We start from the raw sequence: 53,508 nt of genomic DNA, 5'->3' as shown, positions 1-53,508 counted from the left end.
TAAGCACTGTGCACTAAACTATCAAGTAGTCATCATATTGATCTAGTCAAATGTTCATAACGTCTGCATCTACTCCTGCAATAGGTCTGTCACCTAGCGGTGCATCAAGGACATAATTCTTCTGTGCAGCAATGAGGATAATCCTCAGATCACGGATCCAATCCGCATCTTTGCTACTAACATTTTTCAACATAATTTTTCTCTAGGAACATATCAAAAATAAACAGGGAAGCAACAACGCGAGCTATTGATCTGCAAAATACTATCAGGACTAAGTTCATGATAAATTTAAGTTCAATTAATCATATTACTTAAGAACTCCCACTTAGATAGACATCCCTCTAATCATCTAAGTGATTACGTGATCCAAAGCAACTAAACCATGTCCGATTAACACGTGAGATGGAGCAGTTTCAATGGTGAACATCACTATGTTGATCATATCTACTATATGATTCACGCTCGACCTTTCGGTCTCTGTGTTCCGAGGCCATATCTGTATATATGCTAGGCTCGTCAAGTTTAACCTGAGTATTCCGCGTGTGCAACTGTTTTGCACCCGTTGTATTTGAACGTAGAGCCTATCACACCCGATTAACACGTGGTGTCTCAGCACGAAGAACTTTCGCAACGGTGCATACTCAGGGAGAACACTTTTGTCTTGAAATTTTAGTGAGAGATCATCTTATAATGCTACCGTCAATCAAAGCAAGATAAGATGCATAAAGGATTAACATCACATGCAATCAATATAAGTGATATGATATGGCCATCATCATCTTGTGCTTGTGATCTCCATCTCCGAAGCACCGTGCTCGTGATCTCCATCTCCGAAGCACCGTCATGATCACCATCGTTACCGGCGCACCGTGTTCGTGATCTCCATCTCTGAAGCACCGTGTTCGTGATCTCCATCTCCGAAGGACCGTCATGATCACCATCATTACCGGCGCGACACCTTGATCTCCATCGTAGTATCGTTGTCGTCTCGCCAACTAATTGCTTTTACGACTATCGCTACTGTTTAGTGATAAAGTAAAACTATTACATGGTGATAGCATCTCATACAATAAAGCGACAACCATATGGCTCCTGCCAGTTGCCGATAACTCGGTTACAAAACATGATCATCTCATACAACAAATTATATTACATCATGTCTTGACCATATCACATCACAACGTGCCCTGCAAAAACAAGTTAGACGTCCTCTACTTTGTTGTTGCAAGTTTTACGTGGCTGCTACGGGCTTAGCAAGAACTGTTCTTACCTACGCATCAAAACCACAACGATAGTTTGTCAAGTTGGTGCTGTTTTAACCCTCGCAAGGACCGGGCGTAGCCACACTCGGTTCAACTAAAGTGAGAGAGACAGACACCCGCCGGTCACCTTTAAGCAACGAGTGCTCCGAACGGTGAAACCAGTCTCACGTAAGCGTACGCGTAATGTCGGTCCGGGCCGCTTCATCTCACAATACCGCTGAACCAAAGTATGACATGCTGGTAAGCAGTATGACTTATATTGCCCACAACTCACTTGTGTTCTACTCGTGCATAACATCAACGCATAAAACCAGGCTCGGATGCCACTGTTGGGGAACGTAGTAATTTCAAAAAAATTCCTACGCACACGCAAGATCATGGTGATGCATAGCAACGAGAGGGGAGAGTGTTGTCCACGTACCCTCGTAGACCGACAGCGGAAGCGTTAACACAACGCGGTTGATGTAGTCGTACGTCTTCACGATCCGACCGATCAAGTACCGAACGTACGGCACCTCCGAGTTCTACACACGTTCAGCTCGATGACGTCCCTCGAACTCCGATCCAGCCAAGTGTTGAGGGAGAGTTTCGTCAGCAGGACGGCGTGGTGACGATGATGATGTTCCACCAACGCAGGGCTTCGCCTAAGCTCCGCAACGGTATTATCGAGGTGTAATATGGTGGAGGGGGGCACCGCACACGGCTAAGAGATCTCAAGGATCAATTGTTGTGTCTCTGGGGTGCCCCCCTGCCCCCGTATATAAAGGAGCAAGGGGGAGGCAGCCGGCCAAGGGAGAGGCGCGCCAAAGGGGGGAGTCCTACTCCCACCGGGAGTAGGACTGGGAGTAGGACTCCTCCTTTCCTTGTGGGAGTCGGAGAAGGGAAGGGGGAAGGAGAAAGAAGGAAGGGGGCGCCCCCTCCCTAGTCCAATTCGGACTAGCCCATGGGGAGGGGTGCGGCCACCCTTTGGGGTCTTTCCCTCCTTTCCCGTATGGCCCATTAAGGCCCAATACGAATTCCCGTAACTCTCTCCGGTACTCCGAAAAATACCCGAATCACTCGGAACCTTTCCGAAGTCCGAATATAGTCGTCCAATATATCGATCTTTACGTCTCGGCCATTTCGAGACTCCTCGTCAAGTCGCCGATCTCATCTGGAACTCCGAACTCCTTCGGTACATCAAAACTCAATAAAACTGTCATCGTAACGTTAAGTGTGCGGACCCTTCGGGTTCGAGAACTATGTAGACATGACCGAGACACCTCTCCGGTCAATAACCAATAGCGGGACCTGGATGCCCATATTGGCTCCCACATATTCTACGAAGATCTTTATCGGTCAGACCGCATAACAACATACGTTGTTCCCTTTGTCATCGGTATGTTACTTGCCCGAGATTCGATCGTCGGTATCTCGATACCTTGTTCAATCTCGTTAACGGCAAGTCTCTTTACTCGTTCCGTAATACATCATCCCGCAACTAAATCATTAGTCACAATGCTTGCAAGGCTTATAGTGATGTGCATTACCGAGTGGGCCCAGAGATGCCTCTCCGACAATCGGAGTGACAAATCCTAATCTCGAAATACGCCAACCCAACAAGTACCTTTGGAGACACCTGTAGAGCACCTTTATAATCACCCATTTACGTTGTGACGTTTGGTAGCACACAAAGTGTTCCTCCGGTAAACGGGAGTTGCATAATCTCATAGTCATAGGAACATGTATAAGTCATGAAGAAAGCAATAGCAACATACTAAACGATCGGGTGCTAAGCTAACGGAATGGGTCAAGTCAATCACGTCATTCTCCTAATGAGGTGATCTCGTTAATCAAATGACAACTCATGTCTATGCCTAGGAAACATAACCATCTTTGGTTAACGAGCTAGTCAAGTAGAGGCATACTAGTGACACTCTGTTTGTCTATGTATTCACACATGTATTATGTTTCCGGTTAATACAATTCTAGCATGAATAATAAACATTTATCATGATATAAGGAAATATATAATACTTTATTATTGCCTCTAGGGCATATTTCCTTCACTAAGGTCCTACTACCGCTCCGAGCCCCGGTACTACCGTGTCCTCACGCGGTACTACCGCGACTAGAAGCGGTACTAAGATTTTAGTACCGCGTGAACTGGCAGTACTACCGTTGTTGTCCAATCTTCTTCTTGGCAATTACCACGTATGCTTCCTACATGTTTCCCCTGTTTTGGTGAGGTCTTTGCATTTATTCTTGTCGCTTGTCATGTGTGTTTTGTGTTTGGTGTCTTAGGTGGTGGCTCCGGTGCTCCTGCTCGCCGTTCCAATCCCAGTCGTGCCACAAGCTCCAAGCGGCTGCGCAATCAAGACGAAGCTCCAGAGGGCTCCAATGCCCCCCAACACAGGACCAAGACCACCGCCACCAAGTAGAAGGAGCCCACCACGGGCATGGATGAGATTCCACAGGCAGAGTTTCTCGCTCAAAGGAGGATCAACCCTTATGTGAATCCTCGCGCCAACATCAGAGGCAATGATCTGTTCTGGACCAAGCAGCAGAACCTCATCTACCTGGATGTGATCAAGGGCAAGCAGAACATCTATGTGGACGTGCACTTGATTGATATGCATCACATGAGGGAGGAGAAGCACCGTGCCTACTTTGGTGAGGCCTTGGATCTCGTCGAGCAGTTTGCCATTGAGGATGTGATCTCTTTTCACCTGGACTAGATCCCGAGCTTGTGGCCCAGTTCTTTGCTTCAGTTCACTTTCACACCGAGGAGGATCGGAGGATGACATGGATGACCCATGGACTTCAGCTGACTGGTACTTGGCAGGAATTCATGGCGTTGCTCAGCGTTCCTGATGAGGGGCTCAACACGCCCGTTGGTGTCCGCCCTCATGCCAACCCCGAGTCTGCCAGCAAGAACAGGCTTATACCATACTATGTTGAGAAGGTCCTTCCAAGTGGTTGTAGGGTAACGCAGCAGAAAACAAAAATTTTCCGACCTACGCACCAGCCCAGGACCACTATGGAGACTGCATACAAGGTTTGATCTTTTTCGTTACCGACTCGTAGCGCAGCGGGAAGTAGAGTCGATGACGATCGGCGGTGCAGATCCCCGCAGCTAGGATTTACAACCTCCCAACCGCGAGGATGTATACCCTCATCTGCTCCTTAGACAGCCCTCCGGGAGGCGGTCGAACAGCCCCCCGGACGGTGTCGCGGACAGCCCTTCGGGAGGACCTTCGAAACTCGAACGGTCACTCGGACAGCCCTTCGGGAGGACCTTCGAAACTCGGACGGTCACACGGACAGCCCTTCGGGAGGCACTCATGAACTAAGACCGAAACTACGATCTCTCTACAGAGTTGCACACATACGGTGTCATCTATCCGGCAAGGCTTCGCCGTCCAGAACTAGTTCCCACCGGAACCCAGACAGCCTTTCGGCTCTACGAAACTATTTCGCGGGGAGGGAGAGAGAAGCCAGATCATTGCATGGCACTTGTATGTGAGAAGGGATGAGTGTGGAGGGCTGCCCCTCCACCTCTATTTATAGGAAATCCCAAGGGGTAGGGTAGTTTAACACAAAAACCCAAAATGCACATGAATGAAGTCCTTCCTCAAGGGCATAAGAGTGAAACCAAGGAACAAGAGGGGCTCCAAGGTGGATCCCCAAGTGTGGCCGGCCACACCCCTTGGAGGGCCCTCATGAGGGCCTCCCAATCCATCCATGTCATCCCTAGATCTTTTGAGTAAAGCCCCAAAAGGTGGCTTTCCATAAAATATCCTAAAAAGCACTTTCACTATTCACGACGACATTTTTCAGCGTCCGTTCAAATTGAAAATATTTATGTGGGCTTAGAACATTTCCAATACCCACCATAATAATTTTCAACATGTTCTGGAACAATTCCAATTTAGTGATTTTCATCTGCGAAAAGCATCTGAACCGGTTCCTGCAGCTCCGGAACATTTCCGGTTTTTATTTCTGAAAATTCCAAAAAGTTTCCAGAATGATTCTGGCACCCTCCAAGAATTATCAGGCATGTGCCGAAACCATTTTGAATTAATGGCATACCCCGAAACAACTTTTTCGGTTTCCCCGAAACTCATCCGGTGACCTCTCTCTGCGGAACTTTTCCGCTATCCGAAACTTTTCGGTGTCCGAAACTTTTCGGTGATTTTCTCTCAGACTCCCTGTCTAGTATTCAGCAGATAGATGACCCTTAAGCGTGTGACCCTATAGGTTCGGTGAAGTATAGACATGACCCGGAACCCCTTCCGATCAATGATCAATATCGGAGCCGTGGACACCCATATTGACCCCTATACCCACACGAATAAATATTCGAGTGAACCTCCAGTTGCAGTGAGCTATTCCTGTTGCTTCGCGATATGTCACAAACACCCGAGGTGAGATTTATTGCATCCCCATGGACGAACAATTTGTCCAACATGCAAGTTACCTCATTACCGGTTTTGTTCTCTTTTCTCGTTTCCGTGTTCCGGCATCCCAGTGATCAAATCACAAGGTGTCTGGCCAGACGATTATGGATACCATAACACCGAGAGGGCCCGAGAATATCTCTCCATCGTCGGAGGAGCAAATCCCAATCTTGAGCTATCAAGTTACTTGACATACTTTTCCATGAACCCGTAAGCCGCCGTAATAGCCACCCATTTACGGATGACGTTTAACAAACCCCAAAGTTCATGAAGCAAGCATGAAGAAACTCGATACTCTCACGGTCCAAGGAATCATGCAAACGTTAACCATCTCTGTGTTATCTACCATTAACTTGTGACGAATGAATCTCATAGCATAACATCAATCCGGGTCGATTCAACACAAATGTTCTCTTAACATTGTGCCCTCAAAGTTGCTGGCATTGACATGCCCATGATCAGGAAAACAGAACCGTCATGCAACACTTGAGCTAGTCTTAGAGGCCAGACTAAGAATACTTCTTACCGTTTATTATTCCACACGTGCATATGAGTCTTCCTCCGAGCCTCGTGTTATTGCAGACTCGAGAACCATAGCAGTTATAGCATGGAACATAAACATAATTATGAACTTGGAGATAAATAATATCATTTATTATTGCCTCTAGGGCATATCTCATACAGACTCCCATTTGCACTAGAGTCAGTAATCTAGTTAATGCTAGTGCACTTCACACCTGTGGCACACCGGTGTAAATATGCTTCGCTTGTGGTATAGCCTGATATCCAACGGATCTGACGACTTCAGCTCCGTGTGTATCTTTGCATATCCTCGCGGTTTTTCGCTTTCAAAAAATTCATATTTTGTGTGGACTTGGCTTGGTATGTATGCGAATCACAGGTCGAACCTGGATTCCTCAGACTTTGTTATGGAGCAACTACTTGCAGTAGTGTCCCATTGACAAAAGCCATCTTGGAACCACACTAAGTTCATGAATGAACTATATGATTCAACATCTTATTTGTCGCTTTAAAAGCGGCAACATACTTTGCCTTTGTTATAGAATTCGCCACAGTAACTTGTTTGAACAAATTCCAACTAACTATGCCACAATATTGTGTGTTACACAAAACCCTTAAAATCGCATGGAGAAAAGATGAAGACTGTATCGATGTAACATTTTACAACGAACTCTTCATGATCTCCACTTGCGAGAAAACATATCATCAGTACTTACTCTAGTACTCAATGACGTCTTTCACTGTTGTCCAACGATCAGTACTTTGATCACTTTAGTATCCATACTCGCAACACCTTGGGAGTATCGGACATATCTGGTTGTTTTACGTACCATGGAATACATGATTAATCCAAACACAAAAGTGTGTGGAATCTGCATCATGTATTTTGCTCATCAGTGTTTTGGGACACCGAGTCTTGCAAAAAACTCTTCCATGTGACTCTGGCAAGAATCACTCCTTGGCGGTTTTAAATGCTAAAAGGTTTTAGCACCTTGTCAATATGTATTAATTGCTTAGCCCTATTAGGTAAATCTATCTCCATAGATCATTATGCCTAATATTGAGGCTATTTAGCCTAAGCACTTCATCAAAAAACTATTTTCAAATGAAGTCCTAATTCGTGTCAAGAAATTTATTTCCAATTAACAATGTGTCAAGCACACAAGGTTTTTAGAAATATTTTTACGCTCCCACTTACTTTCTTGAATTACAAGCATCTTTGTTACCCATTGATGAAGTCAAACCCCTTTGACCATTTCATCAAAGCACGAAGATTCCAACTCCATTTTGCTCTCTTCTGTCCATCGCTGGAACTCTAAAGTTTGCACCCTTACTAGCATCCTCTGGATAGACAAAATGCCTTGGACTGTAACACATGTAAGTCCTTGGTTTCATTTCCATCAGATGGAAATCCTATTGTCATCCATGTTTCATATCTCATGATTGAAATATGTATTAATTGCTAGTTCAACCCGAACCGACTTTAAGCATCGCTATGATGAAAACAACCTCATCGTAGTCAACTCTTGAACTTGTCATTTCAACAAGTCGAGCTTTATGGATACAACATTTTTATCCGTATCAGTTTTAAGTTCCATAAATATTCGTTAGACACTCTAAGTCTTCCGAAAGGTGTATCAAGGTTTTAATCTTGAATCACTTATATGGAAACTAACTCGGGTTGTATTGGCATTTAGCCAATTCCGTAGTCAGGGCCCATCAACGCTTCCTTGTGTATCGTAGGTATAATGTTTTCTAACAACAATATCTCGTTTGCGCACCTCAGAGGTTTGCACGAGCCTTGCCTACGTGGTTCAGCTGCAAGTTCGACCGAAGTTCATACATTTTATTGTAGAGACATCCGTATCAGTCGCAGTAGGAAACTCTGGAATTACTTCCAAGGTCTCTTTCCTTTAATCTGATGACGAAGATACTGTTTATCTCGTCGAGTTGCACTATTCTCCCACTCACCTTTTTGAAAGAACCATTCTCTTTAAAAGCACACCGTTTTGCGGCAAAACTATTTGCCTCGGTATAGTGAGGGAGGAATACCCAACATTTTGGTATAACCTACAAAGTAGCACTTGTCTGATTTGGAATAGGTTTGTAACCTTTTACACAAGCCCCACATTCCAAATGTTAAGAAAAGATATAACATGGTTGGGCGTACCATACCACGGCTTCATTTCAACAGACCCGATGTAGCTCTTTTCAGTGTAAAAGCTGCAGTCTCTAAAGCATCACTTTAAAAGGGATAATGGCAAATTTATTTATGTCATCTTTGACCTTACCATGTCATAAATGGTTAGATTACATCTCCACGGACTTTCCACTTGCAGTGGTGTTCCGGGAGGTGCAACTTATGAAACCCGTTTCACAACTCATCAGACATTCGCTAAACATGTAACTCAAATATTCCTTTGTGCAATCAAATTGCAGAAACATAATTTTCTTGTTACAATAACTTCTACTTCATTTTTGAAAACCTTTCGAATGATTTCAAAAGATCCAGACTTACGTCTCATCAAGTAAATATCCATATATCTACTTGAGTCATTTCTGAAGATAAATAAATCCACCACTAACAACACTTATTGGACTACACACATCAAATGTATGATCACTAATAAGTTTGTTGTTCGTTCCTTATGGCCTGTGAACGGTATTTTAGTCACTTCACTTTTCGGAGGAAAGTTGCAAGTGTCTGATGATTCAAAATCAAAAAGACTTCAAAATCCATCATAATGGAATTTTCCATGCGGGTTTCTCCAATGTGACCAAATGTAGTGCCACACTTGTGTGGTATTCTTTTAGTCTTGCGACATTTAGCGTCCGTGTTATGGATGTATCATATTACCATCAATATTCATAACATACATCCCATCTTGGATGGAAGCATGGCCCTTCATGTTATTCATAATACTTAACAACAATTGTTGTTTTTATGAACAACTCTTTTGCAACAAACATTGTGCAATGGGCTAGAGTGTACCCAGAGGTATTGTATTATTATCAATATTCATAACATACATCTCATTCATAATGAAAGTATGGCCCTTGTGTTATTCATAACATCGAACATAAAAAGTTCTCTTATGAACAACCTTCTTGCAAGATACCTTATGCAATGGGCTAGAGTTTGTAAAACTCTAAATGAATTATGAAAATAAATACATACGGCAATACATCGATGGAAGGTATAGTAACATTTACTATGTTCCCTGTGTATACCTTAACCTCATTTCTGGCTAGTCTTTTTAGGGCATAGTAGCTCTTACAATGATTCGCAACTGAATGCAATCGAGCGGGTATCTTTGTGATTAACTCACAATACCCAATAATTAGTGATTAACATGTTTAACCATAATTCCCAAGAACTATATCTTTGACCAGCCTACTATACATCAAAAACTTGTATGACATTCATTCATGAGCTGGATATTCCAGTCATCTTTCTTTCCGCCTTTATACTTCTAACAGTTTAACTTTTAGCATTTCTCCTACTCGCAAAAGAAGCACCCAACTTAAGAGTGGCGTTAGCCCCGAACTTCCTAGGTGTATAAGTCATACTAACACCCTTTGGACACTTCCTTTCTCTTTAAGTTGTTGTTTTATTCACCTTTCATTATATGACAGGCGTTCTTCTGGATCCCTTTCCCAACAGTCAAATGCATAGTAAACACTTTTACTAATACTTGCAAACAAACATTGCTTTGTTTGTATCTGAAAACAATTTTTAGTTCCATGAATATCATATAACTATCCCAACTTTCGAAGTTTGGGTTGCATGGAAGCAAACATATTCCACTTGACCATAACAGAATTCTGGCTTTTGGATCGAAGGACGAGAGTCACATGATCCATTGCACTTTTGAGGACAATCCTCACATTACGTTACCAATCGTAAAGTTTTAACCAGATATTTAACAACTATTCAATTTTAACAGGGAAGGTGGAAACGCGAGCCATTATTCTACAACTATTTTGCAAGAAACACTTAGACAGTGTTCATAATTAATTGCACTGAGAATTAAACATGTTAATTCAACAGTGCGCTCCCACTCAAATCAATATCTCTCATAATTAATTTAGAGTGATTCAAGATCCATATTTCTATTCGATGCCATTGACGGGTTCATCACCGATGACACGAATTTCAATCGGTAGGCCAACTTGTCGATCACATCTCTATGTGATTCTTGTTCATATTTCGATGGGCGTGTTCCGAGCTCAGGACTCTCCTTCCTGAACGTCAAAGACAACCAAGTGATCTTGCTGCGAGGTCTGACCTCACCCGCCTCATTCCTCTCGATTCGTTCGTGCTCATGTGTACATGGCGCACCCCGAAAAGATAAGAATTTCAGACGGTGCTACACTTGGGTGAACACTAACTACTTTGATATTTTAAGTGAGAGATCACCCTAATAAAAAGCGACTACCGCGCAATCAAGAAGGGTGCATCATAAGGGATTAACATCTCAGGCAATTCATAATAGCAAGATATGGTATAGCCCTTTCTGACGGAGAAGTCTTTCATTTCTTCGTCTTCGGCATTCACGTCGGTGTTCACCTTCGCGAAGATTGCCACCACCTTGTCGATGCACCAGATAATATTTCTATCTCTATAGCTAATAAAATAAGTGCATTACTTAAGGTTGACACGCAGGTCATTAAAGTGCAATCATATGGCTCCAGCCATCATGCCGAATCATGACACACAGGTCATGTTTAATCAATTTACATCATATGGTCATCTCATACATAATCAAATTATTATGAGCATTGCTATACCACATCACATGCACATGCAAACCCTCCTGCAAAACCAAGTTAGACGTCTCTAATCGGTTCATGCAAAAACTTGTTTTTCATGGCTTCTAAGGTTTCGAAACAAATCGAAGCTACCAACGTCCATCATCAAGTATGATAATTCAAGCGCTAGATTAACTTATCGGGGTGTATGAAACACGCCCGTTGGTGTCCGCCCTCATGCCAACCCCGAGTCTGCCAGCAAGAACAGGCTTATACCATACTATGTTGAGAAGGTCCTTCCAAGTGGTTGTAGGGTAACGCAGCAGAAAACAAAAATTTTCCGACCTACGCACCAGCCCAGGACCACTATGGAGACTGCATACAAGGTTTGATCTTTTTCGTTACCGACTCGTAGCGCAGCGGGAAGTAGAGTCGATGACGATCGGCGGTGCAGATCCCCGCAGCTAGGATTTACAACCTCCCAACCGCGAGGATGTATACCCTCATCTGCTCCTTAGACAGCCCTCCGGGAGGCGGTCGAACAGCCCCCCGGACGGTGTCGTGGACAGCCCTTCGGGAGGACCTTCGAAACTCGAACGGTCACTCGGACAGCCCTTCGGGAGGACCTTCGAAACTCGGACGGTCACACGGACAGCCCTTCGGGAGGCACTCACGAAATAAGACCGAAACTATGATCTCTCTACAGAGTTGCACACATACGGTGTCATCTATCCGGCAGGGCTTCGCCGTCCAGAACTAGTTCCCACCGGAACCCAGACAGCCTTTCGGCTCTACAAAACTATTTCGCGGGGAGGGAGAGAGAAGCCAGATCATTGCATGGCACTTTTATGTGAGAAGGGATGAGTGTGGAGGGCTGCCCCTCCACCTCTATTTATAGGAAATCCCAAGGGGTAGGGTAGTTTAACACAAAAAACCAAAATGCACATGAATCAAGTCCTTCCTCAAGGGCATAAGAGTGAAACCAAGGAACAAGAGGGGCTCCAAGGTGGAGCCCCAAGTGTGGCCGGCCACACCCCTTGGGGGGGCCCCCATGAGGGCCTCCCAATCCATCCATGTCATCCCTAGATCTTTTGAGTAAAGCCCCAAAAGGTAGCTTTCCATAAAATATCCCAAAAAGCACTTTCACTATTCACGACGACATTTTTCAACGTCCGTTCGAACTGAAAATATTTATGTGGGCTTAGAACATTTCCAGTACCCTCCATAATAATTTTCAACACGTTCTGGAACAATTCCAATTTAGTGATTTTCATCTGCGAAAAGCATCTGAACCGGTTCCTGTAGCTCCGGAACATTTCCGGTTTTTATTTCTGAAAATTCCAAAAAGTTTTCAGAATGATTCTGGCACCCTCCAAGAATTATCAGGCATGTGTCGAAACCATTTTGACTTAATGGCATACCCCAAAACAACTTTTTCGGTTTCCCCGAAACTCATCCGGTGACCTCTCTCTGCGGAACTTTTCCGCTGTCCGAAACTTTTCGGTGTCCGAAACTTTTCGGTGATTTTCTCTCAGACTCCGTGTCTAGTATTCAGCAGATAGATGAACCTTAAGCGTGTGACCCTATAGGTTCGGTGAAGTATAGACATGACCCGGAACCCCTTCCGATCAATGATCAACATCGGAGCCGTGGACACCCATATTGACCCCTATACCCACACGAATAAATATTCGAGTGAACCTCCAGTTGCAGTGAGCTATTCCTGTTGCTTCGCGATATGTCACAAACACCCGAGGTGAGATTTATTGCATCCCCATGGACGAACAATTTGTCCATCATGCAAGTTACCTCGTTACCGGTTTTGTTCTCTTTTCTCGTTTCCGTGTTCTGGCATCCCAGTGATCAAATCACAAGGTGTCTGGCCAAACGATTATGGATACCGTAACACTTGGAGGGCCCGAGAATATCTCTCCAACGTCGGAGGAGCAAATCCCAATCTTGAGCTATCAAGTTACTTGACATACTTTTCCATGAACCCGTAAGCCGCCGTAATAGCCACCCATTTACGGATGACGTTTAACAAACCCCAAAGTTTATGAAGCAAGCATGAAGAAAGTCGATACTCTCACGGTCTAAGGAATCATGCAAACGTTACCCATCTCTGTGTTATGTACCATTAACTTGTGACGAATGAATCTCATAGCATAACATCAATCCAGGTCGATTCAACACAAATGTTCTCTTAACATTGTACCCTCAAAGTTGCTGGCATTGACATGCCCATGACCAGGAAAACAGAACCATCATGCAACACTTGAGCTAGTCTTAGAGGCCAAACTAATAATACTTCTTACCGTTTATTATTCCACACGTGCATATGAGTCTTCCTCTGAGCCTCGTGTTATTGCAGACTTGAGAACCATAGCAGTTATAGCATGGAACATAAACATAATTATGAACTTGGAGATAAATAGTATCATTTACTATTGCCTCTAGGGCATATCTCCTACAGTGGTAAGAAGGCATGGGTGCTGAACTCTTTCCTTGACATCATGCACTGGATCTTCCGCAACTCTCTCTTCCCACGCATTGGGGACAAGGACAAGATGCATGCTTATCTGTGAGGAGGCGCGGATCTCTCAGACTCAACCCTTGGATGTTTCCCATATCATGTGGTGCGAGCTTCGCTTTGGGGTGTTCAATCGTAAGGTTCCCATCTATGGACCTTACCTATTTCTGCTGATCTCGAAGACTTGGGAGCAGCGCTTCCCTCAGGATGAGTTTCTGGCCCCTAACTGGATCCGTCATGACCCCATCAGACTTCGCATCAAGCCCCAGTGGGCTAACACTACCACTTGTGCTGAGGCAGTGGCTGCTAAGATGGCTGTGGATGGAGAGGAAACTAAGGAGGAAATTGCAGATGAGGACCGCCCTACTGGACATGCCTCTTCCTCCACTGAGCCCTCTTGGGCCAAGAAGCTGAAGGACAAGATGAAGACTCTGTTCTGCATGCAAGCAAAGGGGCAGTACAGGACTCACTTGGCCTCCAAGGAGAGTCGCCGCCGCGACAAGAAGATTATGAAGGTCGTTGGAGAGGAAGTCTCTGGCGGTTCCGAGGAGGTCATCACGCCAGAGGCTGAGTGGATGGCTAAGCAAGGCTTCAAGTGGACTGATTCTGAGGAGGACATCGAGGAGACCGTCCCCGCTGCCGAGTCTGACGAGGAGTGTTGGAGTGATTTCTCTGCCTGAGCCACCCCTTGTGTGTAGGTGTCCTCTCTGCCTTTTTGGCGTCTCGATGCCAAAGGGGGAGAGAGTGTAGGGATTTGCGAGTCGTGTGTCGTGTTTGGTTTGTTTGCCTTCTCATTTGAACCTTGTTTGCTTTGGTTTGGTTTGAGACTTATCCTTCATATGGTGTAAGACATATGCACTCTATCTTATCTTCTTAGTGAGATTATGATATATTGTGCTACTTATGTTATGCTCTTGTTTGCTTTCTTGCCTAATGTTACCCTTACTATTGCAAGTTATGTGCCTTGTCTATAAAATATAGGGGGAGTGTTGACCCTACTATGTGTGCTGTGCAGTCCAAAGCACATATCTAGATTGCACACATCTAGGGGGTGCCCGTCTATATTTTAGAGAGGAGGGGTTTGCGTATGCTCTAGTTTATTTCCCTTTGTGCAAATCCCGCGTTGTCATCAATCCACCAAAAAGGGGGAGATTGTAAGGGCATATTTATTCCTAAGGTGTTTTGGTGATTGATGACAATGCTTTTGCGGACTAATCGTGTGCCTTGAGTTTCTCAGACGTTTCATCGCTAGGCACAAGACGGTTTTGTGCCCCTCGAAGACTATTGAAGACAGCGTTTTTCTACGTTTCTTTTCGGTGGATTTGAGTCGTAGGAAAGCCGTACTATTAAGAGGGGGTCCGCTTCGGAAAGGTTTGGGTGGAATCATCACGTACACGTTCTCCTCCTTTGCACCGCCTTTCCTCTAGCACTTTGAAGCATCCTCCGTTTTATCCTCTATGCATTCTGTCTTGGTTGCTGAAATTGGGCTTGCGGTAGTACTACTCCCTGGAGCGATAGTACCGCAGGCACTTGTGGTAGTATCGGACCTCGGTGCGGTAGTACCGCAGGAGCCCACGGTAGTACCGCTTCCCAGGAGCTGTAGTACCGTGGCCCCCAGGCCAAGTGCCGATGCGCAGCGGTAGTAGGGGCGGATGTTATTTTTTACATCCGCGCCCTCCGCGGTAGTACCGCACCCTGTGCACGGTAGTACCGCGCGCCCTGGCCTGGCTCAGCCGCCACGCGGTAGTACCGCTCCTCCGGCTGTACTACCGTGTCGGATTTTTGCATCAACTCCAACTCAGCGGAAGTTGCTACGGATGTAATTTTTTATGTCCGTGCCTCCCCGTTCTCTGGACCTTCCCTGCCTTGCGGTAGTACCGCAAGGTGATGCGGTAGTACCGCTTGTGCGGTTCTACCGCTCTCCGCTTCAGTGCGGTTGGGCTGGCCAGGTATGTGCTGATCAGGCGGTAGTACCGCATGGTCCCGCGGTAGTACCGCGTGTGCCTGCGGTAGTACCGCAGCCCGGGCACGGTAGTACCGTGCTGCGCAGAATGGGTTGGTGGATAACGGTTGGATTTGTCTCTCCACTATATAAGGGGTGTCTTCTTCCCCGAGTTGACTACCTCTTCTAACCCTAAGCTCCATTGTTGCTCCAAGCTCCATTTTCGCCCGATCTCTCTCCCTAGCCAATCAAACTTGTTGATTTGCTCGGGATTGGTTGAGAAGGCCCCGATCTACACTTCCACCAAGAGAAATTTGATTCCCCCACTAATCCCTTGCGGATCCTGTTACTCTTGGGTGTTTGAGCACCCTAGACGGTTGAGGTCACCGTGGAGCCATAGTCCATTGTCGCGAAGCTTCGTGGTGTCATTGGGAGCCTCCAATTAAGTTGTGGAGATTGCCCCAACCTTGTTTGTAAAGGTTCGGTCGCCGCCTCCAAGGGCACCAATAGTGGAATCACGGCTTCTCGCATTGTGTGAGGGCGTGAGGAGAATACGATGGCCCTACTGGCTTATTGGGGAGCATTGTGCCTCCACACCGCTCCAACGGAGACGTACTTCCCCTCAAAGGGAAGGAACTTCGGTAACACATCCTCGTCATCACCGGCTCCACTCTTGATTATCTCATGCCTTTACTTGTGCAAGCTTATTTATGTTATATCCCTTGCTTGCTCGCGTGCTTGTTGTTATTGCATCATATAGGTTGCTCACCTAGTTGCATATCTAGACAACCTACTTTGATGCAAAGTTTAAATTGGTAAAGAAAAGCTAAAAATTGTTAGTTGCCTATTCACCCCCCCCCCCTCTAGTCAACTATATCGATCCTTTCATTTATTCTTTCAGTCACTTGGGATTTATATCCGCTGGTCACTATGAGGAACTTGAAAGACGAGAAAACAAAAATTTATCCCTCAACTACGAGGGGAGGTAAGGAACTGCCATCTAGCTCTGCACTTGATTCACCTTCTGTTTTGAGTAAGCTTGCGACACCTAAACCTGCTTCTGCTATTAATTCTGATATGTCGCATGTTATTGATGATGCCACTTCTGCTATGCATGATACTTATGATGAAACTACTTCTATGCTTGATACTACTATGCCACTTGGTGAAGTTCTTGATGAACAACTTGCTAGGGCTAGAGAGAACGAAATTATTGAAACTGATAGTATTGATGATAGTGATGATGAAGACTCTCCCCCTAATAAATATGAATTGCCTGTTGTGCCTGAGGGCTATGTTATGGATGAAGAAACCAAAAGAGACTTTTTTGCTTGCAATGATAGAAGTGATCTTAAGAAATTATTAGCTAAGCTTAAACAAAAAACTCTGAATGCTAGAATGAAATATGATCCTGCTTATTCTACTTCACCTATCTTTGTTACTGATAAGGATTATGAATTATCCATTTATCCTGATATAATTACTTTGGTTGAATCTGATCCTTTCTATGGCTATGAATCTGAAACTGTTGTGGCACATCTTACTAAATTAAATGATATAGCCACCCTGTTCACTAATGATGAGAGAACTCGCTACTTTTAAATCCTTAAAATATTTCCGTTCTCATTAAAGGGTGATGCTAAGATATGGTTCAACTCTCTTGATCCTGGTTGCGTGCGTAGTCCCCAGGATATGATTTATTACTTCTCTGCTAAATATTTCCCTGCTCATAAGAAACAAGCTGCTTTAAGGGAAATATATAATTTTGTGCAAATTGAAGAAGAGAGTCTCCCACAAGCTTGGGGGAGGCTTCTCCAATTACTTAATGCTTTGCCTGATCATCCTCTCAAGAAAAATGAAATACTTGATATCTTTTATAATGGACTAACCGATGCTTCCAGAGATTACCTGGATAGTTATGCTGGTTCTGTTTTCAGGGAAAGAACACTGGATGAAGCTGAAATTCTATTGAATAATATGTTGACAAATGAAAATAATTGGACACTTCCTGAGCCAGCTCCTGAGCCTATTCCTAGACCAACTCCAAAGAAGAGGGGTGTTCTATTTCTCAGTCCTGAAGATATGCAAGAGGCAAAGAAATCTATGAAAGAAAAGGGTATTAATGCTGAAGATGTTAAGAATTTACCTCCTATTGAAGATACATGGTCTTAATTTATCGCCTGTTGAAGAAATATATGATCTTAATCCATCACCTATTGAAGAAACTCATGGTCTTGATAACCCGACACAGGTAGTAAAGGTAAATTCTCTCTATAGATTTGATGAAGGTGATATTCCTCGTTATAAGTCTGCTAGCCAATGCTTAGATGAGTTTGATAATTTTATTGTCAAACAAGAAAATTTCAATGCTTATGTTGGTAGACAATTGAAACATAATGCTTATATGATTGAACACTTGGGTGATTATATGTCTAGAGTTAAAGGTGAACTTAAACTCATTAGTAAACATGCTTCTATGGTTACCACTCAAGTAGAACAAGTACTTAAAGTTCAGAATGATTTTCTCAATGAATTAAATAGTAAGAATAATGACTATGTTGTTAGAGTGGCTACTAGAACTGGTAAAATGACTCAGGAACCTTTGTATCCTGAAGGTCATCCTAAGAGAATTGAGCAAGATTCTCAGAGAAATAATATTGATGCACCTAGTCCTTCTAAAAAGAAGAAAAAGAAAAATGATAGGACTTTGCATGCTTCTAGTGAACTTGTTATAGACACACCTGAGAATCCCAATAATATTTCTATTTCTAATGTTGAAACACAATCTGGTAATGAACATGAACCTAGTGATAATGTTAATGATGATGTTCATGTTGATGCTCAACCTAGTAATGAAAATGATGTAGAAATTGAACCTGTTGTTGATCTTGATAACCCACAATCAAAGAATCAACGTTATGATAAGAGAGACTTTGTTGCTAGGAAGCATGGTAAAGAAAGAGAACCATGGGTTCAGAAACCCATGCCTTTTCCTCCCAAACCATCCAAGAAAAAGGATGATGAGGATTTTGAGCGCTTTGCTGAAATGATTAGACCTATCTTCTTGCGTATGTGATTAACTGATATGCTCAAAATGAATCCTTATGCTAAGTATATGAAAGAAATTGTTACTAATAAAAGAAAGATACCGGAAGCTAAAATTTCCACCATGCTTGCTAATTATACTTTTAAGGGTGGAATACCAAAGAAACTTGGAGACCCAGGAGTACCTACTATACCATGCTCCATTAAAAGAAACTATGTTAAAACTGCTTTATGTGATCTTGGAGCCGGTGTTAGTGTTGTGCCTCTCTCTTTATATCGTAGACTTGATTTGAATAAGTTGACACCTACTGAAATACCTTTGCAAATGGTTGATAAATCAACTGCTATACCTAACGGTATTTGTGAGGATGTGCCTGTTGTGGTCGCAAACGTTACTATTTTAACGGACTTTGTTATTCTTGATATTCCCGAGGACGATAGTATGTCTATTATTCTTGGAAGACCCTTTTTGAATACTGCAGGGGCTGTTATTGATTGCAACAAAGGCAATGTCACTTTTCATGTTAATGGTAATGAGCATACGGTACACTTTCCGAGGAAACAACCTCAAGTCCACAGTATCAATTCTATTGGAAAAATTCCATCGATTATTTTTGGAGGTTTTGAATTTCCTCTTCCTACTGTCAAGAAGAAATATGATATTCTTATTATTGGGGATGTGCATATCCCCGTTGAGGTAACATAGTGTTATTCGAAATTTCTTCGGTTCCATGTTATTCGGAATGAGTTTGTTAACAAGACTTGATCAACCTTGTTAGTGGATTCCTTTTGATGAGCATGAGATGGATGAAGTTAGAAGGCACAACTTTCTGTACACTCTTTTTTACTTTCTGTTATTTAGTTGAAATAAAGTAAAAATAGTATTTTCTGTCAGTTTTCTGAATTATCCGTGCAATATAAAAATACCCCGAAAATAAAAGTTCTCCAAATGCCCTGCCAATTTAATATGATTTTTTCTGGAATATTTGAGAATATCTGGCACTGAGAACACAACAGGGGGAGCAAGCACCTGGCCACGAGGCTCCAGGGGGCGCCCACCCCTACAGGGCGCGCCCCCTGCCTCGTGGGCCCACGGTGGCTCCCCTCCACTTATTCCTGCACCCACACACTTCTTCTTCCTCCCAAAAAATCATCATCCAGCTCAAGCACGAGTTCTAGCTCATTTTGCTGCGATTTTCGATCTCCTTGCTCAAAGCACCTCTCACAAAACTGCACTGGGGGATTGTTCCTTGGTATGTGACTCCTCCATTGGTCCAATTAGTTTTTGTTCTAGTGCTTTATTCATTGCAAATTTGTGCTGCCTCGGTGACCATGTTCTTGAGCTTGCATGTCAAATTTATATGGTTCCAAGTAGTTCTAATGCATGATATAGTCTCTAGGCACTTGTGGGAGTAGTTGCTATCAATTTTGTTGAGCTTGGTTCACTTTTATTTGAAGTTACTAAAAATTTCAGAATTTTTCAGAAAATAATGAAGAGATTTTTGAGGGGCTCATCGAGCCGAAGCTCAAAGGAAAAGCAAGGTGAAGAAGCAGAGATGCCCAAATATAATCTGCCTCGCACCGCGGAGGTTCGGCCGTGTGAATGGCCTTTCGATGATTTCTTGAGAGCAGCTGGGATTTATGATGATTTTTATGAATTGGCTGAGAATGCAGGCCTCACCGACTTCCTCCGCGACCAACGCGAACAGTATCTCTTACTCACCAATACTTTTGTGCAAAACTCCTACTATTATCCTAAGGAATCACCTCCTTCGGTAGAGTTTCATTTATATGATGTGGTTAAGAAGATGTCACTAGATGAATTTTGCAGGGTTTGCAAAATACCTTTCGAGGGTAGCTTAGAGGAACCACATCGTAAAGACGTGGACGGGTTTATTGACACTATTACTGTAGGGGAAACTAGGAAGGTTTTCGATGCAAGAATCACTAGCATACATTTTCCTGTTTTACGCTACTTTGCAATATTTTCTAGTCGTTGCTTAATTGGTTGCGGAAACTGTGGAAACCTTAGTGTTCCTGATATTATTATTTTGTTCCATGGTTTATTCCGCGATGACTCTGTTAGTATGGGCGGTATTATTGCCAAACGGTGAAGTCTGAACCGTACAAAGGGCCCCATCTTTGGAGGTGTCTATGCTTCATGCCTTGCTGCATATTATAACATACCTATTAGGCACTATGAAAAAGAAGAAAAATTGCTGCCCACTGTTTATTTAGATTATAAGAGTATGGTAGCGCATGATTTTATTGTTAAGAACAGGGAAAGGGCGCTTAAATACAAATTGTTCTTTGATAAACATCACCCTGAGACTATTACCTTGCCTGCTCCTTCCTTGTTTGATTTATCTGCAGGCCAGTATCTCGTTCCGCTATCGGCCATTCACACCTACCGGAACCCTACGTCAGCCACAGAGCCAGAACCGGAACCACAATTTGATCCTCCACGACAGTCTAATTACGAGTGGGATCCGGAGATGATTGCCAACCAGTGGCAATCAGGGGCTTCTTCATCGCAGTACGACCCCAGCTATAACTTTGGATATCCGCCAGGCCATCCGTGGCAATAAACCAACTTAGGCCAAAAGCCTAAGCTTGGGGGAGTACGTATTTCCCACCGACATTACATTTATGTTTACACACTCATTGCTAGTTGTCGGTGCTCATACTTTTTCACTGTAATATCCATGCTAGTTTATTTTCTTTTTACGCTTTCTTCTTGTGTGTTTAATAAAACTTAAGAAAAAACCAAAAAAAATTAGTTGTAGCTTTTAGTTAGTTTACTTTTCTTGCTGTAGTAATAATTAAAAGAAAACCCAAAAAGATTTCCCGTTCTTCTTTTGCTTGTTGGGAGCTTTCCCGTGTAAATAGTTTTATTTCTTTTCTTTTCTTTGGGGGACGATAGGAGAAGACCATAATGAAATTGTTGAAGTGACTCTTATATGCATTATTGTTGATTTAACCAAGAGTCCATATTGCCTTGTCTTCTCCTGTTTATTGAATGCTCACAGATTCCAGCTTAGTCCAATGCACGTGCACTATTATTATTCACATCATTCGGTCGTGCAAGTGAAAGGCAATTATGACGATATATGATGGACTGATTGAGATGAGAGAAGCTGATATGAACTCGACCCCTCTTGTTTTTGTAAATATGATTAGTTCATCGTTCCTGATTCAGCCTATTATGAATAAACATGTTTGCAATGACAATTAGAGATTATAGTTGCTTATGCCATGCTTAATTAGCTATGAGTTATAATGGTTTACCTTGTGTGCCAACATGGTATTAAAATGGTTGTGATGTGGTATGATGGGGTGGTATCCTCCTTTGAATGATTCAAGTGGCTTGACTTGGCACATGTTCACGCATGTAGTTGAAATAAATCAACATAGCCTTCATGATATTTATGTTCATGGTGGATTATATCCTACTCATGCTTGCACTCAATGTTTATTAATTTTAATGCATGTTCATGACTGTTGTCGCTCTCTAGTTGGTCACTTCCCAGTCTTTTGCTAGCCTTCACTTATACTAAGCGGGAATACTGCTTGTGCATCCAATCCCTTAAACCCCAAAGTTATTCCATATGAGTACACCATACCTTCCTATATGCGGTATCTACATGCCGTTCCAAGTAATTTGTATGTGCCAAACTCTAAACCTTCAAATGAAATTCTGTTTTGTATGCTCGAATAGCTCATGTATCAACTAGGGTTGTCCGTATCTTCCATGTTAGGCGGGTTATTCTCAAGAGGAGTGGACTCCGCTCCTCACTCACGAGAAAATGACTGGTCACCGGGATGCCCAGTCCCATGCTTTATGCAAACAAAATCAAAATAATTGCAAACAAAACTCCCCCTGGGACAGTTGTTAGTTGGAGGGACTCGTTGTTTCGAGCAAGCCATGGATTGATGCTTGTTGGTGGAGGGGGAGTATAAACTTTACCATTCTGTTTGGGAACCGCCTATAATGTGTGTAGCATGGAAGATATCACCATCTCTTGGTTGCTATGTTGACAATGAAAGTATGCCGCTCAAAATATTATTTATCTCTGCTTTAAAATTGAGCTCCGGCACCCCTACAAATCCCTGCTTCCCTCTGCGAAGGGCCTATCTATTTACTTTTATATTGAGTCATCACCCTCTTATTAAAAAGCACCAGCTGGAGAGCACTGCTGTCATTTGCATCCATTACTATTAATTTATATTGGGTATGACTATGACTGGATCTCTTTTACCATGAATTACAATGTTTAGTCAGTCCTTGATCTTTAAAGGTGCTCTGCATTTATGTTTTGCTGTCTCAGAAAGGGCTAGCGAGATACCATCTTGTTATATCATATCATGATTGTTTTGAGAAAGTGTTGTCATCCGAGATTTATTATTATTGCTTGCTAGTTGATTATGCCATTGATATGAGTAAACATGAGACCTAAGTGTTATTGTGAATATGGTTAGTCATAATCTTTGCTGAAAACTTGAATGCTGGCTTTACATATTTACAACAACAAGAGCAAACAAAGTTTGTAAAAGTTTTTCTTTATCACTTTCATTTTATCAACTGAATTGCTTGAGGACAAGCAAAGGTTTAAGCTTGGGGGAGTTGATACATCTCCGTCGTATCTACTTTTCCAAACACTTTTGCCCTTGTTTTGGACTCTAACTTGCATGATTTGAATGGAACTAACCCGGACTGACGATGTTTTCAGCAGAATTGCCATGGTGTTATTTATGTGCAGAAACAAAAGTTTTCGGAATGACCTGAAACTCCACGGAACTTATTTTTGGAAAATATTAAAAATATTGGCGAAAGAATCAAGCCCGGGGGCCCACCACCTGTCCACAAGGGTGGGGGCGCGCCCCCTGCCTCGTGGGCCCCCTGTTGCTCCACCGACCTCAACTCCAACTCCATATATTCGTGTTCGGGGAGAAAAAAATCAGGGGGAAGGATTCATCGCGTGTTACGATACAGAGCCGTCGCCAAGCCCTAAACTCTCTCGGGAGGCCTGATCTGGAGTCCGTTCAGGGCTCCGGAGAGGGGAATCCGTCGTCGTCGTCATCATCAACCATCCTCCATCACCAATTTCATGATGCTCACCGCCGTGCGTGAGTAATTCCATCATAGGCTTGCTGGGCGGTGATGGGTTGGATGAGATTTATCATGTAATCGAGTTAGTTTTGTTAGGGTTTGATCCCTAGTATCCACTATGTTCTGAGATTGATGTTGCTATGACTTTGCTATGCTTAATGCTTGTCACTAGGGCCCGAGTGCCATGATTTCATATCTGAACCTATTATGTTTTCATGAATATATGTGAGTTCTTGATCCTATCATGCAAGTCTATAGTCACCTACTATGTGTTATGATCCGGCAACCCCGAAGTGACAATAATCGGGACCAGTCCCGGTGATGACCGTAGTTTGAGGAGTTCATGAATTCACTATGTGTTAATGCTTTGGTCCGGTACTCTATTAAAAGTAGGCCTTAATATCCCTTAGTTTCCGCTAGGACCCCGCTGCCACGGGAGGGTAGGACAAAAGATGTCATGCAAGTTCTTTTCCATAAGCACGTATGACTATATTCGGAATACATGCCTACATTACATTGATGAATTGGAGCTAGTTCTGTGTCACCCTATGTTATGATTGTTACATGATGAACCGCATCCGGCATAATTCTCCATCACCGATCCAATGCTTACGAGCTTTTCACATATTGTTCTCCGCTTATTTACTTTTCCGTTGCTACTGTTACAATCACTACAAAACCCAAAAATATTGATTTTGCTACCGTTACCGTCACTTCCATATTACTTTGCTACTAAATACTTTGTTGCAGATACTAAGTTATCCAGGTGTGGTTGAATTGACAACTCAACTGCTAATACTTGATAATATTCTTTGGCTCCCCTTGTGTCGAATCAATAAATTTGGGTTGAATACTCTACCCTCGAAAACTGTTGCGATCCCCTATACTTGTGGGTTATCATGCGCCGAGTGGGCGGAGTCCCACTTGGACTCCTAGTCCAATTCGGCCCCCTTTTCCTTTTATCGGAAGGGGAAAGGGGGAAGGAGAGGGAGGAGGAGAAGGAAAGGGGGCGACGCCCCCTCCCCTAGTCCAATTCGGACTCCTTCCCTGGGGGGGGGCGCCACCCCTTGTGGGCTGCCTTGCCTCCCTCCTATGGCCCATATGGCCCATATCTTCCCCCGGGGGGTTCCGGTAACCCCACCTGGTACTCCGATATGTACCCGATACATTCCGAAACACTTCCGGTGTCCGAATACTATCGATCAGTATATCAATCTTTACCTCTCGGCCATTTCGAGACTCCTCGTCATGTCCGAGATCTCATCCAGGACTCCGAACAATCTTCGGTCACCAAAACACATAACTCATAATACAAATCGTCATCAAACGTTAAGCGTGCGGACCCTACGGGTTCCAGAACTATGTAGACATGACCGAAACACCTCTCCGGTCAATAACCAACAGCGGAACCTGGATGCTCATATTGATTCCCACATATTCTAAGAAGATCTTTATCGGTCGAACCGTAATGACAACATATGTTATTCCCTTTGTCATCGGTATGTTACTTGCCCGAGATTCGATCGTCGGTATCTTCATACCTAGTTCAATCTCGTTACCGGCAAGTCTCTTTACTCGTTCCGTAATGCATCATCCCGCAACTAACTCATAGTCACATTGCTTGCAAGGCTTATCATGATGTGCATTACCGAGAGGGCCCAGAGATACCCCTCCGATACTCGGAGTGACAAATCCTAATCTCGACCTATGCCAGCCCAACAAAACACCTTCGGAGATAGCTGTAGAGCATCTTTATAATCACCCTGTTACGTTGTGACGTTTGATAGCACACAAGGTATTCCTCCGGTATCTGGGAGTGGCATAATCTTATAGTCAAAGGAATATGTATAAGTCATGAAGAAAGCAGTAGCAATAAAACTTAATGATCATTATGCTAAGCTAACAGATGGGTCTTGTCCATCACATCATTCTCCTAATGATGTGATCCCGTTCATCAAATGACAACCATCTTTGATTAACGAGCTAGTCTAGTAGAGGCTTACTAGGGACACGGTGTTTTGTCTATGTATCCACACATGTATCAAGTTTCCGGACAATACAATTCTAGCATGAATAATAAACATTTATCATGATATAAGGAAATATAAAATAACACCTTTATTATTGCCTCTAGGGCATATTTCCTTCAGTTTCAGGCGAAAAAAATGTCCCGACCAGACCCCGTATCAGCCCGCGAACTGTAAAAAAAAATTGTGGGGCGCGGAAAAAGTTCGCCCCTTAACATGTAGATTCACGGGGCGGGAGGCCGACCCGAGCTCGACCCCTATCAGCTGCGACTTTTTGTGGGAGGGACATTTCCGCGCGGCTCTTCCTGCTTCCCTCTCCCTCTGCCGCCAACCGCCTCCGTCCACTCGCCCCGGAGCACCTTCCCCGACGTCCCTCCGCCGCCATGGAAGCCTCTCAGCCATCGGATGTCACCGCGGCCGCCATCCACGCGACGCCTCCTTGGCAGATCTCGGCGGCGGCCATGCCGCACCCGTCGCCGTTCAAGGCTGCACCGCACCATCCCGCAAGCGGCAGTGAAACATCGTCGTCCAGGGCAGCGCTCCCGCCGACCCCGCAGGAAAGGCACGTGCGCCCGCTCGCCCCGCCGCCTTCGATGCGAATTCGGTCGGGCATCTGCCGGCGAAGAAGGGGGAAGGCCTCCGGTGTGAAACGCAAGAAGCTAGCGGGACGAGCCTCCCCACCAACACCTCCCCCGATTGCTCCGGCGAGAGCTGCCCCAAGGATGCCCGCCGATGGCGCTACTGCCGCCCCCGAGGTGTTCGGCGGAATGGTCGCAAGGTATGATTCTTCGATTTCCGTCACTTCTTTCATTTTGGTTCATTCTGCTTGTACGTGACTTGTGGAGTGCAATTGTAGCGCCGGTATGCATGATGTCACTGCCGACTTCGTGCAAATGTTGGACGACAACACCGTCGACATCGATCACGCCCCGACCGGTGACTTTAGTTACAACGAGATGAATGGTGGCGCGCATGGTCACGGGGAAGAAGATGATGTGGAGGAGGTTGACGAGGGGGTGTAGGATGAAGTGCAAGCAAAACACGCAAGATCAAAGAACTACACTCCATTTGAAGATAAAGTTTTGATCAAGGCTCGGGAGTCGGTGTCTCTTGATGCGTGCACAGGCACTGACGAAACCGCAAAGCGGTATTGACAAAGTATCAGGGATCAATTCTTTCGCATGATGGCAACGTATCCCAACCGGACGCCATGCACCTTTCGGTCTCTTCAAGGTCGTTGGGACGTGATCAAACCGATTTGTAGCCGTTGGGCTGCTTGCTTGATGCAAGTCCGCAATGCACCTCCAAGTGGTGTCGTCGAAGCCGAGTTTGTGAGTTCGTTTTCAGGTCCCAAGTTGCGCACTGTGCAACTCGGAGTGGTTGCATAATTTGACATTGTTTCCATTTTGTAGGACAAAATTGTGCAAGAAAGATACAAGGACATGGAAGCTTCATGCAAAAAGGCATTCAACTAGAGCATTGTTGGGAACTTCTCAAAGATAGCGAGAAGTGGAAGGTGGTTGACAAAGAATCCTCACCGAAGAGAGGTGCACTCACCAAGATGGATGATGATGATGACTAAGACGACGATGGCCCAAGAAACAAGAACATGCCCGATGAAAACAAGAAAGCCAAAGACAAGATCAAGAAGGAAACGGAGGCATCAAGCTTGCGGGAGAAGCTAGATGACATGGTCAATTCCAATGAGATATTGGTGATCAAGACATTGGAGGCAAAAAAGAGTTGGCCAAGAAGAAGGCTCAAGAGAAGCAAGAGAAGTGGCAACTATTCACGGTGGAGAGTGACCGCAAGGCCGCCATTGAGGAGAGAAGAGCCAAGGCCGACGAGGACAAAGCCATGGCCAAACTTCTTCAAGAGGAGAACAAGATCATGATGATGAACCGAAATGAGAGACGAGGTCACCAAAGAATGGCATGACTTGGCAAGGTTGGAGATCTTGGAGAGGAGGAGGCTAGCCAGAAGAGGCCATACGGTGCCAAGGTTTGGTGAGCATAGTGGTTGGCAAGTGGTGGTGGTAATGGTGATGGTGAAGATTTCATCTTGTGATGATGATGGTGGATGCGTCTTTGGGTTTTTGCCAATGATGACAGATGCGATCTCTTTTGGATTGTGGCGCAAGAGCTATGTTTAAATGCCGCCAAAATTATGTGGTGGTGGCAAGATCATGTTTAAATCCTCGGCATTTATTTTTTACTTGTTCAAATTCGCGATTAATTTATTTGTGTGCTTTTATGGTTTGAGGGCCCAAATCGGAAGCGCGCGGAATAGAGCCCGCAAACCCCTGATATTCTCTTTTACCGCTCGGGTTTGCGGGCTCTGTTCTGCCACAGCCGATTTCGGCCCTTAAAACACGATTTTCTCGACTCTTATCCCACTTATAAAGGTCGCGGTTTTAAGGGGTCTGCAAGAGATGCTCTCAACTCGTCGCTACTATCTTGCTCACACTAAGTTTTTGCCAACTCTGTGCCCGAGCTCCCACACTGCCGCCGATCTCCCTCACCGGCCTGACCTCTCCCGCCCGATGCCACCATCTCAAGCTCCTCTACCCGACGCCGCTGCACCACCCGAGCTCACCCGCCCAACACCGCTCCCCGCTCTCACCATTTCCCCGTCGCCTCGAGCTAGACTAGAATGGCAGTGTTTCTTGGTTTATGAGGAGACAACACCTAGGGAAAATATCGGGTGCTCCAGCCTTTTGAGTGATACGCTGCTCCGGGACCTCTAGGTGCGTCGGATATGCATGAAGCGGCAGGATCAATTAACCAATCAATTTCAGTATGCCCCCTTGGTACATTTGCATCTTGCCCCTGGAAGCATCATGTCTTTGCATCTTACTCCCCACGTCAAATGGACTAGAAACCATACAGCCAGGCCAGAAATGTACATATATGAATCGCCAGCCTCATAGAACATAATTCTCAATCAAAAGAGCCTGAGAGTATTTCACAGCCAATTAGCATGTGTGAGATAAACCAAGAAAAGTACCAACTACGTGCTTGAATAAAACAAACAAATGCAGGCACTTTTGACACAAGTAAGAAGAACTGTTTAATTTCTCCGAAGATCCAAGACACTAGAACAAACAACGTCGTCTCCTAGTGCTCCAAATGTGAAGTTTCAAGGAACAGCGGAGCACTTAGCACTTCTTTGAACTGAGTGGCCATTCTAGAGGTAACTGCACATATGAAATGTTTAGAGAAACAAAGGTAAACTATTAAGCGATGTTCCGCCATCACTCTACTGTCAAACTGAGGACGCGTTGAGAGTATTGTCGAGGCGCAGAATTCTTGGCTGATAGAGGTGAGAGCTTAAAAACAGCAATCAAAATAACACTACTTTTTCGTCGGAGTGGCCTGAGCTTTGGCGATTGAGGTTGCTGATGTTGTTTCCTACTACTAAGTGTTAGACGAGTTGATGTGGCTACAGTAAATATTTATTAGACGCACAATAGTAGTTAGGCTTCTTTGGGCAACTCTCAAACTTGATGCTCCGTACAATGTTAATGTATTTGATACATTCTTGCATTGCAGTGCTGGTTACAGCCCAAATGATGAAGTACTGGAGCAGGGGTTTATCCATAAGGGAAGACGGTTTCAGATGAAGGGCCTGGAGGTTATATGTTATATATTTCCATTACACAATGATAACAGATTAACATCATCAGAACCCTACTTTGTTTGTTCTATTAGTTTTGTATATGCACAATATACATTTAAAACTAATCAACCGTCATTGTCACAAAACTCAATATCATTCTTTTGGCCTTTTCGTTTGTTAAAAAATTTCGGAATGGAAATTTTGATTCTATTATCCATGGCATTGAGATAGAAATAGCATGGACATTCTTTAAGACACCATTTAATTTGAAATCATTTAACAAGGGAGGCAGGTGCAATTTTGATTTTTTTAAACATAAGTATGCAAACATTTATTTCCATATCAACTGGTAATACTTCTGGAACATGCCAAAAAGTGAAGCATTCTGATGTACGTACTACACTACTGGTAACACTGTTGGAATATGCAGGAGTGACAAAAATTTTGAATGGCATGAACTTGGACAATAGTACTACACTACTCGTTCACAGATCAAGAAAGCTTCATGCTTACTCCCTCCGTTCCTAAATACTTGTCTTTCTAGGCATTTCAAATGACTATCATATACGGATGTATGTAGACATATTTTAAAGTGTAGATCCACTCCTTTTACTCCGTATGTAGTCACTTGTTGAAATGCCTAGAAAGACAAGTATTTAGGAACGGAGGGAGTACATTACTTCTTCCCAATGATTGGCTCAACTGATAGCCATATGATAAAACAAAAAATAATAGCATGAACATCATAAGAGGAGTAGAGGACCACCAAGACAGAGACTGTTTTTCACTTGCAGATTTTCACTGCAAAAGAGCAGATTTCAGGATCGCTGTGATCGGCACAGACAACATGTAGCACCACAATACGGCCTGGGTACTAACGAAGTAAGGAGGACCTGCCTCTTACCATATCGCCGTTGCATAGGGTCTCCGTTTCAGGCGATGCGGTCGGTTCCAGCGGCTGCGAGGGGAGATCCTTCTCGGCACCCATGCATGGCACGTCCGTTCTGATCCGAGCTCCAATTCAGCACGCGCACCGTGGCCTACTAATAGGTTGGCCAGGGTTGGGCTAATAATATCAGATGAGGCATACACTACGGTGACCGGCGGCGTTGGGGCGGCGGCAGGGAACAGTTGCGATGGAGACACAATCGAAGCGAACGAGTCATACAGAGCCAAGGAAGGGACAGGTACACACCTCCGCCTGATATGCCGAGTAACCGAGGGTGTCTTTTTATATTTGCCAGAAGGACGTGAGCCTACTTAATCTTGTTCCTACAGTCCAGATCCAACGCCCCAAACTGACCTGGAGCATGGGAGCATGTTATGAGCCGTATCACCAGAGATCCTCCCACAGCGCCTACCCCCCCCCCCCCCCCCCCCCCCCCCCCCTCCTGCAGGCTCATTTAGAGGCCACAGCAAAGTGGGCAAACAAGGTCCCTCTCCCTAGCTACAACTGCAATCTACTCCCTCCGTTCCTAAATATTTGCCTTTCTGGACATTTCAAATTGACTACAACATACGGATGTATGTAGACATATTTTAAAGTGTAGATTCATTCATTTTGCTTCGTATGTAGTCGCTTGTTGGAATCTCTAGAAAGACAAATATTTAAGAACGGAAGGAGTAGTAGCAGCGTCCACATACGAGGGCTCGTACAGCATGGCCCATATTTATAGGCCACACCAAGCACTGCTTGCTAGTTGTAATATCCCCATGACTTGGTGCACGTGGAATGATATGAACGTCATCTCACATTAAAATAAAATTCCGCATTAATGTGACAGCAAAGCGTCAAATCTATTATTTGATCTCTAATAGGTGGAGGGAACCATCATCCAATCACTGATTGGTTCTCATTAATATATTAATATGGCTATCGAATTTGGCCACGCACAAACAGAGTGGATGCGGCTTATCCCTGTCTCTGTTCCGTACAGCAGGGTGGAAGGGAACCACTCATTTTCATCTTTATCCTCCTAAGCAACATGGATCACACAATCCTAAAAACTCTCATACTCACACACCGACACACATGGTACATAGATCACGCAAGCAGAAAACCGAGAACACGACTTACAATTTCTTTTTACGGGTAACTGGATCTCACAGTAATGGCTGCAACTATCATGAATCTGCTCTTAGCGTCTGCACTTGGTTGGTCGGCCTAGAGCCCACGAGGAAGTCACGGTACCACTTCGCCGACATCTTTGGAGTCCTCTTCTAGTTTCATAATCCACATGATACAACCCGAACATTACCGTGAAACCATAAGTCCACTCGAAGTTGTCGATGATACTCCATACGAAGTAGCCACGCACGTTTGCTCCTTTCCTGTAAGCGTGAGAAAAGAGTTAATACTTTCAGAATGCAGAGTTGCAAACGAAGCTTCTTATTTCGATTTCATATTTTTACAAGTGCGTGTGACAAATGAAAACAATTAGACTGCTTTCTAGGATACTTTTTGAACGGGCTTGCCTAAAATGACTATAAAAGGATATATATATATATATATATATATATATATATATATATATATATATATATATATATGCAGACAAAATAAAATGAAAAAGGATAGAACAAATAATGTAGAAAAAATAGAGCAGAAGACAAAAAATAAGACAAATAATGTACAAAAGATATGAAACAAAGGAAGGAAGTTAAAAAAAGGAAAGGGAAAAATGTGTTTCCCGAGTTCCATGTGGCAGGAACTCGAGCCAAACATGTGTTTGCCAAGTGCCACATGGCAGAAACTCGACAAATGTGCAATTCACCGAGTCTTGTTTTTTTGCCTAGTGACTTCCTCGTGGAACTCAGCAAAGGTCATGTTTTTCTAGTACCCAACAAAATGCATTCGGCAAACACCCTGGCACCAGGCAAAGTTCCAGATTCGAGTGGTGGGTTGCACGTCACCTGACTGCTGAAGATAGACATGTGAGATAACCCTGCAGGTAGTTCACTCTTTCACCGTCATTCATCAATTCGTCCATCGTGTTATTGCTGTGTTGCGAGTAACCTGACAAAGAAAGCGTAAGATAAGTAGATAATACATGATCATTGTGAACTTATGGAAGCAAATGAGAAAGCACTAGAAGCTTCTCGATCTTCAGCGAGTTTACATAATGCATTGTGAATTCGTTAGTCCATTGCCACTCACCATTTTCAGTAACATAGACAGGTGTATTCTTGTATCTCTGATTAACATACTTGACGATCTGCTCCATGCCCTCCGGAACATCATAGTAACCATTGAATGCAGTCTGCAACCATACGAACATGTGACAAAGAGAAGAAGAGTATATATAGGATGACAACACTGATCGAAGCAGTTCTTACGGGTTTCCCAATTGCCACGCCATCTCTTTCACCCGTAGCTTGGACTAGTGCATTCCCCTCATAAGTCTCATAAGTCTCAAGGTTGCACGGAGAAGAGATGCAATCCTTGACATAAATTGCCGTGTAATGGTTTACACCGATAAAATCCACGTGGTTCTTCTGCAGTAAGATCTTCTCTTCTGAGGTGAACTTCGGTAAGTTGGATGATAACAACTCATGCATTTCTCTGGGATAATCACCAAAGAATATCGGATCCAAGAACCTGAAGAAGAAAAATAAACATTGACAAAAACCATAGTACTAAGAGTTTTTTTTGTAGCATAACTATGTAAAGTTGGTATGAACATTCTCATGCTAGTTCTTGCACTTGCAAAGGTGCATAAATAAGAGGACATACCAATCTACCTCAAAAGACAAGGCACGTCGTGCAGCCAGGATATCGTCCGTGGTATTCGTCAGCGGCTCATACCATTTCATCGCAATCACGATCCCAATTGACCCGCCTTGCGTTCCCTAATTCACACACACATGCAATCATAATAAGGCAGCGCTACATTTGAGATCCACTGAAATGGTGCCCATTGTCAAGAAAGCTCCTCAACGACGAGAGAGCAAGTTTGTTGTGTTGACTCACCTGATAATTCTTCTTGTAGTTGTGGACGGCGGCTGCATGTGACAGCAGCATGTTATGAGCCGCGGCATAGGGTTCGTGATGAGAGTTCCCGCTCTCGCAGGTCCCGAACGGCGCAGAGCAGCGTGCCGGAGGGTACCTGCCCACCATGTACGCGAGCTTGGCCAACAGGTTGGGCTCGTTGAACGTCGTCCAGAACTTGACCCGGTCACCAAACGCCTTGAAGCACACGTCCGCGTAGTAGCCGAACTCCTCCCTGGAAAAACCATTGGTTTTTTGTTTTTGGACGATGGAAGGCAGGCACTCTGCCGATTTCATCAAGAGAAACAAAGTACAGATGTAGTACAAAGGAGTTGCACGTACCGGATTCCAGCGCCCAGCCAACTGCCGTATCGGGTCTCCAGTTCGTGCGGCAGATCAAAGTGATGCAGTGTCACAAATGGCTCTATCCCTGGTTGACATTTTCGGCAATACGTTTAGATCGCTCTTCGTTGAAGAATGAAGATCATAGTGGAATCTATATATTCCAGAGGTGTGGCGTGTGAGAGTAAGTACCCTTCTGCACGAGTGCAGCGATCAGGCGGTCGTAGAAAGCTATTCCAGCAGAATTAACGCCTCCAAGCCGGCCTCCTACAAAAATTCAATTCAGCGGCATTTTTTTTTTTGCTAAGCAACTAATTAACCACAAAAAGTTGTGCTTGTATATATTAGCATACTTGGTAGGATTCTTGCCCATGAAATTGAGAATCTGTAGGAGTTGACACCTAAACTATGAATGATCTCCACATCTTCCTGTTCACAACAGTGTTGTCAGAATACGTGGGCAAGCACGGTTAAGATGCACCATTGCAATTATATTACTGGTGATTTTTTGCTTCTACCATGTACCGGTGGTAGTGATCATCCGCTACGTCCCCGTTCCGTCCATCCTTGATTCCCCTAGCTGTAGCGCAAAGCTTTTTGAGAGAAAAGCACGAGTTTGAACTTTTAAAATTATAATGGATGATCACATTCACATCTGCTTGTGAGTTGTTTTTCTTTTTTTGAGACAACATGCAGGAGAACTGTTCTGATGTTCGTTGATTCAATGGAGTACTAACTGAATTGCAAAAACGTCTTATATTTTGATACAGAGGAGTATGAAATTATAGAGGGAGAGAAAGGATAAGCACAATTTTATAACCAGACTTGCAAGAAAGAAAGAAACTACCCAAAAGCAAAATTCATGGCATCTTTATATAGTGCGGCCTCTGGATCTCACTACTCAACATTGAATCGTTCAAGGTGAACTGTTCCTTTTTTTTCCGATGTTTTGAACTCCAGTGTTTGCTGTAATAGGAAATGGTTTATGTCTCTATCTTACTGATAATTCGCTAACACTAAAGTAATCTGGCTACATGGTACTCCCTCCGTAAGCTATATAAAAGCGTTTAAATCATTACTTTAGTTATCTAAACGCTCTTATATTAGTTTACAGAGGGAGTACCATACATGGTAAATTAATAAGATTTTTTTGAAACTATGATGATTTTTATAGCAAATTCGGAAACTATACACCCTAATAATGCAGAAAAATCAAAAGTATCACCCCGTCGGCCTCCTGTTGGCCGAAGAGGGACTTTTCGGCCTACTGTAGGCCGAAGAGGGACTTTTCGGCCAACCGTTGGCCAAAGAGTCCCTCTTCGGCCAACACCTGCTCTACTGTTTTAGAAAATTCATATCAATTAGGATTTTTAGTATTTTAATTTGATTTTTTTTGCATTTGATTAGAAATTTTGTGAAGTTTCTGTAGATATCAAGTTTGACTAAATTTGAAAGTTTGAATTTGAATTTTCATGAATTTGCTCAAATCACTAGATTGCCTATAATTTGAGCTAGGAGTATTTTTTTTAGATGATTCTATTTGCTACTGGTTCTTTGTGGCTTTGTTTATCAGTAGTAATTAATTGGCGAATTTTATAATTATTTAAAATTAGGTTTTTATGAAAACAGTTCTGTTTTAGTATTTTATAGGTTTTATGCTATTTCTTTTAATTTTAATTGCCTTAAATTGCTTTCTTTAGTTTTTTTGACATGTTCTTTTTGTTTCTGTTTAGTTATCAGTAGCTATTTTTTTGTAGTATTTTTTTGTATTTTATTACTTTTATCCTACTAGAAAACTTGTTTTGAGCTTCATAGGCGTTTATATTTAAAAGTGCCTTATAAATCATGTACAACAATTTCCGTTTTATACATGAAAAAAATACTTTTCCGCAATCTTTTTCCCTCCATTTTCTTTCCCGCCATCTTCTTTGCCGCCATTTTCTCCCGCCATTCTCTCCCGCGATTTTCTTTCCCGCCATTCTCTTCCGCCACACTAAGGAGTGCTGCATCGACGGAGGATGACTATGATGCCTTCATGTGGAGTGTGAAACACTGCGTGAGAGAAGTCATAAGTGTGAAACACTCTCCGATGATGATGACTAAGCTGCAAACACTTATGACTTCTCTCAGACAGTGTTTCACACTCAACCAGCAGCACAGACGCAGGAGACACAGACCGTGTCAGACGATGTTATCTACGGTCGCGGACACCATGAGGCTCGTTTTATAAGTTGAGAAGTGAAGGTGGCGAGAAAGAAGATGGCGGGAAAGAAGATGGCGGGAGAGAATGGCGGGAAAGAAAATGGCAGGAGAGAATGGCGGGAAAGAAAATGGCGGCAAAGAAGATGGCGGGAAATAAAATGGCGGGAGAAAATGGAGGGAGAGAATGGCGGCAAATAAAATGACGGGAAAGAAAATGGCAGGAGAAAATGGCGGCAAAGAATGGCGGGAGAGAATGACAGGAGAAAATGGCGGCAAAGAATGGCGGGAGAAAATGGCGGCAAAAAAAATAGCGGGAGAAAATGAAGGGAAAGAACGACGGGAAAGAAAATGGAGGATAAAAGAAATAAGATACAAATAAAATACTACAAATAAAATATCTACTGATAACTTAACAGAAACTAAAATAATATGCAAAAAAATAAAGAAAAAAGTTAAAGCAATTAAAATTAAAAGAAATAGCACAAAACCTATAAAACACTAAAACATAACTGTTTTCGTAAAAACCTAATTTTAAATAATCCTAAAATTCACCAATTAATTACTACTGATAAACAAAGTCACAAAGAACCAGTAGCAAAAAGAACCATCTAAAAAGAATACTCCTAGCTCAAATTATAGGCAATCTAGTGATTTGAGCAAATTCATGAAAATTCAAATTCAAACTTTCAAATCTAGTCAAACTTGATATCTACAGAAACTTCATAAAATTTCTAATCTAATGCAAAAAGAATCAAATTAAAATACTAAGAATCTAATTGATATGAATTTTCTAAAACAGTAGAGCCGGTGTTGGCCGAAAAGGGACTCTTTGGCCAACTGTTGGCCGAAAAGTCCTTTTTGGCCAATGGTTGGCCGAAAAGTCCCTCTTCGGCCTACAATAGGCCGAAAAGTCCCTCTTCGGCCAACAGGAGGCCGACAGGGTGATACTTTTGATTTTTCTGCATCTAGTTCAACTTTGACGAAGTTGAAGCTGGTTCGCTGAATTGTTATTTTTACCGAAAAAGCCTTTCACCCCGCTTTATATATAAAGCAATGATCAACAACATTCCGGTACAAACGCATTCCACCACAAGACATGCACACACCCAAGGCAGGATACATAGGCGTTGAGCGCAGCAACACGACACCTAGCACTACAAGGGCAACCGGAGGCTCCACCAGTGAACACGCCACCACGAAGAGATGAAGCCGCATACGACGAACCGTGGGCACCAAGACGGTGTCTTTAGGAAGGTTACGACACCGAAGCGCCGCCACCGCCCGATCCGAGGATCAAAGTTTTCCCAGGAGCCACACGACAGACAATGAGAGCCGCGACGACCACTTCAAGAAGGGCATGAGCTACGCCGCCGCCGGCCCGTCCAAAGATAGGGCGGGTTTTGACCCCCGGCCAATACTCACCGCCAACGAACGGCGCACCCCGACAACCATGCCTCCCACACAGCCATGGCCACCGGGCAACACCAAGCGACGGTCTCTGCCCATGAGCACTGCGCAACCACCACCAGGGTCGCCACCCCGACATCCAAGACCTAGATAACACCTCACCCGACACCCACCGCTACCCCAACTAAAGAGACGATCGGATCCGGAGCAAACAAGCCTCCATCGATTCGTCCTGTAGCAACGGGCGCGAGAAGAGCATGGTCCTGCTGTCGGGTGCGAGACGAGCGCAGTCCAGCTGATGGGCGCGAGACGAGCTCGGTCCTGCTGCTGGGCGCGAGACGAGCTCGGTCCTGCTGCCGGGCGTGAGACGAGCTCGGTCCTGCTGCCCGAGCACGAGACGAGTGCTGAATTGCTATTTACGGCAATAATCCACAGTGTATGTCAATATTCTCTTTTCGGCTATGGAACCAGTTCCCGCATATTGTGGGGCCGTTGCCAAAGCCAACTTTATGGGGAACCAAAGCACGTAGCTGCTCTGATACCAGATCAACTGAGGGAATTAGAACAGAGGAGGAGCTGCAGCTTGATGCGTGAGCTTCCAAGGAAGAGAGGTTGAGACGAGAAAATCAGTCATGGCACCTAAAATTTATGTTTAGTTATTCTCAAATATCCCCCCCCCCCATTCTTGTAGGATTTGGCATCGCATACATTGTCAAGCAATCACACAAATAACACCGGTGCTAAATCATATAGATGTATCAAATTGTTTGGCATCGCATACATTGTCGAGCAACCACACAAATAGCACCGGCTGGACTCTGAATCTTATTATTGTCCGGCCCAATTCGTTTGGCATCAGAGCACCTGCTGCACCAATTCCCATATTTTTGCCTTTGGCAATTGGTTGCACAATGGTGGGCATTTATGCCAAACGCCAAATCCCTATAAGGCAACATTATTTGGCTACACATTGTGGATGCCCGAACAAGAAACGCTGTTGCGCTCCGATGCCAAAGGAATTGGGCTGGACAATAAAATTTGCTTCATTTGCATGTCTCGCCTTGTGGAGTAGGGACAAGCAGGTTGGAGAGAAAGAGAATTGTTTATATAAATAATATATGACAGTGTGCATGCATCCCTCAGCGATGGTTTTTTCCTCTTTTCGTAAAAATTTAATTCATGTCAAAATCAGACCCATGTTGCACAAGTGTGTCAGATGACTACAGTGCACACAAATAGGAAATTTGACAATGATGCCAACTGATTAGTGCATGGCGATTTTTTTTAGTTGGCATATACACGCACACACTCACATTACCACACACGCACTCACACAGCGCCTACCGAAGATCAGATCAAAATTATGAAGCTTAAAAATTGATGAAGTCACCACAGACGTATGCTATCGATGTAAACTTCGCCTCGCATCAAAACACTATTCCACATTAAGGAGACAACAAAACGCCAAATCTATGATTTAATGTCTTATGGGCTGGGCACCATCGTCCAACCACTGATTGGTTCTCACAATCCTAAGCAACATGGATCACACAATCCTAAAAAGAAAACACTGACACACATGGTATACATGGATCATCACGCAAGGGCATGGAAGCAGAGAACCGAGAAGACGACTTACAGCGTGTGTGGGTGAAGAAATCCCAGTTGCCGAGGCCCTTGCCGTCCTCCAGGTATGCGCCCTCGATCTGGAAGCAGAAGCAGAAATCGCACTGCGTCGTCAGCAACCGTACGTGCCTTGGCAAAGAGAGACGACGCCGAGGCCAAGCTCAAGGCTCAAGCTCCGATCCACCAACCTGGTAAGCAGACGTCCCGGCGCCGAAGAGGAAGCCAGGCGGGAACTCGGCGCGGTCGAGCCCTCGCGCCGACGGCATGAGGATGAGGATCGCTAGCGCCGACAGCATGGCCATGCCGGTCACCATGGCCATTTCCCGGTCGCCTCAAGCTACTAGAATGGCAGCGTGTGTCTCTTGGTTTTGATAGACTTACTGGATCAACTAGGAGTAGATCAGTGGGATATAAACTGTATTCGGTGTGTACCTTAGCCCTGTGGCGAGGAGCTCCCGGTGCCGTCCATGGTGATGGCCGGTGATGGCAGAAAGTAGCGATGTGTGGGCAGTGGCAGCGGTGGAGCTTCCCATCGCTTCAGTGCCTCCCTTAAAAGAATTAACATCACTCGTTAAAAGAATGTCTCTCCTAAATTTTGAGGACAAGAACTTCTTTTCCTCCTGCACTTTAAGCACCGTCTTAGTATTCCTTAGTCTGCTTTCGGAACTGTAAAAGATCTAGGAATACATCTATTTCTTTTCTTTAGGAGTATTATTATGATCGTCGTACTCCCCCAGATGATCACATTCTTCATTAATGGATATCTCATATTTCTTTCTCCCCCTCAAAATGTGGCAAGAACTTTTCTGCCATAATTTTGAAAAACCATTCACAACTCTTGTGAATTGAGGAAACTTTGAGTATCTACTTCATGTATCTGATTACTTCATATGTAATGAAGCTTTTTCCTTATTCCTCATTCCATTTCGGAAACTCAAAATAGTTCTTTATCATTAGTACTTTTGCAAGTCACACTTGCATATCATTCTTATCTTTAGGTTCGTCTATAACTTTTATTCTCTTTGGATTTATTGAGTGCTTAATGACCGTTACACATAAGGTGTACGGTCGATACTAGGAAAGCATAATAGCTACTCCGTACTTTTCTCCCAGAGTGGGACACATCAAACGCACATGAGTCATCATATCTTTCTCCTGTCATACAGGATAAGTTCCTTGCCAAAATTTCTCCTGACGTATAGGATTTTTGACATAATACTATGTCAACTTTACCCAGTTACGCAGGTATTTTCCCAGACTTTCCCCGCCATGCGGGTTTTATCATAATCCTCTTTTCCCGCTATGCGGGTAATTCCCTGTAAGGTAAATGCCAGAATTGGCTCTTTTGACTACATATGCAATCATGAAATTCAGAAATAAATCCAAACGCTCTTTGACACACATGCTTAATCCGACGTTGGTCAAATTAAACACGCATGTTGCTTGTTTCATCTCAAATCATGTTGACTGAAAAATCTTCTTCATATAGAATACATGAAAGACATTCATCAACCAAGACTCTCAATGATCTATTTGTTTTCTTTTCTTGGATTAATATCCAAGAATTCTTTTCTTTTGAAGCCATTCTTTAGAGAGAACATACTCCCTCACGTTATGACCTTTCTTGGTCATCTTTCGGGTAACAAGTACCCAGCCATTCGCTTTTACGAATGAAAGCATGGAAAACTTTTAGTCTGAGAAAACTTAGCCAATAATCAACAATAATGAGCATAAAAAAATAACCCTACATTGGTCTGGTTAAAAAATATGCACATTAAACTTTTTAAAACTTTCTTTTTATACTCTAAATCACAGTTGTGGTAGAATTAGAATAAAACTCATTCTTCTACATTAATTCCATATCACCGTTGGGCGGAAATGGAAATAATGCATATAACTCATAAACAATGTTTTGATAGTATTTCTATTAAACAACTTTGCTCAGAAATAATCATCGTCATCAACTTTATTGCAGCGGAAACAAGAAATATTCATTTCTCTAGTTCAAGAGCATTTCTTGATCTTTAAATGTTCTCTGAAAATTGATCACTTTGATACAAAATTTATCAGAGATTTAAGCTTTGAACATGAGACTCATAGAATTATAGTACTGTTATCGTCAACGTTGGTCAGAAAATAACAATACCAAATTTTAACTTTAAAACAAATATCTTTCTTTTGTCATAGCGGAAACTATCTGCATCTTTTTTTCACCCACAGGGTAAAAAAATTGCTAAGAACAGTTCTTCCAATTAAATTTTCCCGTTGGTTCCAATTTAATCAAGGAATAAAACTTTTACTTTGCAGCGGAAACTTTACAATATTCTATTCAGAAATAATTCTGTACTCTTTTACTCTCTAAGCAATTTTAACCGGTTGGTTCAAAAATGCATTAGAGAAGCAACAATTTAATCTTTTACTTTAGTTCTATTCACTTTTAAAAGAGCACTTTTATTTTTATTTGCAACAGAAAAACATGAATAAAAAAATTCATGAACTTTTTCTTTTCTGAAACATTACTTTTACTTTTCTAGACAGAATTTTCTTTTGATAATTTTGCATAGAAAAAAAGGTATGAAATTTGCCCAGAAACTGGACAAAAAAAATGCAGTTGGCCCGGCGTGCGTCTGCGCCATCGCCCAGGGCGCGGCTGTGGCCTGGCCACCCTTTCCGGCCCAGCGGCCCGCTCTAGCGCGCTAGGGTTAATCACGGCCGTCCACGGGGATCCAACGGCCACGCGCGCATCTAGGTCGAACAAAACCGGCCAGCGCTGCCGCTCCCAACCCTAGCCTCATTCTCTCCTCCCCCCGCGCGCCTCTCCTTTCTCTCTTGCTCCCGCGGCGGCGGAGCTGCTCCAGCAGTCCAGCCGCGCTGCCGGCGAGCAGGCGACGGCGTCGGCCGTCACTGTGCCGTGCGCCAGCTCTTCTTCCCTTTCCCCTCTGTCCTATCCTCCAACGACAGACAAAAAATGATGCGGCGGAGCGGTCCTCTGCTCCCCTTCTTGTCCGTGGTTATCTCTGACCGCCGGCAAGCCGCTGACGGCGAGGCTCCCCGGCGCGGCGAGGGTCCTCCTTTCCTTTCCTGTGGCAGAGAGAGAGAGGGTCGTGCTTGCGCCCTCCTCTGCTCCTTTACGCGCCCGCCTCTGTCTCTCTCTGTGCTGCAGCTGGGTCGGGGCTCCGCCGGCCGCTGGCGACGGCGTGAAGCTACCGCGCCGCGCGAGCGGCACGCGAGCTTCTCCCTTTCCCCGCTCCATCTCCACCTTCTGTGGCAGAGAGGACGAGGCTACTTTAACCCTTCTGCTCCCCTTCGTTTTCGACGACGGCAGAGCTCTCTACGGCGGCGTCGTGGTCATCCCCCTCGTCGGCTGCACGTCCACCTTGCGGTGAGCGCGCCGCCGTCGAGCGGTTTGTTCGCGATGCCCTTTGCCCCATGTGGGGTGGTTCTTCGTCCCGAAACCTCGGCATGCCGATGCGAGTCGGAATCGAGAGGAACGGCGCGGCCGTTGCAGCGGTGCAACTTTTCTGACAAGGAGTTTTTTCCTTCTTTCTGCTTCGATTTGAGATCGAAATCGTATCTGTGTTCGTTTTCTTTTCTCTTTTGATTCGTTTCTGAATCTTTCTTTCCCACTCGATCTACTCACTAGACAGGCTCTGATACCATTGATAGAATCACGAGATCGTGTAGGCTAGGATTCCGGCAACAGTGATGATAGGTATTACCTTTTCCTTGTGGCTCGAGGAGCTCCCGGTGCCGGCCATGGTGACGGTAGCCGGTGATGGCAGAGTGAGGCGAGGTGGTGGCGACGGGGGATGAGCTTCCCATCGCTTCAGTGCCTCCCTCTGGATCGGATAGGGTTAGGAGTGGGGAACAGTGGCGGTGATGAACCTCGTACCTCGTGCCCCTGGTCCCCACCTCCTCTTTATAGCACTGTGCGACAGGGGCCCACCAGCCTTGCTTGGGCTGGACGCCCCCGATCAGGGCGTGGATCAAGGGCCCAATGAGCCGTTGGGCCCATTGGTGGAGAGATCAACCTAACAGGTTTATGATGAGGAGACACTGGCTAGCCCCCCTCCTGTAGGCTCATTTAGAGGCCACAGCAAAGTGGGTAAATCAGGTCCCCTCCTACAACTGCAATATAGTAGCAGAGTCCACATACGATACGAGGGCTCGTACGGCACATATTTATAGGCCACACCAAGCTTTGCTTGCTAGTAATACCCCCGTGCTGCACGTGGAATGGCATGTGAAGGAGATTACATAATACTGTGTCAGCGCACGACCTGCCCTGACAGCCAAGACCCAGGGGGCTGCCACGGCAGCGAGCCATGTCACCAACGACGGCCTGGCGGCAAGGCGAATCAGCAGCAGGCCCAAGCGGATAGCGCAGCCCAACAGGAGATTCATCGAGCCGGAATGGGACCGCTGAGCCCATGTCGCACCGGCGCCTACTTACCCCCTCACGCGCAAAGGAAGACGCATCCAGAAGGATCAGAACGAACGGCGGCTCTCCCCTCCTCTGCTTTCCCCCACCTACCTTCCTTCTTTCCCAAGAACAGCGAGAAGCTGAGTGTAATTCGAATTGAGCCTTGTATCTGTAATAGATCGACCTGGTACCTAACACTGTAGGTGAAAGATAGTCGTAACCTCTCACGATGGTGACGCCTTGGCGGACTCAACCAAAAAACTCAGAATATCTTTCTTGATTATGGAAATTGAGAGCAGAACGGATAACAAAATTGACTCGAAGCATAAGCCCAGACCCCTGAAGCTTGTGTTGGACGATGCGGTCTAACTACTCGCCCATCTCGCAGCTCATGTGGTTCACCCAGTACCCTACTTTTCCTTTTCTATAAAATGAGGAATTACCAAAGTAAACTTTGTTTCCGTAGCTAACGCCCCCCAATCTGGTTAACTTCTACTCCCTCCGTCTCATAATGTAAGACGTTTTTTCACACTAGTGTAGTGTCAAAAAGCGTCATACATTATGGGACGGAGGGAGTCAAAAAGCGTCTTACATTATGGGACGGAGGGAGTCAAAAAGCGTCTTACATTATGGGACGGAGGGAGTCAAAAAGCGTCTTACATTATGGGACGGAGGGAGTAGGTTGGTAAGCATCTCAAAGCTGGAGAGTCTCACCACTTCTTGATCAACACCAGGGCTCTCCTCTTCAGTCAGTGGGACGCCGAGGAATATAGCTGACTTCCTCACAACTTGCACCGGATTTGAGGACGTATTTTAAACCGCATCATCTGCAAAACTAGTCCACTCCAGCCAAGTTGGTTATTGCAATGTGACCCGAGTGAGTGGCTGCAGGTTCTTAGTTGATGCTGTTCATTTCTGGTTATCTGTCTTCAATATCAAGCAGAATCCACCAAGTTTCAGATGTTTTTTCTTTTATTTTATTTTCTTTATTATGAGCTATGTTGGCCATCTGAAACAAAATGTTTACATTGTGCCTTTTTTTATTATACTCCAAATTAGATAATAGTATTTGCCTCGAGATAAACATATCCGACACTTGATATGTAAACATTTTGTCGCTGCAAGTGTATTTCTAGTAAACGTTCTGCTTGTTTTCCTCTGTGTCCTATCCGTAATTTCGATCATATTATTTTTTAGCCTCTCTTTTTGTTCTCATTTTCTATCACATTATTGTTTTTACCGGATAATCTTTGGCCTAGCACCTATCAAATTTTTGTTGAAGAAATCAGTATTTTGTGCTAATTTTGTCCCCTCTATGAACAACCTGACAAGTACAATAATAGGATTATGTGACACATCACTTCATCTCACTGTAAACCTGCTATCCCAGAAGCATTTACAGTCTGTAAGATATACAGTTTACACTCTTTCAGGTGAAATACAGACCACTAAAATCAGTTACTGAGCAGCTAGTTGTAGCAAATGTACTGGTGAATGAATCAGCGTATCCCACCCTATGAGGCCAGATGTTGTTTTATTATTATTCTCAAAATTAAACCACAATCAACATACCACGTGACACATGTGGTAAGCAATCCAAACAATAATGATAATAATAATAATAATAATAATAAACACAATCAACATAGGGCTCTCCTCTCACCAACCAGAAGCAGCAGAGTGCAAAGGAGCACAGAACACATGACAAATGACTCTTGCTCAAAACACGAGCCCGGAACCATGGAGCTTCTGCTGGACGATGCGGTCGAGCTTCACCCCCATCTCGCGGCTCATGTGGTTCACCCAGTCCCCTACCTCGCCTTTCCTGTAGAACACAGAGTTATCAAAGTGAACTCTATTCCCGTGGCTGACGCCGCCGACCTGTTTCACCTCCAGCCCGGTGAGCGTCTCGAAGCTACACATCCTCGCCACCTTGTCCGCGACGCCGGAGCTCTCCTCCTGCTCGGTCAGCGGGACGCCGAGGAAGCTCGCGAGCCTCCTCACGACCCGCGCCGGGTCCAGCTTGATCTCCTCATACTTGAGGAAGAGGATGGTGTCTGGCCTCGCCCCGCTCTCCTCCCAGTACTCGAGGCAGTGGTCCCAGAAGGGGCCGTAGGGCGAGAACCCCTCGCAGAACATGCCGAAGGCGTCGTCCATCGACGGGCCGACGCCGCCGCACCGCGCCGCCAGCTTGTTCTCGAAGTGCAGCCTGGAGACGAGCGTGTCCTTGGGGTCCCGGCACAGGTACACCACCCGGCAGCCGAGCGACCGCGTCTCCGGTGGGAGCAGCGACATGGGCATGTGCGTGGCGAGGAGCCTCGGGGACGGGAGCGCGCCGAGGTTGACTACATGGCCGCCGGCAGCACCAGGGATCTCGATGTACGGCACGAGGTGATGCGGGTAGCAAGTGAGGAGCGGGTGGTCGGCGCCGAGGCCGTGGCGGGACCGCGTGGCGACGGTGAAGGCGAGGGCCTTGAGCCAGGTGGTGCCGCACTTGGGCTGCGTGGCGAGGACGACGTCATCTGCGCGGGGCAGGAAGGCTCGTCTGGTGCGCAGGACACCCTCCAGCATCCTCGGCTTGAACCAGTAGCCCTTGTACTGGATGAGCGGCTTCGGCCACCCCTCCCTTGACGGGAGCGAGGATATGAAGTCTTTCAGGCTCTCATCGGATGGGGCGTCTACCGCTGAGCTCTCGGTGTAGGTGGCGCCCCCTGGAGCTGCGGCTGCCGGTTTGTCCATCGCCGGTGAGGGAGAGGTGGCGAAGCTAGCCATCTTGGTTTGGCTATGAATGGATAGCCAAGAAGCCGGTTGGTGCGAGCACATGGAGGAGTGAGATACCTCCCTTCATACTCCGTCTCCCTGCACATATATATAAAAATGAAGCACTTCAGTTGTGACTCGCAATAATCAGATCGTGCACTCCAAAGCGACATGTCCTCGAGACTGCACCAAAAATAATGCTATTGTATGCCGACAAAAATAAAGTCCCGCTTCAATACAACCCCTAAAACATATACAAAACTACTACACGTGCGAGCATGACTTGTCCGATTTGGTACGATGCAACATCCAGTCGTTACTGGACTTAGAGTCCAGCTGACATACGGTTTGATCTGCTCTGTCGGATAGAATTCGTACGTGAAGTGTCGTACGTATAAGTTCAAACATATATTGGCTAGTACAATCATTCCACACGGCCTATAGCATACCCGCCCACGTACACCGTACCCGTCGCCCGTATGCTAACCTGCGTACGTCCTACGCCGTCGCCGTATGCCAATCCTCGTTGATGTACACCCGCATCAGTACGTGTGAAAAAAACAGCCCGGCGCGTGACATGCCGACACCCCCATCGAGACCCTAGCGGTGGTAGTCGTTCCAGTCGCAGCTCTCCTCCCGGCAGTCACCGTCAGCCTGGTCGCCGCCCTGGTTGCCACCCAAACAACACGTCGTGTGTGACCTGTCGCCGCCCACAGGCAAAACCCTAGTTGCGATCATCGCTGCAGCCGCCGCATTCCTTTGTCGTCGTCCAAATCGCCGCCCACCTGTGAATCTTCAAGGCGGCGGTCTACGGGCAACATAAACGCGGTTGTGGACGCCTACCTCCGCCGGCCATCATCATCACGTCGTGGGCGCCTTCGTCCCCGGCTGAAATGGATCCATCTCCCCTCCTCGCTGGGGTCGAAGAGGTCGGTTTGCAAATCTTACATTAGGCTAATCGTTGAAATGAGATAAAAAAATCTATTGACTAAGTAAGTAGGTGCTAGTTTTAATGCATAAATTTGTGCGACGCATTGTTAAGCAATTTCATTTCGCACATAATTTAACTATGTTCGAGGGCGCTTGAGGAGGTACCTGTGTTCGAGGGCTGGAAAATGAGAGGCCAAATTTTGTACAATAGAAGGCAGGACCCGTAGGCTCAGACCGGAGAGTCGATGCTTCTGCGATGCCCATTTAACTATGAAGCTTGAAAAGAGCGTGGAGTTTGGTATGTCAGCAGTTTCATTGATGATCATAGTCATGTTCTAGCTAGACTGGACGAAGTCACATTTCTCCGGTCTCATAATTAGATCAAAGAATTTCAGAAAGATGGGATCTTAACTATGGCAGGTGCTGGGATCAGGAAACATATCATTTTTTATAACTTCTTCAGCACGTACAGGTCGTATGCTAAGGCTTGTTTTGGGAGGAGGAAGTTTTATAATATGTGCTATAGAGAGAAAATGAAACTGCTTGCACAGGGTGATGCTGACACTACCACTGGGATCATGATGATCAAAAAGGACAGCGATCCAGATTATTTTTCTTTGAGCACACTGTTGATGATGAGAAGGCTGAAAAACCTATTCTTGTGTGATTTCCAATCACGTCGAGACTATGTTGACTATGGTGATGTGACCATATTCGACAACACATACAAGATGAATAGGTATGGCACACCATATATATACCTTTCATCAGTCTGAACAACCACCGTTGCATCACGATGTTCGGTTGTGCTATTGTGTCTTACGAGACGGAATACACAGATGTTTGGCTGCTTCAGACGTTCTTGAGAGCTCACTGTCAGTAGAAGCTCAAGTCTGTAATTACTGGTGGAGATGCAGTTATAATAAAGGCCATCATAAACGTACTTCCGGACGTTTGGAATCGTCTTTATTCGTGGCATATCGAGAAGAACAAGCAGAAACACCTTCACCATAAGTCCCTAAAAGAGTTGAGGTCTCTACTTTATCATGCCACTTCACGTAAAGTCTTTGAGGAGAAATGGGCAGCGTTTACTGCTAAATGGCTGTCGGAGAGAACACAGACATGGTTGTGTAGGATGTATAGGAAGAAGAGGCTTTGAGCTGCATCATATCTGTCTGGTGGGTTTTTCCTAGCTATGCGGAGTAACAAGAGGAGTGAGAGTTTGAACTCATGCCTTCACATGCATCTAGACTCCGGTATGACTATTGTTGACATGATTGTGCACTACGAGAACTGCATTTTACACTCTTTCAGTCAAAATACAGACCACTAGAATCACAGTTACAGAGCAGCTAGTTGTGGCAAATGTACCAGTGAATGAATCAGTGTATCCCACCCTATGAGGCCATATGATGTTGTATATTTTATTCCTCGAATTAAACCACAATTAACATACCATATTACACATGTGGTAAGCAATCCAAACAACTAAGAAAAATCAGAATCAACATAGGGCTCTCCTCTCCCCAACCAGAAGCAGCAGAGTGCAAAGGAGAACAGAACACATAACAAATGACTCTTGCTCAAAACACAAGCCCTGGCCCCTGGAGCTTTTGCTGGACGATGCGGTCGAGCTTCTCCCTGATAACCCACAAGTATAGAGGATCGCAACAGTTTTCGAGGGTAGAGTATTCAACCCAAATTTATTGATTCGGCACAAGTGGAGCCAAAGAATATTCTCAAGTATTAGCAGCTGAGTTTTCAATTCAACCACACCTGAAAGATTAATATCTGCAGCAAAGTATTTAGTAGCAAAGTAGTATGGAAGTAACGGTAACGTTGCAAGAGTAACAGTAGCAGTTTTGTAGCAATCGTAACAGCGGTAACGGAGAAGTAACTAAGCAAATATCAATATGTGTAAAGCTCGTAGGCAATGGATCAATGATGGATAATTATGTTGGATGCAATTCATCATGCAACAGTTATAACATAGTGTGACACAGAACTAGCTCCAGTTCATAAATGTAATGTAGGCATGTATTCCGAATATAGTCTTACGTGCTTATGGAAAAGAACTTGCATGACATCTTTTGTCCTACCCTCCCGTCACTACTAGGAAAAGGGCTATAGTTGATATGGACATTAATGGCGCACCATGTATGTGGTGCGCCACTGCTATATAGCAGTGGCGCACCAGATACAGGTGCGCCATTAGTGTCCTCATTACTAATGGCGCACCAGACACACGGTGCGCTATTACTATCAAATTTTATTTTATTTTTTATTTTTCCAAAACTATTAATGGCGCACCACACGCTCTGTGCGCCACTACTGACAATTTTTTTTTACTTTTTTTCAAAAGTAGTAATGGCGCACCAGGGTGAAGTACGCCATTACTAGTTCAAACTAGTAATGGCGCACCACAACCACGGTGCACCACTACTGACAATTATATTTTTTTCTAATAATGGCGCACCCCTATCTGGTGCGCCATTAGTAAGCAGGGTTACTAATGGCGCATGTTTGGGTGGTGCGCCATTAGTAACCTGAGATCAGCTAGATATTTTGGACAGCTACCTACCACACTCACTTTCCCCACTTCATTCTCTCCACCTCCTCCTCCAAGCTTGTCTTGGCTGCCTCCTCCTCCTCACCTCATTTGCACCATAGATTCACCCAAATTAAGTGGTTAAATTACCTTTTTTTTTATAGGTAAGTAAGGGGAAAGCTTTCTTTATGTTGTAGATCTACTTTTTTCTCCCTCCAACAACGTGCACATGCACTATTTATGGCCTAGCTAGATCTATGTATGTTTGTGGTGTTGCATATGTTTGTGGTGTTGCATATATGTTTGTGTTTGCAGGTACCGGTATTTGAAATGCGATAGTTGCCAATATTTTGCCGGAATGTTGATTCATTTCCGTTTCGGCGAGAATTTGGCACTATGCATTCTTTTTGGTCCTATTTTTAGGCAAAGTCATGCCAAATTTTTTCTTGGTTCTAAAGTATCGTTTTGCTCTACCCCGCAGGCGACCATGGTCCGCACGGTGACCGAAGGTATCGTGAATAGGTTTTTGAGCTCCGCGAAGGCCGAGATGCTTCAAAAGAATGAGACGGAGATAAGATGTCCGTGTCGAAGATGCAAGCGGAAGACCCTTATTGCGGACCCAGATTCCGGGCAGATGCGGGACCACCTGCTCTTGCGTGGTTTCATGGATGGCTATCGGTGGCAAGGTGATGAAGATGACTATGAAGTCGTCCATGGGGGCCGGGCAAGAAATGAGGAAGGGCAGCAAGACAACCACCGCGGCGAGGGCGGACGAGAAGACGAAGAATCTCCAGGACATGATCACGACGGTGATGCTATACACAGTCATCATGTAGAAGATGCAGGACATGATGATGAGGAAGATCAAGACGAAGGGCATGATCATGAAGATGAAGATGCCGGAGCAGACGGCGATGGACCATCGATGGGCTGGGTGCAGGACCCTCATATTCAAGAGCTGCTTCTCAAGCGGACGGATAACGCAAGAGCTGCCGTCCGAGAGAAAGCCAAGCTGGATCAACTGGAGATAGATGCGGTTACTCCATTGTATGAAGGATGCAGACCCAAGGATACCCGCCTGAAATTAACGCTCATGGCTCTGGAGATGAAGGTAAAACACAAAATGACCGACGCATGCTTCGACGAGAACATGTCATTCTGGCACGAACGTCTTCCCAAGGGGAACAAGTGCCCGACCAGTTTCGAGGAGGCGAAGAAAATCGTGTGTCCTCTGGATTTACCGCACGTGAAATACCATGTGTGCATGAACAATTGCATCATTTATCGGGACGAGCACGCGGAGTCTACCATATGTCCGGTGTGCGGCGTCACTCGATACAAGAAGAGGAAGAAAGCTCCTCGAAAAGTGGTGTGGTACTTTCCGATCACTCCTCGTCTGCAGCGGTATTTCGTGGACCCTAAGGTAGCAAAGCTCTTGCGTTCGCACGCGGATAGGGAGGAGAAGAAGTGAGAAGATGACGCAAATGATCTGGAGATAAATAAAAAAGACAAGATGCTGAGTCACCCTAAGGATGGGAGCCAGTGGCAAGCGTTGAACTTCGAACACCCAGAATTTGGGAAGGATCCAAGGAACATCGTGCTGGGCGCGAGCACCGATGGAGTCAATCCATTTGGCAGCCAGAGAAGCACACATAGCACCTGGCCTGTGTTTGTGTGGATGTACAACCTTCCCCCCTGGTTGTGCATGAAGAGGAAGTACATTCACATGAGTCTGCTAATTGAAGGGCCGAAACAACCAGGGAACGACATCAATCTGTATCTGGGGCTGCTGAAAGAGGATCTAGACACGCGGTGGAAAACGCCAGCCAATACGTGGGATGCCGCAGAGAAAGAATATTTCCCTATGAGAGCCGCACTGCTCACGACGGTGCACGACTATCTCGGTTACAAATATGTCGCGGGGCAGGTGGTCCACGGATTTTCTGGATGCGTCAGGTGCATGGATGACACAACGTATCGCCAACTAGATAGAGATCCCGGGTCTTCGAAAACCGTGTTCATGGGACATCGAAGGTGGCTTCGCGACGATGACTCATGGAGGAAACGCAAGGATCTGTTCGATGGTGAAACCGAAACCCGAAGACGCCCGCGTACGAGGAGCGGCGAGGAAATAGACGGGCTGTTGAAAAATTGGAAAGATTGCCCACTGCCAGGAAAGAAGCAAAAGGCGCCAGAGCCGGGAAAGAAGCGAAAGGCGCAAGAGCCGCTGCTGAAGGTATGGAAAACGAGGTCTGTTTTCTGGGACTTGCCATACTGGAAGATCCACCGTGTGCCTCACGGCCTTGATGTCATGCATATCATGAAGAACGTGTGCGAGAGTCTGCTTGGTACCTTGCTCAACATGCGAGAGAGGACCAAAGATGGGCCGAAAGCAAGGGCAGACTTGAAATCAATGGGCATCAGGGAGGAGCTTCACGCTAATGATGATGATGATGAGGCGAAGCAGGACACGGAAAGTCGTCGCAAAGGCAAAAAGGCCAAGAAGACCGGAAATGACTTCCCTCCCGCGTGCTTCACTCTAAGTCAGGAGGAGATCGATCAGTTTTTCACCTGCCTCGTAGGAGTAAAACTTCCTTACGGTTACGCGGGGAAGATAAGCAGATACCTAGACTCAGCGAAGCAGAAGTTCAGCGGGATGAAGTCTCACGACTGTCACGTGCTGATGACGCAGATACTTCCAGTTGCAATCCGTGGGATCATGGACGCGCACGTCCGTGAAACGCTATTTGGCCTATGCAACTTTTTCGACGTCATCTCTCGGAAGTCGGTTGGCGTGAGGCAACTCAGAAGGCTACAGGAAGAGATCGTGGTGATACTATGCGAGCTTGAGATGTACTTCCCGCCCGCATTCTTCGACGTTATGGTGCATCTGCTGGTCCATATCGTGGAGGATATCATCCAACTCGGGCCGACGTTCCTGCACAGCATGATGCCATTCAAAAGGATGAATGGTGTCATCAAAGGATACGTTCGCAACATGTCACGTCCAGAGGGAAGCATAGCCAGGGGCTTTATGACCGAAGAGTGCATCTCCTACTGCACGAATTATCTAGGCATCGAGAACCCCGTTGGTCTGCCCGTCAACAGGCACCTCGGCAGGCTCGCTGGATGGGGTCACCGTGAGGGTCGCCGCGAAATGCATGTCGACTTCGAGGGTCAACTCGCCGACTTTGAAAGAGCAAACCTAGTCGCGCTACAACACATAGACGTGGTCGATCCTTGGGTGGTAGAGCACAAAACCTTTATTGAGAATACGTACAATGACCGAGGCCAACAGAGGACGGACGGAGATATAATCAAAGAGCACAACTCATGTTTCACGCGTTGGTTCAAGCAGAAGCTTTTGTCGTACCCTTTACATGAGGATTCTTCCACGGAAGAACAACTCATATTCGCCTTGTCACAGGGCGCCAAGCACAACCTGATGACGTATGAGGCGTACGATATCAACGGCTACACATTCTACACCGAGGGAAAGGACATGAAGAGCGATGGTTATCAGAACTCCGGGGTAACGATGGAATCCTACACCGGTAACGACAAGGACAGATACTACGGAAGGAACGAGGAGATCTGGAGCTGAGCTACGCTGGAGAGAAGGTCCCGATGTTCCGTGTCAGATGGGCCAAGAGCGTCCTAAAAGAAGACCGATATTTGACCACCATGGTTATACCCGAAGCCAAATCCAAGACCGCGGGTGCAAACGTCACCGCGAAAAATGAGCCATGGGTACTGGCTTCCCAAGTGGACTAATGCTTCTTCATTACCGACCCGTCAAAGCCCAGTCGTGTTGTCGTGAGGAGAGGCAAAAGGAAGATCATCGGAATGGATGGAGTCGCCAATGAGCAAGACTTCGACAAGTACGGCGACCCGAAGATGGAACATGATGACGACGATGAAGTACCAGCATACACCACAAGAAGAAGCAGGACCACCCTACCTAAAGGACGTCCGTTCAAGAGAAGAACTCCATTTACGAAAAATAAGGGCAAGAAGATTGTGAACAGATAGCTA

General features: G+C 45.0%; 1 protein-coding gene and 1 pseudogene across 1 annotated transcript; both read right to left on the bottom strand.

The window, feature by feature from the left end:
• Positions 1-31,262: 31,262 nt before the first annotated feature.
• LOC109770980 (beta-glucosidase 16-like) lies at positions 31,263-39,314 on the bottom strand (annotated as a pseudogene).
• A 5,453-nt stretch (positions 39,315-44,767) lies between these two features.
• On the bottom strand, positions 44,768-46,114 carry LOC109770979 (cytosolic sulfotransferase 5). The gene has a single exon (XM_020329695.4). It carries the CDS (start codon positions 46,056-46,058, stop codon positions 44,955-44,957), a length of 1,104 nt encoding a protein of 367 aa, XP_020185284.1. The 5' UTR covers positions 46,059-46,114; the 3' UTR covers positions 44,768-44,954.
• Between the last annotated feature and the right edge of the window lie 7,394 nt (positions 46,115-53,508).

The sequence above is a fragment of the Aegilops tauschii genome, chromosome 2 (genome assembly GCF_002575655.3).
Source record: "Aegilops tauschii subsp. strangulata cultivar AL8/78 chromosome 2, Aet v6.0, whole genome shotgun sequence".
NCBI lineage: Eukaryota > Viridiplantae > Streptophyta > Magnoliopsida > Poales > Poaceae > Aegilops > Aegilops tauschii.
This window is presented reverse-complemented; position numbering and strand designations above follow the sequence as displayed.

What these genes read in the sequence shown, in the direction of transcription:
- LOC109770979 (XM_020329695.4), bottom strand. Translation starts at nt 46,058, where the DNA reads ATGTGCTCGCACCAACCGGCTTCTTGGCTATCCATTCATAGCCAAACC.